Source organism: Nicotiana tabacum, chromosome 8 (assembly GCF_000715075.1).
Source record: "Nicotiana tabacum cultivar K326 chromosome 8, ASM71507v2, whole genome shotgun sequence".
Classification (NCBI taxonomy): domain Eukaryota; kingdom Viridiplantae; phylum Streptophyta; class Magnoliopsida; order Solanales; family Solanaceae; genus Nicotiana; species Nicotiana tabacum.
Genome location: NC_134087.1, coordinates 75,610,790 through 75,682,878, shown reverse-complemented (window position 1 = coordinate 75,682,878; position 72,089 = coordinate 75,610,790). Strand labels below are relative to the sequence as shown.

The 72,089-nt window shown below is 37.6% G+C and overlaps 2 protein-coding genes across 11 annotated transcripts; one reads left to right on the top strand and one right to left on the bottom strand.

Moving 5' to 3' along the window:
- Positions 1-17,153: 17,153 nt before the first annotated feature.
- On the top strand, positions 17,154-25,873 carry LOC107775336 (uncharacterized). Of its 3 annotated transcripts, XM_016595065.2 has the most exons (11): positions 17,154-17,581; positions 18,713-18,807; positions 20,108-20,165; positions 20,744-20,938; positions 21,195-21,271; positions 21,973-22,055; positions 22,179-22,230; positions 23,174-23,242; positions 23,519-23,605; positions 23,725-23,786; positions 25,262-25,873. In XM_016595065.2, exons 1-11 carry the CDS (start codon positions 17,464-17,466, stop codon positions 25,389-25,391), a joined length of 1,026 nt encoding a protein of 341 aa, XP_016450551.2. In that variant the 5' UTR covers positions 17,154-17,463; the 3' UTR covers positions 25,392-25,873. The 3 variants fall into 3 exon arrangements, with proteins under 3 accessions (XP_016450551.2, XP_016450552.2, XP_075075484.1); XM_016595066.2 differs by lacking the exon at positions 23,174-23,242 and having other exon boundaries at positions 17,302-17,581; XM_075219383.1 differs by lacking the exons at positions 18,713-18,807; positions 20,108-20,165 and having other exon boundaries at positions 17,337-17,581.
- Positions 25,874-28,627: 2,754 nt separating this feature from the next.
- Positions 28,628-58,220, bottom strand: LOC107801628 (uncharacterized protein At3g49140). Of its 8 annotated transcripts, none has more exons than XR_012694080.1 (13): positions 58,002-58,220; positions 56,677-56,800; positions 55,745-55,976; positions 55,512-55,614; positions 55,353-55,417; positions 52,527-52,646; positions 52,328-52,426; positions 50,162-50,318; positions 47,941-48,050; positions 46,849-47,002; positions 46,293-46,442; positions 28,959-29,054; positions 28,628-28,823 (listed from the first exon to the last, which is right to left on the bottom strand). XR_012694080.1 is itself a non-coding variant. In XM_075219376.1 (13 exons), the coding sequence occupies exons 1-13, from the start codon at positions 58,036-58,038 to the stop codon at positions 28,713-28,715; spliced, it is 1,512 nt and encodes a 503-aa protein (XP_075075477.1). In that variant the 5' UTR covers positions 58,039-58,220; the 3' UTR covers positions 28,628-28,712. The 8 variants fall into 8 exon arrangements, 7 of the variants coding, with proteins under 7 accessions (XP_075075477.1, XP_075075478.1, XP_075075479.1 ...); XM_075219376.1 differs by having other exon boundaries at positions 46,895-47,002; XM_075219377.1 differs by having other exon boundaries at positions 46,895-47,002; positions 55,745-55,970.
- Between the last annotated feature and the right edge of the window lie 13,869 nt (positions 58,221-72,089).

The following is a 72,089-nucleotide window of genomic DNA, read 5'->3' as shown; positions in this document are numbered from 1 at the left end:
TTCAAACTTAGGTATCCGCGGGGCGTCGTTCGGCCTCGCCGCGGGTCTAGGATCCAAATCCCTTTCAAGCTGCTCTAACTCATTCATGGTTCGCTTCACATAGATCATCACTGCTGAGATAAAAGTAGTACGGGTCATGTCTTCACAAACCCGACATCTCCTGACAATAGCATGAGCAATGGCTCTAATCCTGTCTTTTGTTTGCTTCTTTTCTATGAGCAAGCGTCTTATCTGATCGCTGCACGTCTTTAAAGCTCGGGAGTCTTGCAAGTGCTGGTCTTGCAGCTGTTGCACTTCTGCCTCCATTTGGGCTAACAAGTTGTAACAATGTCCGCTCTCAGTTTCGAAGTCTCTAGCCTGCCTAACCGCTCTACCTTCAAGGGCAACTACTTTTCTCTTTAAATTGGCAACAATTTTCTCATGGTCCCTCTTCAACTGATTCAAGTATTGGCGACGCTCTTCGGTTCTTGTCGCCCATTGTGCTTTGAGTTCTGCCATGACATTTTCAGCTTTTCCTAGCTCATCCCGCCATTCTCTGACTTCGCTTTCCAATCTTTTTACCAATTGTTCATCGGATCGGCTCCTCGGTTGCTTATCGATGGTTATCTTCAACTGTCGGACTTGGGCTTTAAGAGCGTCATTTTCTCTGGCTAGTCTATTCATTTCACCTTGATCCTCGGCAACCTGTACACTGCTCTCGAATTTCAGACTCTCGACTTGTTGCTTTAATTTACCAATCTCAACCCGATAGCTTTCTTCCTTTGCTAACCAATCCCACTGCTCTTGGGACGACTTGGCGAAATCTTCGAGATGAGGTCTTTTAGCTGGTCTTCCATATGCCACGTCACCTCTGAACCATTCGTGATACCCTGGAGCAATTTCCCCTCTGACCCTATCAGACACACAAGTGTTTGCCATCAGATATTGACACTCACTCCAAATTTGACGAACCTCTTCCTCGGGGAATCGACCGTCAGGACTAATTTCGATCACTTGGGTACTTAAATCTTCATCTCTCGGTATTACTTGATATCTACCGAGTTGCCTCAGAACCCGATATGGTGCATAAGGTTGTATGCTTTTGAGTCCCATTAACAAAAAATGCGGTCGGGCTGCTGGCATATATATGACTTCCTCGACAGACAACCATCCAAGCACCCACTGTATCTGGCTAGCCTCGAGGTTCCGAAATAATAATGCCCAAGCTGTGACTCATTCAGGTAGACCAACCCCTTTGATTCTCGTACAAAATTCCCCTATACAAGTTTTCTCAGCCGAGCCATAACTCAATAACTGAGAGCGCGGGCACAAATGCTCAATCATCCATATTTGCAACAATAAGTTACATCCCTCAAAAAATTTGCCCCCAGCTTTGCACGCAGTGAGAGCTCTGAAGATATCAGCCACAATCATAGGTGCTAAAGTGCTTTTCCCCATGGTTTGCAAAGTACTGACGACGCCTGCTATTTTCAAATCAATATTACCATCTTTCCTTGGGAATATTACGAGACCCAAAAAAGCTACCATAAATGCCACTCGCCTGTGTTTCTCCCATTTTTGTCGGCTATTTCTGCTGCAAAGCTTAAAGTATGGATTATTGAACCCGCCCACATGTCCATATCTATCATACACGAAGCGGAAACTGCAGAAACCCTTTGCAAAATCTGGGTGATGAACTGTCCGGGGTACTTTCAAGGAATCCAGGAATCGATGTATGGTAATGGCTCTAGGAGCAATCAAGTATTTGAATCTCAATGGAGCTTGGTCACTTCCAATGTACCCCGCTATTTCTTCTATTGTTGGGGTGAGTTCAAAGTCTGAAAAATGAAACACATTATGTGTCGAATCCCAATGGGCGACCAATGCCCTGATGATATCCCCCGAGGCTGAATGTCTAATAAATCCGGAAGGTCTTTCAAATATTTTCTCACTTCGTCTTGCCCTTCTTTGCCCAAATCATTCCACCACAATTGCAGCTCAAAAGGGATTTTGGTCATTATTGAAAAAGGCTCATTTATTGTTGTGCTCATCCTGCACATTTATTAAAGCGTTTAAGCAAAAGAAAACTTTTATTTAACTCCAAAAACTACTATCTATATTATCGACTCAAAATTAACCCTATATTTTAAATGAAGAACTCAATTCTTAATTCTAATATTTTTAGATAAAAGACCCGATATTGCGACACGGCCTTCCTGCGCCTCAGGGGCAAAAATTTTAAGGTGTGAAGGTCAAAAATCAAAATACGACCAAAGGTGGTTGTTTATGCAAAGTCAGCCCTTCGGTGCCCCGTTTGGGAATATTTGGCTATTTATGACATAACAACATCACCTGACTTATTTATGACTCTTTTTTTTTATCGTTTTTCAAATTAGGAAACTCACTATTGCAAACACAGCCTTTCAACGTCTCGGGGACGAAGATTTTTAAGGCTGTGTGGGTCAACTGGACCAAATCTTAAATATGACCCAAATGTGGCTGTTTATGCAAAGTCAGCCTTCCGGCGTCCCCTTCGGGAACATTCAGCTATGTCTTCATAAAACAGCGTCACCCGACTTCTTAGAAATTTGACATATATATTTTGCTATTATTAGCAAAAAGGGAGGTTGGACACCACCCGACTTATTTATGGCAAAATTAAAATTCTTGACATGTTTTTTTTTTTTATTTATTTATTTGTTTTTTGGCTTTTTTTTTTAGCAAAAAGGGGGTTGGACCCGATGAGGGTTGCCTACGTATCTCACATCCGGTGAGAATCAAACCCGCGTAGTTCGGTCAAATTAACCGAACTATTTTAAAACATGACTCTTTTTCATTTTTATTTTTTTCCTGGCAAGACAATCTATTTTCCTTTTCTATTTTTGAAAAAGACAAAATAACGATTTTTTTTTCATTTTCAACAAACAATAAAACAATCTATTTTTCCGGAAAAAAAAAATAAAAGACTTTTTTTTATATATATTTTTTAGTAAAACAAAATAAAATATTTTCCCTTTTTTTTTCAAAATTTCGGCAGAGTTTCGCCAGTAATTGGTCATTGATTTTTTCTAAAATAATCAATTAACTCCCTAACTGATATATTCTTTTCCCTTTTTTTTCTTTTTTTTTTCAATTTTCCAACATTCCCGAGATTCAGAAACCGGTCAACATGCAAGTTCGGAACAAATATATGTACAGAGCAAGTAGGATGCATCAGAATGGTCTTTTCATTTCAGGTTGCTAGTCCTAGACGGACCCAACCCCTGTGTTGAGTCCCCTAAGTCATATGTAACGTGATGCAAATAATCGTTCCTATTAGGGATCCGGCATGAGGTTTCGTTATACTAGGTTTATAACCTGGGTATATGTTCTAGACTGTGTACCCGAGCGGACAACTCGAGTCGAGGAGGGGGCAACTTACCGGGAACCAAAAGGCCATCCGGCTTCGTAACTTATCCGTCCTCTTTCTTATTTCAGGTATTGACACTAACAGAATAGGGAGCCTCGACCAGCGAGCTTCTCCCCGGAGGTAAGAAGAGAAGGGTTTCGACACAGTTTATATACAGTTCAGATAATATCAAAGCGGTAAAAGACAACATTTAGTATGTTATGTCAGAACATGCAATATATATCAGATAATAAAGCCAAATATAACAATTATTCTAAGCTCGAATTCTTGAACCCTGAACTAGTGGTTCTGGGTCGTTGTCCCCAGCAGAGTTGCCAGAGCTGTCACACCTCCTTTTTCCGCCCTCGCGAGGGTACAGGAGTTTTTTCCAATTAAAGGACAGTCGAAACGGGATTTATTTCTTTATTTCAGAGTCGCCACTTGGGAGATTTAGGGTGTCCCAAGTCACCTATTTTAATCCCGAATCGAGGAAAAGAATGACTCTGTATTACAGTCTGCGCACCAGAAATCCGGATAAGGAATTCTGTTAACCCGGGAGAAGGTGTTAGGCATTCCCGAGTTCCGTGGTTCTAGCACGGTCGCTTAACTGTTATATTCGGCTTGATTATCTAATATAATACGTATTATAAACTTATGTGCAAATTTTATTCCTTAGCCGCTTTTATTATTCTTTTTATTTATTGTTATTATTTTACGAAAAATTGCAACATTGTGAAAATGTATTTCAAATCACGTCGCAATCAATTGCACCCGTGGTTATCGACACATTTCGACTCCGTTGAGATTTAGATTTGGATTACATAAATGCACACCCGTATTTAAGGAAATAACATTATTAAATACGCGCCTAGAGCGACTAGCGTGTCATTATTTTTGGGTAGGGCCGTGAAATTTGCTAAAACGGCTCCTCCCTAATTCTAAGCAATTAACTGTACATTTATTGAGGGCCCCGAAATCTATACATTTCATTAAGCGAGGCTCATCTCATTTATTTTAAATGGACAAATCTTAAAGCGACTACATTTTTTCTATAAAAATTAGTCTCTAAAATAAAGAAAGAAAAATCCTAATTAATTACTAGCTTTTATAATTTTAAGAAAACATGACATGCTAATTGCTTGGTTAATACAAATATTGATGAAAAAAAATAAAAAAAAATTTACTCTTAATTTCGAAATTTTAAATAAAATAAAAATTCAACAACTAATATTCAAAATAAACAAATATAGCTAGATTAAAACTCAGCATTGTTATTATTATTTTTTTTAAAAAAAATATTATTGAGATTAATTATTCACAATCATTTGAAACTAGATTTAACCATAATTACTAAAGCTTATTAGAAAGTTTATTAGACTTAAACGTTCTTCTAATCTTGCTTAAGCTCAAGTCATGCCTTAATGCCTAATTTACGATGTTTAATTTAAATTCATGTTTTAACTAAATTTAGCTACTTGTTCATGATCAACCTACAATCTTGAAGCCTTCATAGTTAGTGAATTAACCTGTTTTGCTGAACTGATTTATTACAGACTAACTTATGATATTATTTTCTTATTCCAGCTATTATTTAGTAATTCATGAAATAGTTTAAATACAATCAACAAAAGAAACAAAGAAAAAAAAAACGAAATTAAAACTTCAAATTTTCATTCTTCATATGTATTCATGCTTCATATTTCGGATTACAATAACCAGCTTTTCAGTTGTGTACCTGATATTGGAAGCAAAAGAAAATGAATATGAGAATCAGCAGCAGCAGTAAAATCAGTACAACACAACAACAATAGCCCAGCAACAGTAACAAACCAGTGGAGTAGTAATCCAAAAAAAAACAAAATCTTCCAGCTTTGATGAAACAACAATTAATTCTGATTTCAAACAACAAAAGAAAGCAGAATATTTTTTTAGTGTTTTTATTTTTATTTTGAAAGCTTAAATATTTTTCGGAATTTTCTATCTCTTAAATGTTCAGCCCTTTTCTCTCTCTTATTTTCAGATTTGTTTCTCTCTCTCGTATCTGTGTATTTTTTTTCTATCTCTCTGTCTATATTTTTTGATTTCAAGACCTCACATAAATAACCCATCCCATAAACCTTTCAATTAATTAAAATCCATACTTTTCTCTACCCAACCCATTATCTTTCCACTCATCCCCATTACATTAAATAAACATATCACACCACCCCATTTCATTTTGTCCCCATGCTTCATTTAAAATAATGCAAGATTCCCCTTTAAATTAAATCTTGTCCCCCCTTTATATTAAATAATCATATCACAACCCACCCCATTTCATTTTGTCCCCCATGCTTCAAATAAACAATTACAAAATGTACAATTCCTAAACTACCCCTTCCGACCTTACTGAAATTACCAAACTACCCCTGAACGTATTACAAATTTATCAAACTACCCATCAGCTATAACACATCAATTAATCAAACTTAACCAAAATATAGACAATATGATCAATTTCTAACAATGTTCAAACAACAATATGCACACGGATGAACATCATAACAACAATATCACATGAACATGATTTTAACAACATTTCAACAACAAATCACATGAACACAAATTGAACAACCAAGAACAACTAAAATTTGATTGAACAATATTTTTAGCAACAACAAACCTATTTTTCGGATTTAAACAACAACAATCAAACAAGTATATTTAGATTCTTAAATTCAATAATATTGAACTTAAAATCAACTCTAACAACATTACAACAAACAATTCTTATATTAAACTTTAAACAAGATTATGAGACAAATTCAAGAAATAATCACAAATGATAAATAAGAAATAAGAAAATCAAACTATACAAATTTCGGATTCAAGATCAATCAAATAAAGTATGAACATGAATGAAAAGATTCAACCACAATAACAAACTTTATTCAAATTTCGAATTGAACTTAAACAAAACAAATAAATATATTCAAATCACTAATCTTCAAATAATCAATTAATCTTTCTTAATTAAATCCAACAAAAAAATATAACAAAGATACATGATCATGAATGAAATCTATATTAAACAAACAACGGATTCAAGCGATTTAAACTAAATCTAACAATATTAAACCTAAACTAACAATTCCTTTTTTTGCAAAAATTAAATTAACATGAAATAAACTGAAAATCAATTAATTAAATTTTCATTTGAATCTGAAAATTAAACCAACCAAACATATAAACAAACTAAAAAAAAAAATTATTTCAATGATGAACAAACAAAACAAGAATTGAATCATTTATCGATTTTGGATCCGAAAAATATCAAACAAATTACGGGCAAAAAATGAAACTCAAAAACCCACTAACCGGATCGAAACAATGACGAACTTGAATGGAAACAAATCTGCCCGGAAACAAATATCGCACCAAAATCATTTGACGCCGAAGACGATCACGAACGGACAAACGAAGAACTTGAAGGAGAGGTAGCAGACAACCGTGAAAGCGATGCCGGACGGGGCAGCAGCAATGCAAAACGTGAGCAACAGTAGATGCTGGACGAAGCAGTCACGCAGCATCATGAAGTGAGGAAGAAGAAGAAGCAACGATCAACGTGAACTTGAAGAAGAAGAAACACTCGCGATCTTGGAGAAGAAGAAGAAACACGGGCGGCGGGTGTGTGTGTGTTGTGTTGCCGTGGTTATGTGTGTGTATGTGAAGGAGAAGAGGTGGGGGAAGGGCAGCCATGGATGGGGTGTTTGGATGCTTGAAGAAGAAGAAGAAAAGAGAGAAAGAGAAGGGGGGGGGGGCGGATGAGAGAGAGGGATTTTTTAGGGTTTTCTTCCTTTTCTTTTTTTTTGTTTTGTTTTGTTTTGCTTTGTTTTTTTTTTTGAAATGCAAGATAGGGGGTGTTGGGTTATGGACCGGGTTGACCCGGTTTGAAATGGACTGGGTCGTTTGGGAAGATTGGGCCATTTTTTGGGCCTGTGGCTTGAAATCGAAGAAGAGGCCCAATTCCGACTTTCTTTATATTTTCGCTCTCTTTTCTTCTTTTTATTTCTCTAAAACTAAATTATAAAAATACTTAAATTATTATTAAGAACTAAATTAAGTTATAAAAGTGCAAATTAACTTCTAATAACAATTAATGCATAATTAAGTAATAATTAAGCATAAAATTGTATATTTGGACATTAAATGCTAAAAATGCAAACGATGCCTATTTTTGTAAATTTTTATTTTTTTGTAAACAAACTTAATTACTAACAAATTATAGAATTAAATCCTACATACAAAATGCGATATATTTTTGTATTTTTTTATTAATTTAGCAAATAAACATGCACAGACAAATACAAATAATTATTCAAAATATCACAAAATATCACAAAATTGCACACCAAGGAAAATTATTTTATTTTTGAATTTTTGGGGAGTAATTCTCATATTGGGCAAAAATCACGTGCTTACAATAACGACATCATTATAGTTATTTTGTGTGCTCAAAAATTAGTAAAAGCAAATATTTCATTAAAAGTAAGGTTTTTTTTTACTAAAAGCAAATATTTCATCAAATGGCTCAACCTCTTCGTGCACCAAAGTGCAACTGTGTGCTCGATGCAAAATTGTTGGGACGATGGTGAAGTTGGACGCCGCTACTGGTGCTGTATGAACCAGTTATACAAGGTTTCCGGCGAACCTATTTGTGATTTTCAGGAATGGGTTGATGAACTATATTATCAGGAATGCTATAGAGAACAACTACAGTTTCTTCATAATATGTGTTTATGCCAACGGGAAACACAAAGAGAAAGCGATAGAATTATTGTAGAAATGAGGGCGAAACTAAAGGAGGTGGGAGAAGAAAAATGGAAAGCACAATGGAATTGTGAAGCACAAAAGGAACGAAAAGAAAAATATAAACGGGAACTTGCGGAGGTGAAGGCAAAACTAAAAGAGGTAGAAGAATAAAAAGAACGAATCGAAGAACGATTTAAGTGGTTGGAGCGGAGAATAAATGGCAACCGGGACTAAACATTTGCTTGTATGTGTTTAGTGTATTTTTCATATTTTATGTATTTTTATTATGTTGGCCTGTTATGTTTGTGTTTGTGCTGTAGTAAAGCTTTATTTTAATTGAAGTACAAGTTAAGTTTAAGTGCTTGTGTTGTGCATATGAAACTATCAAACCACGTTTTACATATTACATTTCCTACAATTAAACAACTTTTTCTTCACTCATTTCAAATTGTGGAACATAATTTTATTTGATATATATTGCAACATACACAAGTAAAAACATGTATTACAAAAAACAATACCAAAATAAAAGACTAGGGGTATCCTTGATAGTTGGGTACATTCGACGAACTTGCACCAGGAGCCGGATTACCACCGCCACGCACACCACCTGAAGGACATTTACGATGGTCGTGTCCTGTTTGCGAGCATATGCCACATTTACGCGCATAAACGATGTCACCAACATCCATTTGGTTCCGTATACGCGTTCTCTTTTGCACTTGCAGCTTGCGCAAATAGTCCTTGTTACATACCATCTTAAAAGGTTCCGGCGGGCAATAATGCTCAGCACCTAATGGCTGCAACTTCCCACTATACGTGTCTATGTATGCAGCAACACTGTATTGCCTATCAATATAGTTTGTTGCCCCATATCCAACTTGTTGAAAGCACTTTAACGCATGTGCGCATGTAGTAGATGGCCCATTTCCCATATGAACATAACCTTCTATTTTCGTTCAGCGTCTGTAGATTATTCCCACGGTGTCCACGGATAGCGGTATTAACTTCAAAAACACCTCGTTCATGATCGTACTGAAGAAATGAATGCCATTGTGCTCGCCTCCTGGACCTTTCAAATCTTCTCATGGGTATTGGCATAAATTGAACACCCCTGTGCATCAATGCTGATGCAGCTGCATGCCTTTCAACAAACCTCTCCGCACTCTATTTGAATGTCATGCGGACCATGGCAGTGACAGGCAGTCCACGGGCAGACTTCAACAAGCCGTTGAATGACTCCGACACGTTTGTAGTGAGGGCTGCCCATCGCCTGCCGCCATCAGCATGTAATGTCCACATGTGAAGCTCATGCCCCATCAACCAAGTATAGGCTCGTGGTTCTAACTGCCGGATCGCTTCCATGCGCCTCGTGAATTTGTACTGCTGGTGTTCAGTTGTAGCCAGCCACATCAAGTCATGCAATACCTTGTCAGGATATTTCTTCTGGAAATTGGCCTTCAGGTGATGCACACAGTAACGGTGGTATGCATATGGTTCTTGCCATTCAGGCAAGTGACGTACAGAACTTAAAATACCACCATACCGATCAGATATTAAACAAATACCTGAACGCTGTTTGACAACGTGCTGCTTCAAGTGGTTCAAAAAAAGCGTCCATGTCTCTTCACTTTCGTTGGCACATATGGCAAAAGCTAGTGGAAATATTTGGCCGTTGGCATCTACTACAACTGCAATCAAAAGCTTAATATCATACTTTCCATAGACATGAGTACCGTCTATGGAAATAACAGGACGACAATGCACAAAACCATCAATTGCTGGTTTAAATGACCAGAACACATAGTTGAAAATATATTCGGGTCTGTCCAGACTCCGCTCACGCCTCCATTCAACAACAGTCCCGGGGTTAAAGTGTTGCAGTGCGGCCATGTACCTGGGCAGATTTGAAAAAGAATTATCCCAATCGCCATGAATAAGTTCAAAGGCATGTTTGCGACCGAGATATGCCTTTCTTTTGGTTATAGTACAACCATACTCCTGGTGGATGGCTGTAATACACTCTTTAATCTTGAACCTAATGGACACTTCCAAATATGGAATCAAGATAATAGAAATCAAGTCCACATCCAAGTTGAAGTGATTCTCATTGTATGTGTCCATTTCACATCTGTGCTCGCTAATAAATTTACCCACTTTCCACAGACCTGATTTCTTCTTGGTGGCACGCAACATCCAGTGACAACCCATAAAGTCTCTACGACATACAGCCTTGTATTTCTCCCTAGTTGATTCACTTACCGTCATCTCATGACACTCTCTTATACTGTAGATTTTTACAGCCCTAATTAGGCGAGCTTTATCGGGGAAATACATGCCCTTTGTCAGAACAGCTGGTCTAGACTCATCCCACATCGCTGACCTAAATTCATCATCATCCCTTGTGAGGGCATCCACGTTCGGCATGCTTGGCAAATTATCAAGGTAGGGAATATTCCGCTCATGAAATGGCACGTGGGACTCGTACACTCTTGGTCTAGCTGGAGGTGGAGGAACATGCTCCCTAGTCAACTCAGGTTCAACATTCACTTCCTCCTCCTCATCACCCTCATCATGGAAGGGTGTGTCATCCCCAGACTCATCCGCATTGTTGTCATAATCACTATCATCTTCCTGACTCTGCGCATCTGCCAAATCACGAGTAAATACGTCGTCTATGGGCAATTGTGTGAGGTCAGGAGCTTCAAGAAGCTCGTTTTCACTGCACATAAAGAACAAAATGATAAGTTACCCAACTAGATAAATACTTTAGATATAGCTATATCACTTTACTTACAAGTCGTACTGTCTTGACGTTTCATGATGGATATTTTCTTGTTGGTGATGACTCCCAGATGGACCACCATGGTCCAATACTCTAGAACTACGCATATTCCAACTAGGGACATGGTCATAACTTGTAAAATTCATATCCGGACGGTACCCCCTATGAAAAATATGAGTGTTAATACAAATCCAATTAAAACATAAATTAAACATCGCTAAAGCGTAGTAAAATTGAAGTTTACCAGTCGTCTTGTTGATTATCTAAAGTCAAAAAATTATTTTATGGCTGCTCATTCGCCGGTGGTGACAAGTTTAAATCAAGGCAAGCTCTTTCATCACCAATCTGTCTGGCAAAAACTGCTCCAGAATAACTACCCGATGACTGGGGGTTATCCCTACTATGCACGCCCTCATTATTGGGAACGTCTTCCACCTTGACGTACGTTTCCAATAATTTTATTACAAAAAATTCCCTATATTCAGCCGGAATCAGCAAAAAATCTCTAAGAGTTTCATCATCCTCGATGTTAAACTCAGAATAATAAGCAAATCCCTGCGGAGTCACTGAATACGGAAATCTACCGGTTATTTTAAGGTTAACCGAACGCCTCCTCTCATTCATTTTTTTACGTAACAACGATACCAATTTATCGTACTCCATAGTAAGCGGCAATTTAACATGACATTGTGGAGGTGAGCTATACCTCACAGAGTTATTCTCCAACACAACCTCACCCCCCCAATATAGTGAAACCCTTATTTTTGCCACTTCAGACATTGTACAAAAATAATTGATAAGAAGAAGAGAGAAGTATGAACGTAAGTTTGAAATAAAGTATTGAATGAATTTTTATAAAATTGAAACGCCTTTAAATAAGGCAAGTACGACGTTGGGGTGTAGAATTTTTCTATGTAAAACGCAGTACAATACTACGTTTTATGTATTGAATTATTGTTATGTCAGTTCATTATTGGTGGGATAAAAACCAGAGTACAACGCAATTATTTAATGTAAAACGCATTATTATACTGCGTTTTACAAATATATCTTAGTAAAACGCAGTATAGTACTGCGCTTTACAAAAAAAAAATATTTTAAAACAAAAACGCAGTACTATACTGCGAATTACTTTAACGGCAAAATTTCCGTTAAAGTAATTCGCAGTATAATACTGCGTTTTACTCATTTATATAACTTTTTTTTAAGTAGTACAAAAGTATTTTTTGTCCAAAAAATGATTAAAAATGTTTCGGTCCTAAAAACTAGTGGTGCGCAAGTTTGTTTGGATTAAATAAAGGAAAGTAAGTACCTAAAGAGGAAATGGAAAAAAGATATTATAGTATATTGTTACTTGTTTCTTTTAGAATTTTAATACAGTCAGACCTCACTATAACATCATTACTATATAATAACACATCACCATAAAAGTTAAGTTTTTCCGGAACTAATTTTTATGTTATGTTATAATATATGTTCTCTATAATAATACTTCGCTATAATATTAAAAAATATTCAAAACAAACGAGTCTGTTATAAAAAGGTTTGACTGTATCTGGTTATATTTGGTTTCAAGCGGAATAAAGAATAAGAAAGGTTTTGTTAATATAAAGAAATTCCCTTGCTCACAACAAAGAGGTACTTTCTGACATGACAACATATTCTACTGAAAAAAGGAATTGATTCCTTCTATTCCACTCTATTTTAGGCTGATACTAGAAGTATAACTTATTGGGCAAATTCAGACTATACTTTTACCTTTCTAATTCGAAATACCCTACCGCTTTAACACTTTATTACTAATCAGAAACACAGAAATGGAGGACCCCTCTAGTTAAACACTTGTTATATTATAGTCATTGTTTGATTTAATAACGGTGTATATGTGTTATTGTGTTCTTTAGACCAATTCTTGAAAGTGTCTAGCCTGCAATTTCAGGATCGGACCACCATTTGTCTGTTCATTTTTTTTTAAAAAAAAAAACTTTAATCATTTGCGTCTGACGTATAATGCAATCATTAGTCACTATTTATAACACGCCTTACTAGTTTTTATTTTGATTTTAAAATTACTCATACACAAAGTAAAGTCAATGGATTGCATGATTTTGCTTCCTATAGCACTATAACAAAAATGGACGTCAGTGTTATTATAAAAGTAAAATAAACGGATCACAAAGTAAGAATGAGGATTGATCATCATTCGTCAATGTTTATGGTCTAATTGAATGTAGGAGAAAATTGTAGAATGATTTTGGACAATTGGCTACCTCCAAGGGCCGTTTAATTTGAGTATAAGAAAAATGATCTCTATATTACTTTGTGATTTAGCAGTCTAAGGTCAATGACACTACCGAAACCATATCTTTATCTTATTTCAGATAATACAACATATGCCATTTAAAATAAACCAGTGATTAGTTTGTATTCATGTATACATTCTTTTCTTATGTTATCATCCATGAACAACTCCTTAGTGACTTAAATAATAATTAAAGGGTCGTTGGTTGTCAACGTATCCATATAAAATTTGGGATTATAGTTATCTTATGTTTGGTTCTGAGTACTAGAAAATACTGATATAAATTTTATACAAAAATGGTGATATTACTTATCATATACATATGAGTTAGGATAAATAATTCCAAAGGATATTCCATAACTACAATCACATGAGATATTCCATATCTGAACGAAAACGACACCTAAATTTATAATACTTTGTCCGTTTCATTTTTATGTGAAACTTTCTTTAGTAGTAGTTTTCGATAGAATAACATTTTCCTACACTTGAAATGCAATAAATTGAAATTTTTCTTGATTTTAATGATATGCTTTAATAGCATATGGAATTTAAAATCACAAATTCTAAAAATATCTTTGACTTGTGACAAAAACTTTTATAATTCTTTCTTAAAATCCAGGATTCAATGGCCATATAATATGAAGCAAAAAAATAATTTGCAGTACTCCGATTAGTATAAGAGGGGAGGCTGGTTGTTTAATTTAATTTGTCATTTCATAACTTACATGATTGAATCGATTTATAATTTTTGTTACTCTCTCTGTTGGAAATATATTGGATTATGGAGAATAATATTTAGCTTGAGCCGTGTCAAGGTCACTGTCCTTAAGGATATTTCGTCCATATCGAGATGAATAATATTAGGCGTATCCCCCAGGATTCAACAAGCTCTTTTAATATAACTAGGAGCAGAAACAACAAAGATTAACAAAGACAACTCAGCACAATAAAAGAAAAGTTTTTCTTTCTTCCACCTTTAAAATGAACACAAACATATACTTATATATAGTCCAAATTGGACATCTGATTGAATGTAACGTTGATATTAAAGTAATGTTAAAGTTAAGAAATATTTCCAATAAGAGATGTTACATAACTTTAGAGCAATAAAGCCGTTTCAAATAGCAAATTGATTATCATAATAAATCAAACCTATTTTGATAGCCATAATGATACTCATTCAAGGTTAGTAAAAATATTATATTCAAAGCTATTAATTTTTCAGTTATAAATAATAAAATATATTCAATTAATTGGTATAATAAAGACTCATTAAGATAATATTAAAAGAATGAATCTAAATATCAATTTGAATATTTCCTTTTGAGTTATTAAAATTATTTTTCTAACAATCTCCCACATAACTCAAAAAAAACATTATAATAAAATAAAAAAATTCGCTGGGTTTCACAAATAAGCATAATGCGTCGAATCTGGTGTCTCTTGGACTATGAACCAGACCTAGATAAAATAAGAATAAACTTACAGAACAATTGATGAAGTTTAGAACTTCTATGAACCAAGAATTCTTCTGTAAGTTTAGTGTCTTATCTATCACATTATACCCGCACACACTTTGTTGTTTATCGTGGTTTTGCGCTAATAGGCCATGCGCGCGCCTGGTTTTCATGAGTGCTCTAGAAATTTCGCCACAAATTTCATAGGAGCGGCCCCACTCCACACTCGTATAGGTCCATCCATCAAGTGTATTCTGCAGCACAATACACCACCTATAAAAAGACTATGGATTATTGGATTAAGAGTTTAATAACTCAACCTCACATTCCTTGTAGTCTTGCACTGTGTACACATACTTTAATAGTGCACATTTGATCAACTAATAACTTTTTATTACCCATATGAACCTACTTCATGGGATCTCCAATCACATAGGTTGGGTTACCATCATTGTTGATACATCTCAAATTGGCAAAAGTCTCAACCCCTCAATATTTTACTTATAAGTCAAAGGATCGGCCAAATCCTCTTTTGACTACACATAATATGTATGAATGCCAATCGAAAGCATGAAAGAATTTTTTTAAGAGCTTTTAGAATAAAGTAGTTTCTTAAATAAATATAATTTTGTACCCCTGATTGAATTATATAACTATACAAATCTATAATTATGTAGGCTTAGGCGCATTCAAATACTAGAAAAAACGTACCTTAATTTTGTGGTGCAATTTATCCTCCATAATGCGATAATGCATAAAATTGAAACAACAACTTGATTAACATATTGCAACCCACAAAAATAATTTGAATACAGGATGATATTCTCCATGATACCATTGTGCAAATGTGGAGTGCAGATCCCATTTTCAGAATTAGAACAACAACTTGTACATCGTCAAATTTGATTCTCTATAATAAAAGAATGTGGAAATATCATTAAGAATGTTGGAAATATATTGGATTATGGAGAATAATATTTAGCTTGAGACGTGTCAAGGACACCGTCCTTAAGGATATTTCGCTCACACCGAGATAAATAATATTAGGCGTATCCCCCAGAATTCAACAAGCTCTTCTAGTATAACTTGGAGCAGAAACAACAAAGATTAACAAAGACATCTCAACACAATAAAAGAAAAGTTTTTCTTTCTTCCACCTTCAAAATGAACACAAACATATAGTTACATAACTTTAGAGCAATAAAGCCGTTCAAATAGCAAATTGATTATCATAATAAATCAAACTTATTTTGATAGTCATAATGATACTCATTCAAGGTTAGTAAAAATATTATATTCAAAGCTATTAAATTTTTCAGTTATAGATAATAAAATATATTCAATTAATTGGTATAATAAAGACTCATTAAGATAATATTAAAAAAATAAATCCAAATATCAATTTGAATATTTCCTTTTGAGTTATTAAAATTATTTTTCTAATACTCTCTCGGGCTTAGGCTTTCAAGAGGCTTTTTATCGACAGGAAGAAGTTTTAGCACTTGAGTAACCTCCAAAATTAAAGATTTTATTTGGAGATTAGCTCGAAATATTTTGCTTATAAGTACAATCTACTAGCTAAAGGCATTAATCTACAAGCATGGTGTCATTTTTTTGACTTGATAGAAAATTAATAGTGAACATGTATTACTTGATTGTGAGAAGATGCGAAATATCTGCGGCACGGCAGTATGAGCTGAATGTGAAAGGCGTTAATATGGCTAAGTTCCTTAGTTGTGTTGTTAATGACTCAGATTCTTTGGAGACTCAGCATACCTGTGCAGTCCTTTGAAAATTTTGAGCTATGAGAAACGAGTTTGTTTGGAATGGTAAAATTCTTCCTCCTAATTATGTGTTATCTGAAGCTTTGAAATTTTTTTGAGGTTATGTCAATGTTAAACATTCCTAAAATTATGAGTTTACGTTTTTGCTCTCGCCCGGTTGGTTTAACAGTTTGATGGCTCATGTTTAGTTGAATACGATGCCCAGGAATGAAGATTTTACAGAGTTTGAAGTGCTTTTAGAGGATTGTTTTTTATTATTAAAAAGAAATCTTAATATTTTTCTGGTTTTTGTTAAAGGGCAGGCAAATCTATTTGCTTATTGCTTAATAAAATAGCTTAAGAATTATGCTAATCCTTTATATTGGGACTTGGGAGTATGCTACTAAACCCTAGTTTTATTGTGAGTTTGTTGATGCTTCGCTGTCTAATAATTTTTTTTGTTTGAGTTAAACATGTAACTCAGGGTGTATTTGCTATTTTCTCAATCCATGTTTATTCATTAACGTTAAAAAGTCGTCGCATTCCATCCGTTAACGTCTGACTTTGCCCCTGGACCCACCTGATGACTACAAAGGTCGAGTAATCTCTCCAGCTAGAAAATAATGTAAACAATAAAATATTTAAAAGAAGCTATAAAAAGAATCAAAATAACCAATAATTTGTTAGTCAAATTCTCACGGCGACACGGCGAGTAGTGACAATAAAAGGGCGACAGTGGCAAGGAATTTTACAACTCTTTAGCGGCCGTTGATATTTCGAAAGATTCGGCTTAAAGCTATATTCTAATAGTAATCAATTTCATCATAATAATTATCACCTCTATATATATAAGTATATCAAAGAAAAAAACAGAGTATGCAGTTTTTCTGCATTCTCTGAGATGCCTCTGTGAAAAAATTCAAGGTCATTTATTGGGGTTGGGTTTTCACAGATTGGTGATTGCCAATATTTATTTATAGATAAAGGTTTAGGATATGGTGAACGCGAAGGGAATTTGGACGAAGAAAACATTACTGAGTCTTTTGCTAGGCCAATTTCTGTCCCTTCTCATTACCGCCACTGGTTTTTCATCCTCCGAACTCGCAAGAAAAGGTACAATTTGTCCTTTGTTTGCTTAATATTACTTCTTGAGTTTCTGTTTGATTTTTTAATCTTAAATTCGACTATGATCATAGCTGAAGCTCTGAGTTGCTTTGACAGTTTGTTTGATTACTAGAACTACCAATGGGTCTCTTTTGGTTTCTACATTGAGCAAATAAAATTATAAATGTTTGAGGTAGAAATTGGAATGAGTGTACCAAAACTTCGAACTGAAAGCAAAATAATGAATCTTTTTTTCGTTTTTGATCTTAAATCAATCGTCATCATATCTGTAGCTCTGAGTGGCCTGATTGTTTCCTTTACCGAATAATCTGTATAACTATTCCATTGGCGGGCTTCTCTCCACAATTTGTATGACTGCTGTTTTACATTAGAGCTTTTAGTTTTTAGCTCTGATTAGCTTCTATATTGCTCTATGTATTGATTTTATAATTGTCCTAATTATAGACTGGTCTTTTCGTGCTAATTTGTTTTATTTTTCCTTAAAACACCTTTATGAGTTTAAATGACGAGTATGTAGATGCTACTGTTAACTGTTCCTTGATTTTTCTTTATTCTTTTCCTCCTTTTTTTGGGCAAAGAAAGGGTGAAGTAGTAAATAAAGCATGTCAGATTAACCTATTATTTTTTATAGTACTTATATTTGTCCTGCTGAATGAACAGTTTTGACTTGACATAATTTATAGTAATTAACATGTCTTCAAATTGAGATTATGTGCTGTGTAAAGTTTGGAGAAACATGTTGGTTCCTCTAAATGAATAGAAGAGGAACCGGTACTAGCATTTTGAGTTCTTGAGATGGCTAACTTACTCTGTGAATCTAGTGCTCTTTGAGTTAGTATTAATGGATGGTAAAATTTAAGGGGAGGCAGCAAGAATTTTTCCTGGGGCTAAGTACTGCTATCTTTAGTTCTTGTGATGGCCAACTTACTTTCTAAATTCTGAAAACTGACTTTCAAAAGTTCTTACAAAGATAGCAATAGTTTGGTCTCGTATAGAAGATGTTACACCCATGTATTCCATCCATGGCCTCTCCATCCAAAACACAAAATGTAATCTAAGTTAGTGTCCTTTATCCCTGTCTATTTCGTTGACAAGTAATTTCGTTTTTCCTTGCTATAGGAATCAATGCACCAACGTCGCAGTCATTTCTAAATTACGTGCTGTTGGCATTAGTTTATGGAGGCTTTATGATTTACAGGCGAAAGCCGCTCAAGGTTTACTTTCACTCTTCGAGTGCTTCTAGAAGCTTTGATTTTTCATCATGTTCACCATAAGACTTTCTATTGTGCTTGTTGCAGTTTAATTGTTTGACAAATATCTGAAGAATGAACATACTTTTGACAAGAGTATGAAAGCGAGCATTTTGCGGCAGAAGTTAGTTATTGGTGTTTTGAGGCATGTTGAATATCATAGGCTCTGGAAAAAATATAGTATATATTTAAAACGTCTCAAGATCTAAGCAATTCCTGCACGAGTTATTAGACCTAATTTTATTGTTCTCCATTCAACATTTTCTTTTCTACTAGCCTCCAATGTTCTCCCACTTACAATTACTATCTTCACTTCTCAAATAAGCAGTTATAAAATTGTATTTAGGACATATAGAGTAAACGCTTTTGGGTGTAAAGCTTAAGAGCTTTGTCAAATCTTTAATTTGAGTACCCAAGCTAGCTTGAACTCGTTTTGTAGCACATTACTTGAACCCATCTACTTGTCTTTCATCAAGTTCTGATGTGTTGCTATTTTTTGTCGAATCTGAACATCCAACTTAAATCCTTAAGGTGACAGGTGGAGTAGCTCAAGACTTTTTATAAACCTTTTCAAAAACTCTTAAGACCAAATGTTTTAATGGATAAAAGAAATGGATATATTGATGGACAAATGAGCTCAATCTGAAGAATCAAATCTGACTGTATTTTTTTTTTTGGTGAATTTCTTCTGGTGTAAAATGGATTTAGTAGAGGATGCTGAAATCTTGTTACAATTCATAGAGTATTTCGTATAGACAGTCAGCCCTTTTCTTCTTTTGATCTTTTTTTGGCTGTAACCACATCACTTTCTTTGTGCTGACTTTTACATCAATAGTTCTTACCATTTCAAAAAACTCTTTTTTCGAGAATGGTAACAGTATATTGATCAGCAGAAAAAGCTGTGCTGGTAGCCAAATTTACAAAACGTTACCAGTGAGTTTAATCTGACCTTTTTCTACTTACAAGGATACCATTTCAAAATACTCTTAAGACCAAAAGTTGGCTCTCATGTCATATGAAAGGCGAGCGTTCAACTTGAAACCTTGATATGATGGGTAGAATAGCGAAAGACGTGTAAATCTCCTTTTCATGCCCTTATCCGATATTGGATATGTATAACTCAACAGCTTTTCTAAGAATTGTGTTCTTGTTTCTGTGTTTTAAAATGATCTTATTTGTTGATGCTTGTTTAATTAAGCAAGCTGTTGCTATTAAGATTGAATGCTTGGCTTACCTTCTTTTGTTTCTGTTTCTCTTTTACCAGGCAAAATGGTATTATTACGTCCTCCTTGGAATAGTTGATGTGGAGGCCAATTTTCTTGGTAATTGCCTCATTAACCATCTCTTGTGGATGGAAGCCAAATAAACTGTTTGCCCTCATCTTTTTCCTGTCTCTTTCACCTACCCAACATTGTATCTTTGAAACATGAATATGTTTTACTTGATGTTCTTAACAGTCCCTTTCCTATATTCACTGATCAAACCTTGATGACTTGCTCTTCTTAAACAAATATTGCCTAAAATGTTGCTTTTATTTGGAAAGTTATATTTCGTGCATGTCAGTTGAACCATGTGTTTAAACATCACGATTCATGATATTGCTAGCACAATGAAACACAGAAAAACAGTACTACAGGTTCTTTCTCAACGTTCTAGTTTTTGTGTCTTGATTGTTTCTTTCCAGATTCGCCACAATGTCATATGAATGTTATGAGGATTTTTTAAGCAACACATCAATCTCTCAAAATATGCAGTTTCCTCTGCTACTTCTACGGACTATAATCGCCTCTTCTGGATAGAGATTCTGAGGATTGGCAACGCATGTTTACTCGAAATGCAAACTCCACATTTCCTCATTAAACAAACTATCAGTTCATTTTCTGTTGCCTTTGCTTTGCAGTTGTGAAGGCTTACCAGTACACATCCCTGACAAGCGTGATGTTGCTGGATTGCTGGACAATTCCGTGTGTTCTGCTTTTTACATGGTTTTTCTTGAAGACAAAATACATACCCAGAAAATTAGTCGCTGTTGCCATCTGCATTGCTGGTCTTGTCCTGGTCATCTTTTCAGATGTACATGCCGCAGATCGATCAAGTAATATTGTTACAACCAGTTGTCATCTTGCTTGTTCTGTTTGATTTTAATTATCAGTATGGTTTCACTGCATGCTCTTTCCTATTGCTTATATTTCTCCCTATATATGATTGTGTATCATCTGATACTTTTTGGAAAGGGGGTGAACGTATAGTTAATTCCTTGTGTCCAGCTGCTTCTCATTTTAGTGATTTTGCAGTTTGTCATTTACTGACTCTATTTTGAAGAATAATACTTGAATTTCTCATTGTTGTAGGTGGTAGCAATCCTCTCAAAGGGGATATACTAGTGATTGCTGGAGCCACGCTGTATGCTGTGACTAATGTCAGTGAGGTACGCAATTGATAGCTGTGAAAATTCACTAACTTTTCGAACCAGAAATGATATCTATGTGTAGTTAGAAAAGTTCTTTCTTCCCTGCGAGACATAGCAAGGTTGTTCCAGTTGAAAAGTATTTGCTTGTGTTCCCTTTGGCCGATACAATCAGCAGTTCAGCACTGTGCAAAAGACTACGTCTAAATTATTTGACTTGGTGTCTGCAATTATCAATTTAATTATTTGACATCGGTCCATATGCATGTTCCTTTTGTCCTCAGGCAGAAACTATAAAGTCCAGTAGTCCATTAAACCTTTTCCCAGGTTCTCTGAGGATATTGGGTTGTTCTGCATTGAGTACATTAATGTAATTCCATAAACTACCTCTAAGTGACAACTTGCTGGTAAATACTTGTAAGAAAAGATTCATTGTTTAATGTTGGCTCCATAAACAAATTTGATTAGTCGGCAACCGATACACTATATTGAACATTCCTTATGCACTTTACCTTGTGGTAAATGATAAAAGTCATTCCAGTGAACTGTAAATGCAAGACCTTGGAGTTTTGACGTCTTACATTTTATTTCTCTCAGGTAGTGTTGATTCCTTGTACAGTGCAGTGCCCTTTTGACTATGAGCTGTTTTTCTCTTGGTCGTGTTTCTCAAGTCGGCTTTCCTGTTAAGCATTGTTAATACTTTTATTTCATGTTCTATGCAGGAGTTTTTTGTTAAAAGTGCTGATAGGGTTGAACTCATGGCATTTCTGGGCCTGTTTGGTGCCATTGTTAGTGCTTGCCAAATGTATCCTAATGTTCTGTCTTCTTAAGATTTTACTGGGGGTTAACCTTCTTTCTTGATGAATGCGTACTCTTTAACTGCTGCTGATGTTCTGTGATGTACATGACTTCTTTAACCATGCTACAGAAGCATACTTGAGCGCAATGAGTTGAAGTCCATTCGTTGGTCAGCTGGAGCAGTAAGTCTCTTATGCTTTGATCTATTTCCTCACCAATGAGCATGGATATAGATAGCGAAGAAAGAAATTAATGCTCTGCCTTTGGAAGAGAAAATTTGTGTAGGATCATTTCTTTAATTTCTAAGCAAGTTCACTTATGTTGGATATGACTCATGTGAACACTTTGATTTGTTTCTTCCCACAAGTATCAACATGAAGCTGTAATTATAAAAGGTGAAATGAGCAGCACACAGTCTGCATCTTCTAAGAAGATTAAGGTCCACATTTTCCTTGATGTCCTATACACTCATCTACCGTCCCAATAGTGAAAAGGAAAACAAGCTGAAAAAGGCATGAATCTCATGCGATGGAGGAAGCATTATATAAAACATCATCCAGTTTTCAGATTGTCTCCTTCCAAAGACATTGATAACTCCTTTTTTATGTTCAGCCACTTTACCGTGCAAATTGTACATGCTTACGAAAAGGTCAGTTTAGCGCATCTCAATTCAAATTCTAAAACTGGAAAAGAAAGTATGGAGGGCTGTTATTTTGGGAAAGGGAGGTAAAGGTGGTGGGCAATGGTGGGAGGGGTCAGGTTAGGGGCACGCCAAGTCCCTGGATGGTGGGTTAGCAAGAGGTTCAAGATATAAATATTGAAGGTTAAAATTTGGTCAAGATGCTGCTTTAGTTTTTAAAAAAAACCACAATGCTGTTAACTGAAACATTGTAGAAATATAAGAAATCTGAGTTTTTTTCTTATATCTCAATAAGCCTAATTTGCCTTTCCAAAAGTAAGACTTATATGTGAGTATTGATGAGGTTCTTTAAGAGCTGAACTGGCTCATCATTCCTTCTGATTTTTCGAGTTTACATACTTTGTTTCATTGTCCGTCTTATGGTAGTCCTTTTGTTTATTCTCACATCAAGCTGCCTAAACATTTATTACCATGGGCAATTTCAGACACTTCCCTTTGTTGGATTTGCACTGGCGATGTTTTTATTCTACTCATTTGTTCCCGTTTTGCTGAAGGTATTGCCCCTCTTTCTATATCTCGTTCTATCTGTTCACACACACACATGTATATTTGTCTACGTATACATGTATAAAAAGATGATCAATCAGGCAATCGTGTTCCAATCCAAAGCTAGTAGTGGTGCAATCTACAATATGCTGACCTGTTAAAGAAAAGTGACGTCTTCCTAGTTCTAGCTATGATCAGTCTAGTTCTTGAAAATTAATTTCTGTTGCGGATCATCAGGTTTGAAGTTAGTTTTCTCATTCTGAAATGCCACCTTTTGCGTGCAGATGAGTGGTGCCACAATGCTAAATCTAGCCTTGCTTACCTCTGATATGTGGGCTGTTTTAATTCGTATCTTTGCATATCATGAGAAGGTTTGCAGAACAATCAGATTACTTTACATTTTGAGGATTAAAATCTATTTAAACGTAGAACTACTACTTTTACTGCGATACACTAGTGCTATTCTGAAATCAGTATCATTTTTCTTCAGGTTGACTGGATGTATTATGTAGCTTTTGCTGCTGTTGCTGTGGGACTCCTTGTTTATTCTGGGTAAGTAACAAATTTGGTTCCTGAATGGAGTTTCTTATATTTATTGTTGTCCATGTTTTTATAGAACTAAGATGATAATCTAATTGCTGGTTTATTGCTTCACTGCTTCAATCGTTATAGTTGTTAGTATCTTAAATGATAGCATAGCGGCTTCTTAAACATGTGTGTTGTCACTGAGGGGTTGGCATTCAGGATCTTGCTCAAAAGAGCAGCAGGTTATAAATGTGCGCAATTGACTTGATTGTTTTTATGAAGTTAAATTTTATTGATATGATCGGGAAAACCCCGTATGCAAGTTGATACTAAAAAGTTTATAGAATCTTGCAGCTTAACATGATTTTTTACAAGTACCAACTAGTCATCAGTGCTGCCCTGGACTGCATAATTCTTATACTCCAGCCCAAAGGAGGATAATCTGTTCTGGTAGCTCAATCATCATACTGAGATATGATATCACTCCAAAAGTGTAAAAGGAACGAAGCATTCTACTATCTGTACAAAAGGATTTTCTACCCCTTCAAACGTTTTCATATTTCTCTCTTCCCAAACAACTCACGTAAGAATCAGTGGGGCTATGTCCCAAGTTCTTCTATGTTTCCTCCCCTTTAGTTTCCATCCTAGCAGCATATCTTTAACATTTCTTGTCCTAACCCGATTAACTCCAAACAATTTTCATAGGGGACACCATAATCTCTGTGTCATAAGGCAACAAAGTAGCAGGTGAAACTCTCTGCTTTCTGTTCTTAGTATCTTGTTGCAGAAAATTTCACTGTAGACATACAATCTCTCTGCCCTTCACATCTCCATTTATCCTTTCCCGTAATGAGATCTGCTGCTTATATAAGAGTTCAAGTAAATGGTTAAGCTCCCCGATCTCCCAATATTTGAAGTTTCTCCAATAGCTCAGGTCCCATAAAATTATTCCTCTCCAATTCTGGGCCATTGTTGCTCTTTGCTGGTTGGAAAAATTGCCAGGAATGTTTCACCAAGGGGATTCCCCTTTTGCTTCCACAAGCTGCTTTTGATGCCATCACCTGCTCTAGTTGTAACATTTTTGTAGAACTCCTCCCATGATACTCCATAAAGCTACTCATGTGACCCTGATATATTTTTTGTCCTCCAGCCCGCAACCTGAACTCTGTACTTATCCGTGATAACTTTTCCAGCATGCCTGTTCCTCACTTAATTGTAACTTTGTTCAGGATGGTTTCTGTTGATTACCAATTGAGTTTAAGCTATCAGAATGCAAAAGATTAAACAGTTTGTTTCTTGTCCATTGATGAGACTCCTCTAACAGTCAAGGTGCTGGAGTGCAGTGCTTGAAATGATAATTCAGTGTTCATCTATGACGAAAGCAAATTGCTAATTTTATAAGTTGTTGGTCAATCTCAATAGTTAAATGCTCACTTGGAAAGATTAGCCAACTGCTTTTATAGAGCTAGCAGAACATATTTACATATTTGACTCTATTTCAGAGGTGATAAGGTGGATCAGAACCTAGCTGATGTTGCTGATGAAAGCGTCGGACAAAGCAAGCGGTTTGACGAGGAAGCTGGCCTTGATAATCCTGCACAAAAAGATGGCAGTGTGAGCTCAAAAACTTAAGATGGTGGGCAAAATTTTGCATCTACTAGCATTACTGAAGCTAGTTTTGCTCAGACAGTGCCCAGAAAAGAAATATAGGGAAATAAATCTTGATTGTAGTTTCGAGACTTCCATTTTTACTTCTCCCTCCCACCCCCTGTCCCTCTCTCCACCAGAGGCGGACCCAGGATTTGAGCGTGACGGGGCACTAATATTTTCACATATGCCAATTAGTAGCGACAAAGTTCGGCGCGCAACTCTTTAAAAACTTAGCAATTGTGATAGCTTATCATCAAAGTACAAACTCTCAGTTGTTGTCAAAGTCGACATATGTTGCTGCTTCGTCGAAAGTGATTGTTGAAGGGAGAATGAAGAGTTTGTATTTTTTGACTTGTTGAGAGAGGAGCTACACCACCCTCTCCAACCCCCTCCCACCCTAAATAAAAATAGTATTGATAGTACTTTATTTTCATGTTATAGATAGATTTTTTTTTATATTTCAACCAATGAGTTTTTTTATGATATAGAAATATTTATTTTTCATTTTAACCAAGAAAATACTTTTTTTTCATATAGAAATAGTATTATTTTTGCGTAAAAAAGTATTAATTCCTTTGGGTTTGTGTGTATTTTTAGAGATTGGGGGGGGGGGGGGGGTAGCATAAAAAAATATTTTCTACTTTCTAACCAAACACTAGAAAATATTTTCCGAAAAAAGTTTTCCACTCACCAATCAAATAAGGAAAAATAAGTGATAAAATCACTCATTTTTCATGAAAAATATTTTCCTTCATACCAAACACACCCTTAAAGTGGTACTAAGTTATAATTTAATTCAAAAAAGATAAATTAATACGTAATAAAAAGTAAACCAGTTGACTATTAAGTAACGGTTTGAATCAATAAAGTGAAGCAAAAACGTTAACAAATGTAGTTGCCAAGTTTCGATCCCAAGTCCTAAAAGCAATAAAGAGTGATCAGCTTTCGTAGAAAAGGGCTTTTCAACTTTCGTAGTGTAGGAGAATCTTATTCTATTGCTCGAGTTAGTTCTCAGGCCATTGAACTTGCATTGATGCAATGTACCTGCTAAGCAGTTTTACTTTATTATTTTTCTTAATGAAAATTTCTCATTCTTCACCTTTCCCTTTCGTTTTAACACAGCTTTTATGTATCTGGAAATAAAGAACAAATTAGTAAACGTGCCAATCTAGTAAAGTTATAGTTCTGATGCTTGTAATTGTACAATTAAACTATATTGAATTATGTCCATACAATTTTTTTAATAAATCCTAGTAATTCAAGATATATTTGACAAATCAAATAGTGGGTCAATAAAATTGTGTGAAGTTAAAAAAAAAAGGATTTAAATAATAGCCCGGTTTCGTTTGAGTTATGTCATCTCTAGTTTCACTTCACATAAATCCAAGGTCCGTTTAAATATTACGTTATCATGAAGTTTAAATTCATGTATGTGTCAAGTGGTGTGTGTCAAATCGTCTGGCATGTCAAGTCAAAGTAAGATGAATCAATACATAACTTGGGATATTAAGTTACAGCTTTAGATGTTTGTCTTGATTCTTGACGGATGAAATATACCAACTTTTTCCTGAAGCTTATATTCACTATAAGTAGAGTTCAAATTCTATTTTTATTTTTTGGCGATAGTGGTAAACGTGAAGTATTTAATGCACTAATTACGATCCAAAATGCTTAGTTATGTGTTACACGGATCTTTCGCTAATGAGTTGAGTGTGCCCATAGATGTGTATACTTTATTTGGATTCTTCAAAGAAAACGTTAGCAAATGTAACATTTGAACACAGCGAATGTAACAATGAGTGTCTATTATCAATTCTCTCTCCTGAGCTGAGACAAAACAACTAGATAGATTGAAGGAAACTAATAAGTCATATTTTTACGAAAAATTGCATGAGAATCCGTAACACAGTTTGAACTAGGGGTGTTCATGGTTCGGTTTGGATCGATTTTTCCCTAAAAAGAAACCAAACCAAGTAAGTCGGTTTTTCAAATATTAGAACCAAACCAAACCAATTATGTCGGTTTTTTCTCGATTCGGTTTATGTCGGTGTTTTCGGTTATTTGTCGGTTTTTTCTTAAATATAAGACATACACTACCAAACACACATTTCGGCGACCACATTTTCAACGTAACACTATCAAATCAATTGCCCTTTGAGAAATATATTATTTACCAAGATATATTGATGATAATTGAATCAAATAGTGATGAATAATTTAAGGACTCAATTAAAAATATATTATTTTTAACAAGAAATAGATTCTTACACTTAACAAAAGAAAACTACCAATTAAACTAGAATGTAAAGGTAAAGAACTGTACTAAAAGTGCAAACGATTAATATTTACTATAAAAATTTTAAAACTTTGTATAAAAATATACATATATATATGTGTAATAATAAATTTAAAATAGCTACTCCTATATTCGGTTTGGTTCGGTTTTTTTTAATTAAACCAAAACCAAACCAAATTTGATCGGTTTTTAAATTTTAAAACCAAAACCAAACCAAACCAAAAAGTATCGGTTTTTTTGTCGGTTTAGTTTGGTTTTCGGTTTGGTTCGGGTTTTCGAATTTTTATGAACACCCCTAGTTTGAACGCTTATGCATAATTAACCTGCCCCTTTTAACCTTCTTCACTTAAATAAATATCAAGCCTTTGTATACAATAGAGTTCGAAATCATGACGTGCATCTAACTAAAAAATAATTACTTGTTACGCTCTTACAACTAAACCACTTACATCACATTTTATTCTATGACTAAATTCGAACCATGATACGCGCCTAATCCACGTATCATTAGTTGTGCTCTAGTACGGGGATAATAAGCTCAAATACAAATAACTCTGCATAAGAGTTATTCTCTCAAATACAAATAACTCTGCATAAGAGTTATCTATCGGAACAACACCCTTAAAATCTATTGTTTTTTTTTTTAAATTTTTAAGAAATGCTTTTTTGGGGGCATCCAAACGATAATCCACTAAGGTGCCCCTACTATTTTTGCCAAATGATTGAGAGAATATTTGAGTTAGAAAGTGGAAACTGGCCCTTCCCTTCTCAACTTAATTCCCAATATGGAAGAAGCATATGCTGTTATTCACCTGCCTTTTTCCTTTTATATGTCTTATCAAAGAGAGCTTCATTAGAATTTAAATCCAGCACGTAACCCATTTACAGGAAAACATTAGAGAAAACAAAACTGGAGAGAAACTGAGAACCAACTGCATGCAAGAATTTATTGAAATATAGATAATACGTTTATTCACAAGATCTGCTCCCAAACAGTAAGATTAAATTTAAAGTGAGTCCAAATCTCCAGCTCTTTCGGGAGTCCTAAACTTTTTGCGACGGGACCTGGGAAACAGAAGCTGCCGGATCTGTTTCTCAGCAGCAACCTCTGATGTTGCCTGCAGAGTAAAATAAAAGAGGTCATAGTAAAAATCAAAATCATGTTTTTTTGTGATAGCCCAAGTCATTGTTACTGAGCAAAGTTTCACTACAATATCAGTCTTTTAAAGCCAAAACCATTTTCTATTGCTTACCCTAACTTTGAAGGGGAAACGATGAGTTTGCACTTCTGTTCCCGAGAGAACTCTGACATCCATGCCAAGACTGTCAACTCCAATCAACTTTGCTCTCTGCAAAAGGTGGATTTTATATCACAGATTATTGATATGTAAAAAATATGAAAAATGTTCCAGATGAGCTATGTTAGCAAATTCGCCTCTTCTCGCCGAAGTAGGAAATGTCTGGAGTTTAGCTATGGTTTTTACCTATTAGTTTAACTTTGTATGATGTATAAAGAGAGGCATTAGTAGATATAACAACATGATCAATCAAATATTTCTCCAGATGAAAGAAGTTGGGGGGGGGGGGGGGGCATATAGATAACTGCGAAAAGTTGCCGAGAGGGTGCGGCGCCACCCGCAGACCTCGGCCGGAACTCTGTGTATATATCTATATGTATAGAAGAAATATTGTACATATAATAAAATGACACCCTAATGAATAAAACAGCCACTGGGTGCCAGTGGTAAAGGCCCAAAAATATCTCTCTGCCAGTAGTACGTACTATTGGACAATTAATGTTAGGTGTACGACAGTTTACTTTCTTATTTATTCTTTGTTTTACTTTTTTGACTTTTTAACTTATTTAATATTGTTTGACTTTTCTATTGTGCTTTCTTTATCCACTAAAATACAAAAGCTACCTTATTTCCCCAAAAACTTTTCCCACCCAAAACCCTTCTCTTCTACTGCGCTGCTGCCCCAAATTTGGGGATTCTTGGATTTTCACTGTTTTAGTCCGTCACTCACCGGCAGTTGGCCACCACCGTTTGGTGTCCACTTTTCCATTTCACCTCACCTTGTTGCTGCACCACTGCTTTGTAATTTGACTGTAAATCTCTCTTATTCTCTTGCTTCTTTTTTTAATTTTTTTTATGTTGGGTTTCTCTGAAAATAAATTTTTTGGTGGTATAGTTAATATTTAAGAATATAGAATTACAAGTTGCTAAACCCCTTTGATCATTTCATTTTCTCCCTTGTTTTTCTTTTATTCAATTCAAAATTGATTTTTTTTTCTCTTTTCCAATCTTTAATTTATAGTTTATTGTGTTATTGTGCATATTGTTCTCTTGAATTTTTGATTGTATTAGCTTTTGCATTTTGTTGTCAGATAAGCTTTTAAAGCATTTTGTTGTCAGATTTTTATTTTCATTATCTGTTTTGCTCTTGTTGTTGATTCCTTGATGGCGTTCATTGGAAGTTTAGATTTTCAGTATTAATTCAAATTTATACCAAAAATGCATATGACATGTATGTTTTTGTTTACTTAAGGATGAAAGAATTATGTATGTCTTACTTATTAGTTATAGTGACCAACTGATTATGGTAGTATTTTGTTAATTGGAAGATATTTAAACATGAAAGAAGTTGTCTTTTTGTACTTTTCATGTTGGAAGAAATTTTATGATATTGGTATTACTGCTGAAAATTTTATGATGTGCGCTAAGTTGTCATAATTTATTTTCATTCGATATATTTATCTATATAAATCGAAAAGATGAATAACTAAAATCGAAGCACAAAGTTGATCAAACCGACTATATATTTATCCCATTTGGACTGTATAAATAATATGGCACCCGAAACCTTCAAATCCTAGATCCGCCTCTGACCCCAGAAATACAAGAAAACTTCTACATGAAATAAACTTATTCTACTCGTAAATTTTTTGGCAATAAATGTGAAATATTAGCATAAACAAAACAAGAATACACCTAAAGAGCACCATATACTTCGACCACCTTCTAGGAATAGTATAAAGCCTCTAAGCAACAGGATCGAGGTACAAATTCTCTGTATGAACAAGCTACACCTACTTGCCCTATGTGCTCCTTTTAACATATCTACTCTTTCCCTAATTTCCTTTTGATTCTGTTGTTTAACGAACTCCTTGTTCATGGGAACGTCTCTGGAGATTTTCCAGTTCCTCGCTGTCCAAATATGATAAACAGTAGCCCCTAGTATAGCAGTGAGGACTTCTTTTTTAATAGTTTCCAATGCGTTCTCCTAATTCTCATAATGCTTTGCATCACATCCCCTCTCAGAATGCCTAGTCCAATCCAACTTGATATAGCTTCCCAAATTGCAGTAGACCAGGTGTAACGACTCGACCGATAGTTTTGACCTCTAGCGCGCTGTTCGGCAGTTTGAGGCCATGAGCAGCTTCACTTCAGGTATTATGACTTGTACGCATGGTCGGAATTGAATTCCGGGGAATTCGGAGTTGATTTGGAAAGAGAATTCTCATTTCGAAAGCTTTAAGTTGAAAGAATTGACTAAGATTTGGATTTTTGAGTAAACGACCTCGGAATTGGGATTCGAAGGTTCCAGCAGGTTCGTATGATGATTTTCGGACTTGGGCGTATGTCCGGACCGGGTCTTGGAAGACCCGGGAACGTTTCGGCACCTATTGTGGAAGTTAGCATTTTTGGAAAAATTTCATAAGTTTGGGTTGAAGTGCATTTCAGTGTTATCAATGTCCGTTCGGGATTCCGAGCCTGGGAATAGCTCCGTATGGTGATTCTGGTGTTGGGAGCGCGATCGGAAGTGAATTCAGAGGCCCGTGGGTCATTTTGGAGTCATTTGGCTAAAAGATAGAAATTTGAAGGTTTTTGGAGAAGTTTGATCGGAAGTGGACTTTTTGATTTCGGGGTCGGAATCCGAATTCCGGAAGTTGGAGTAAGTCCGTAATGTCAAATGTGACGCGTGTGCAAATTTTGAGGTCAATCGGACGTGATTTGATAGGTTTCGACATCGAATGTAGAAGTTTGAAATTCTAAAGTTCATTAAGCTTGGATTGGAGGTCAATTCATGATTTTAGCGTTGTTTGATATGATTTGAGGCCTCGAGCAAGTCCGTAATGTGTTTTGGGACTGGCTGATATGATTGGTTGGGGTCCCGGGTGGATTCCGGATGGTTAACATATCAAATTTGAAATTTAAAGAAGGATTGAAGCAACTGGTATCTGGTGTAACCGCACCTGCGGAGCCGCAAAAGCGGCTAGGAGGGACGCAGATGCGGTGCTGGGCCAGAAGTCAAGAGACTGCAGATGCGGTCATGTAGCCGTAGAAGCAGGACCGCACCTGCGAAGGTTGAGGCGCAGAAGCGGAAAGGGCAGCCTCATGAGAAACCGAAGAAGCAGGTAGTGGGTCGCACCTGCGGAACCGCAGAAGCGGTCAAGTGACCGCAGGTGCGGAAATGCTAGAGGTAGTGTATTCTTTTAAAGTCGGGGGTTGGTCATTTTTCCCCCATTTTTCATTTGTTGTGGACGATTTTGAAGAGTTTCAAGAGGGGTTTTCAACATCAACGACAAGGTAAGCTATCCCCACCTATCTTGAGTTAAATACATTGATTATGTGCGGATTTGAGCATGAAAATTTGGTAGAAACTTGGGGTTTGAGGGAAAACCTAGAAAATTGATATTCTTGGATTTTGACCACGATTAAGAGAAAATCATATATTTGAGTTCATGAGTTCATGGGTAAACTTTATCTTTGAAAAATTTCGAAATCCGGGCACGTGGGCCCGAGGGCAATTTTGTAAACTTTTCGATCAGGGGTTAGGAATTGTTATAAATTGGATTTGTAATGAGTAATTGAGCATATATTAATGGATTGCATAATTATTGGCTAGTTTTGGAGCATTTAGCATCGATTCGAGTCTTCGGAAGGGCGTGGAATGCCGGTTACTCACCTTTCTAACCTTGTAAGAGGGAATTGTCCCCATAGGTGAAATAATTGGTTATGTGCTCCTATTTGTGGGGGTTACGTATGCACGAGGTGACGAGAGTCCGTGCGTAGCTACTATTATGTGTAAGTCCGAGTAGCCTAGGACCCAAAAACATGCTATACTTGGAATATTTGTAATCTTATTGACAGCTGGATGGCTTAAATCCTATCGAATTGGTAAATAAATTTCAAAAAGGATTAAACTTCATTTTTCTTAAAATCATTAAAAGAGAATTGGCTTTTATTTGGATAAACGTTCCCCGATAAATTCTTAATTGGTTGTTTGAATGTGTGTATCTATGTGTGCCCGCGCGCATGTATGATTCGCGAGCGGGATAATAGATGCATCTATGGTTCACGTCGTTCGACCCTCGGCAGTGCACATTTTACATTTATATTGGATCGGGCCGTACGATCTCGGCATGATATGCGCATGCTTATATTGTTTGCCTGAGAATTTTAAATGTTGATACTTAACTTTCCTGGCCAGAGATAAATGGATAAAGATAATGAAGAGTAAATCTTTGGAAACCCTTTTTCTATTGAGAAGTTGTTTACCTGCTTTCCGGCTTTATGAGCTTATTTTGCTTTATGAAATCCCTGATTTCCTCACATTTTTACTATATTATCATTGGACCACTAGTAAGTGTCGAAGTCGACCTCTCGTCTCTACTTCTTCGAGATTAGACGGGATACTCACTGGATACACGTTGTTTTCGTACTCATACTACACTTTCTGTGCATTTTTGTTGCACAAGTTCATGTGTGGCTAGTGGCTTAGTGGCATAGCGGCGTGGTTGCTACGGAGACTTAGGTGAGTTGCATCTGTCGAGACAACCCGCAGCCAGCAGAGTCCCCTTCAGAGTATTGTACTGTATTTTCATTTCTGTCTACTTTGTATTCCGGACAGTTACTGTATTTTATTTCCTTCTTAGTAAATACTCATGCACTTGTGACACCGGGTTCTAGGATGATTATTGGGTATCTTGTATTTACTTCCAAACATTCTTTTACTTACATTGTAAAGATTGTCTTTTACTAGTAAAATTGAAGGAAAATCATAGTTTTCAAAATTATTAAAACGGGAACTTAATCAAGTATTTTGGTTGGCTTGCCTGACAGCAGTGTCCGGCGTCCATCACGACCCTTAGTGGATTTTGGGTCGTGACAACATGGTATCAGAGCACTAGGTTCCCTTAGGTCTCACGAGTCATGAGCAAGTCTAGTAGAGTCTCGCAGATCGGTACGGATACGTCTGTACTTATCTTCGAGAGGCTACAGGACTGTTAGGAGCTCTTCCCTTCTTGATTCCTCATCGTGCGATTTGATTCCTTGAGGCTTATGCCCTTGTTTCCTTCCTACTCAATCTTACGCGACGCGAACCGCTTGTTATAAATCGAGAATTGAAGAATTGTAATGGTACTACAGATGTGGTGCGGGATGTTTTTCCCGGTATAGTTGGTTGGGCTATTGTCGTCGCGTTGCGGAAGGATTTTTCTATCGGTTCGGTTCGGTAGTTGTGCTTCTAAGAGCTTGGAGGCTATGCACAGGTTGCTATGATGCTCACGATTGGTTATCGCATAGTATTGACTTGATGGTAGGATACTTGCCTATGTGTTGGGGCGGTGAATGATTTGAAAGGAAGCCTACTCAGTGCACAATTCAGAGATATGATATTTCATTTCCGGCGGAGGAAAAGCAATTGGCCTATGAATGTCCAGATTTGGGGTGATGGAGTAACGAGACTTGGTATTTTCGAGCGTGGTGGAATTTTCATCTGCGATGTAGTGTCGCCGTCCTCGATTGTATGTGTTATGGTCTTCTGCAATTCGCCTTTGGGGTAAGATATTGTGAAATAATATTGGAGAAACGACTGTTAGATATCGCGGGGTGCGGTGGCTCAGGATTGAATCAGTGTTTCTAATGTTGACGGCTCGAGAAAGATGATCTTCGGAAATGTTTAATTTTAGTAGCGATTTGTGGGCTCAAGTGCTACGAAGATAGATTTTACTTAAGGCAACAACTGAGCAGCAAAGGATGAGGAAGAACATGTGGGGAATGTCAAGCGATGGTTAAAATTTCTAGAAGGTCAAGTATAAGAAGCAAAGGTCGAGTACGATTAAAATGGTGAGTTCCGCCAAAGTGGGAAAGTGACGGAGTTGCATATGGGCTTTGTGGTAGGATGACTACGCACCTTAAGGAGAGTTTGGAATGATTTGGGAATTTTGGTGATTGGAGTCTACGGATTTAATTTGAGGTATGGGCTATTATGCGGCAGGAGATTTGATATAACGGAAATGAGCTGCTTGAAATGAAGAAGGATACAACATAACTTTGAATTGGAAGGATGTTGCCGCACATTTAATTGATGTCCACGAGGGGTGAACGGACTTGTGTAGCTAGAGAGTGAGCTCGGACTCAGGATGGGTTATTGATGTCGTAGTGATTGTACCCCGTGCAGCAGCGTTGGAAGATGTCGGCACGTAAATTCCACAGGTGGGTTATCTCCAATGAGCAGATCGACGGTCACATGGTTGGCGAAGCTTCGGCGAAGAATTCTATTAGTCATATAGCAAAGAGATCGGTCGTGCGAATGTGGTTGATGATTTAGAGTATAAAAAGGGGTTTCACAGAAAGATTCCGAGAATTTTGGCGGTTGAGTGAGCAAGGTTATGTCAATAAGAGATAAAGAATCCTGGTGAATTCCAGAGTTGTGTAATAGTGGCTTCAAGCTAAGTGGGAGAGTCCCACCGCCTATGATTGGGTTGCATGGTTAACTACTTGCGAGGTTTCTGGTTATTAGCATATTGATGGGTTATTTCAGCTATGGGAAAAGAACATAAGTGGTAATTTGGTTATTTGACCATAAAAGTGTGTTCTGGTTGGCCTTATTGGCTCATGTACAGACTTGGGGAAGGATTCAGGATTTATGCCTTGCATAGATGCAGGTTTCAAGGGAAGTGATTCTACCAGGTGCTTCGTCGAGAGGGTATTCATGTGCTAGAAGATTCATGGAGTTGATTATATTCGGGGCCAAGTCAGAGCGGGTGGCTCTCAACAACGGTCCTAGTGGATTCAAAGGGGTAAAGTGTGGTGCCTAATGATTTCGAGCCTATAGGTACGGTTAAGAATCAAGCTTTGTAGCAGCTTATGAGAAGAGGCCCAGAATGTTCTATGATGTTTTGACTTGCAGTGTAGCATTTGGGAGGTATGAAATGGTTCGTGGGATTTGAGACAGCATGGTCTCGTGATTCAAGGTCACTCGGGATGAGTGCGGATGGAGTGTATTATGTGTTGAATGGAGTTGTCACTATTTCTAAGGCAATCAAGGAATTGGAAGAAGATAGACTGGTTAGCCATAGTTGAGTTGGCATATTGGTGGTAGCGATCAGTTCCTTCAGCGTGATCAAGTTATGCAAGTGATTTGTGACGGTACGTGTGAGGCTTGTTGGCCGCCATAATTGATGTTATTCAGAAGTATTCTACTGTTATGGCCTGCTATGTGTAGGCGGATCCCGGAAGGGCTATGATGGCTTAGACCACTACTTAGAAATTTGCATATTCTACGGTTATGAGAATTCACTTGTGTGTTGCTATGGTTCTCTTGAAGTGAGTTAAGTGAAAAGTTTTTATATGATGAAGTGTTAATCTATTAGTGGTTCTGGAGTTATGATGAAAATCGTGTTCTATCATATATTGGCATGTTGGGTGCAGTAAGTGGTATGAAGTTTGAAGTAAGGATTAAGGTTGCAGTTCGGTGTTGAGAAGGATGTCACGAGCTCGGATGAGCAGGAAAGGAGTTTCGATGTTTAAAGTAAGTTGGTATTGTCTTTAGCGTCACCTGAGATCGATGTTTTGTGAAAAAGGCTTTGCATCCTGGTTAAGGATTCTTGATAGCCTTTCAGCGTTAGTGCGGCCGGTATCTGCTACGGAAGGTTGTGGGAGCGTGCCCCACGGGAAGGTTGTATAAGTGTGGCATGTAGCCACTTGATTGATTGAAGAGTTAAACCAAGTATGAAGATTATAGTGATGTCGTAAAATTGAGAATTGATGCCTGGAGGGCACTCGGTTTATTGGGTTGTGGACTGTGGAGGATTACTCCGGTTATGATGGTTGTTCTTGTGTGTTATGAGAAAAAGGGGGTGATTATTGACCTTTGAAAGGTTATTAGCCTAGTTCAAAGCGATCAGAATCAGCTTTGAGGTTTGTGGATGGATTTAAATGTGAATATGAGCTCTATATCAGGCCAGATGTGTTCATTTCAGCAATGCGCTCCTTATGGAAGAGTAGTCGGGGTGCTATTTCGTCATCAGCTATTTCATGTAATGATATATTGCGCCGTGTGAGTTGTGAGACGGCTTGGTGAATTTCTTATGTGTTGAGGTTCCTCGTAGTGATGATGTTATATGAGTAGAATGGCTCTTGAGATTCAGATCGTATATCGCACCTCAGTTGTGCTTGAGTTTGTAGCTTATAGCGCTATATGTCTCTCCAGGGATGGTATTATGCACTTAGCGTGCTTGTGATCAACATTCGGTATTTTGTTGGAATGAGCAATCTAGCTCGGTGTGTATCTCCTTATATGAATTTTATGTGGATCAGGTGGCACGCCGCCATGGGTATGTTGTTTGGAACGGGTTGCACGCCGCAACAGTGTGATGTTGAGTACAGTTTCCTATATCTGTTTTTATGTGTTTTGTTTCCTATTTTTCTGAGGAAAACTCGTATTAGCTGTGTGAGTTGAGTAGTCCCTTCCAGAGTTCATTTTCCTTTTGTATCGCATTCGAATTGGTAGCCTATTGGCACATTGTGGCATTATATGAGACTTTTGATCATATCTGGGGTGGCTTATTGCCGGAGCAGTTCGTGCTGGGTGAGACGAGATCATTGGATTTAGGAACAGAGCAATCTGATTATATGGAGTATATTAAGGAGCAAAGACCATTATTTGGTTCAGAATGAGGTGATGGTTTTTGTCAGGAGTATAGACCCAATGATTTGTTGATTAGGCAGTTGGTTATGAATTTCTACACATCTTTTCTGTCGTGGCGGTATTGTAAGAGTTAGAGCAAGACCTATGTATGTCATGAGGTGCAATGAGAGCATCAGATTCGTGGAATTTCGACTAATTTGATCAGAGAATGTTATTGTGGTCCTGTGAGCAAAGTGGTGCGAGGTGTGAATTCAGCTAAGGTATGCAGTCATGTTCTGGTACATCGTGTGGTGATTGATACGGTGTTCGTATGTAGGAAACAGGTCTGGCAGAGAATTCCGAATGTTGGAATTGGGCTCTAAGGCTTATTTGCTTAAGTGAAAAAGGATATCTTCAGATTGATCGAGCTAGGGTGCCCAGCTGAGTTGTGGTAGCACGGGTAGGTGCTCGAGGTGTTAAACAGTGATTTCGGACAACTCCAGCACAGTTCTTAGTACGTTCCAAGACGAACATATGTTTAATTGGGAGAGAATGTAACGACCCGACCAGTCGTTCTGAGCTCTAGCGCGCCGTTCGGCAGTTTGAGGCCATGAGCAGCTTCACTTCAGGTATTATGACTTGTACGCATGGTCGGAATTGAATTCCGGGGAATTCGGAGTTGATTTGGAAAGAGAATTCTTATTTCGGAAGCTTTAAGTTGAAATAATTGATTAAGATTTGGGTTTTTGAGTAAACGACCTCGGAATTGGGATTCGAAGGTTCCAGCAGGTTCGTATGATGATTTTCAGACTTGGGCGTATGTCCGGACCGAGTCTTGGATGACCCGGGAACGTTTCAGCACCTATTGTGGAAGTTAGCATTTTTGGAAAAATTTCATAAGTTTGGGTTGAAGTGCATTTCAGTGTTATCAATGTCCGTTCGGGATTCCGAGCCTGGGAATAGCTCCGTATAGTGATTCTAGTGTTGGGAGCGCGATCGGAAGTGAATTCGGAGGCCCGTGGGTCATTTTGGAGTCATTTGGCTAAAAGATAGAAATTTGAAGATTTTCGGAGAAGTTTGACCGGGAGTGGACTTTTTGATTTCGGGGTCGGAATCCGATTCCGGAAGTTGGAGTAGGTCCGAAATGTCAAATGTGATGTGTGTGCAAAATTTGAGGTCAATCGGACGTGATTTGATAGGTTTCGACATCAAATGTAGAAGTTTGAAATTCTAAAGTTCATTAAGCTTGGATTGGAGGTCGATTCATGATTTTAGCGTTGTTTCATATGATTTGAGGCCTCGAGCAAGTCCGTAATGTGTTTTGGGACTGGTTGGGGTCCCGGGGACCTCAGGTGGATTCCGTTAACGGATCAAATTTGGAATTTGAAGAAGGATTGAAGCAGTTGGTATCTGGTGTAACCGCACCTGCAAAGTTTTGGCCGCAGGTGCGAAGCCGCAGAGGCGGCTAGGAAGGACGCAGATGCGGTGTTGGGCCAGAAGTGAAGAGACCGCAGATGCGGTCATGTAGCCGCAGAAGCGGGACCGCACCTACGATGGTTGAGGCGCAGAAGCGGAAAGGGCAGCCTGGTGAGAAACCGCAGAAGAAGGTAGTGGGTCGCACCTGCGGAACCGCAGAAGCGAATCAAGTGACCGCAGGTGCGGAAATGCTGGAGGTAGCGTATTCTTTTAAAGTCGGGGATTGGTGATTTTTCCCCCATTTTTCATTTGTTGTGGACGATTTTGGAAAGTTTCAAGAGGGGGTTTTCATCATCAATGACAAGGTAAGTTATCCCCACCTATCTTGAGTTAAATACATTGATTATGTGCGGATAAGCATGAAAATTTGGTAGAAACTTGGATTTGAGGGAAAACCTAGAAAATTGATATTCTTGGATTTTGACCACGATTTTGGGTATGAAATTAAGAGAAAATCATATATTTGAGTTCGTGAGTTCATGGGTAAACTTTATCTTCGAAAAATTTCAAAATCCGGGCACGTGGGTCCGAGGGCAATTTTGTCAACTTTTCGATAAGGGGTTAGGAATTGTTATAAATTGGATTTGTAATGAGTAATCGAGCATATATTAATGGATTTGCATAATTATTGGCTAGTTTTGGAGCATTTAGCATCGATTCGAGTCTTCGGAAGGGTCTCCTTTCTTAACCTTGTAAGAGGGAATTGTCCCCATAGATGAAATAATTGGTTATGTGCTCCTATTTGTGGGGGCTACGTACGCACGAGGTGACGAGAGTCCGTGCGTAGCTACTATTATGTGTAAGTCCGGGTAATCTAGGACCCAAAAACATGCTATACTTGGAATATTTGTAATCTTATTGACAACTGAATTGCTTAAATCCTATCGAATTGGTAAATGAATTTCTAAAAGGATTAAACTTCTTTTTTCTTAAAATCATTAAAAGAGAATTGGCTTTTATTTGGATAAACGTTCCCCGATAAATTCTTAATTGGTAGTTTAAATTTGTATATTTATGTGTGCCCTCGTCGCATGTATGATTCGCGAACGGGGTAATAGATGCATCTATGGTTTGCGTCGTTTGACCCTTGGCAGTGCACATTTTACATTTATATTGGAGTGGGCCGTACGACCTCGGCATGATATGCGCATGTTTATATTGTTTGCCTGAGAATTTTAAATGTTGATACTTGACTTTCCTGGCCAGAGATAAATGGATAAAGATAATGAAAAGTAAATCTTAGGAAACCCTTTTTCTATTGAGAAGTTGTTTACCTGTTTTCCGGCTTTATGAGCTTATTTTGCTTTATGAAATCCCTGATTTCCTCACATTTTTACTATATAATCATTGGACCACTAGTAAGTGTCGAAGTCGACCTCTCGTCTCTACTTCTTCGAGATTAGACGGGATACTCACTGGGTACACGTTTTCGTACTCATACACTTGATGTGCATTTTTGTTGCATAGGTTCATGTGTGGCTAGTGGCTTAGTGGCATAGCGACGTGGTTGATACAAAGACTTAGGTGAGCTGCATCTGTCGAGACGGCCCGCAGCCAGCAGAGTCCCATTCAGAGTATTGTACTATATTTTCATTTCTGTCCACTTTGTATTCCGGACAGTTACTGTATTTTATTTCCTTCTTAGTAAATGCTCATGCGTTCTATAGAGCGGTGATTAGACCAACCATGCTGTATGGGGCGGAATATTGGCCAGTCAAGAATTCTCATATCCAGAAGATGAAAGTAGCCGAAATGAGGATGTTGAGATGGATGTGAGGACACACTATGCTGGATAAGATTAGGAATGAAGATATTCGGGAGAAGGTGGGCGTGGCTCCCATGGAGGACAAGATGCGGGAAGCGAGACTTAGATGATTCGGGCATGTGCGGAGGAGGAGCCCAGATGCTCCGATTAGGAGGTGTGAATTGTTGGCTTTGACAGATACAAGGAGAGGTAGAGGACGACCTAAGAATTATTGGGGCGAGGTGATAAGGCAAGACATGGTGCAACTTCAGATTTCCGAGGACATGGCCCTAGATAGGGAGGTGTGGAGGTCGAGCATTAGGGCTGTAGGTTAGGGGTGGTTGAGCGTTTTTCTTCGTTGTTCTGGCTAGTCTGATAGTGTTTTCTATAGGACTGCTAGCAGTTATTGTTCCATCACACTTTCTATTTTTTTGTTTATTATTATTATTAATTTTTTTTACTTTTATTTTATATTTTTTTCCAATTTTTATTATTGCCATAGTTATTGTCCTTCCCACTTATTTGTTGTCACTTACGGTGCTGATCTTATTTGTATGTTTTCTGCTGTTGTTACAAATCTGTCGTTTTTGAGCCGAGGGTCTCTCGGAAATAACCTCTCTACCCTCATGGGTAGGGGTAAGGTCTGCGCACACTCTACCCTCCCCAGACCCTACTAGTGGGATTATTACTGGGTTGTTGTTGTTGTAAATACTCATGCACTTGTGACACCGGGTTCTGGGATGATTATTGGGTATCTTGTATTTACTTCCAAACATTTTTTTATTTACATTGTAAAGATTGTCTTTTACTAGTAAAATTGAAGGAAAATCATAGTTTTCAAAATTATTAAAACGGGAACTTAATCAAGTATTTTGGTTGGCTTGCCTGACAGCAGTGTCCGGCGCCATCACGACCCTTAGTGGATTTTGGGTCGTGAGACCAAGGACCGGCACCAAACAAATGTTGTATTGTTTCCCGTTCACCAGTGAACGCAGGTGGAGTCTTCACATGCAATTCCATCTTAATCATTCTCTACTTAGTAAGCATTTTCCTCTGTCCAGCTAACCAAAACATAAAACTATGCTTTGACATCAATACTCTATTCCATATCAACTCTGATCCTACCATGATAGGTCGTAATCCAACATGGCCAAGTAGCTAAGTGAGACAGAGTATTGTCCATTACCGGTCAAAGAATATGTTCCATTTGTGTACCAATGTACCATCCCTCGCTAAACTTTATGTAACTTTTTCCAATACCAACTACATTCAGCTGGTGGAGTGTGCTCCCAGACATCAGAGTTATTTCTCATATAAACCCCATGTACCCACTTAACCCATAACATATCTTTTTTCCTAACCAACAACCATAATAGTTTCCCTATTGATGCCAGATTCCACAACCTGCAGTTTTTCACATTCAGTCCACCATATTTCCTAGGTAAACACACTTGTTCCCATGCCACTAGGGAGACTTTCTTCTTCTCATCTGTGCTAACCCACAAGTACTCTCTACATTGCTTATCCACCTGCTTGAATATACTCTGTGGTAAAATAAACACTGATCCCCAAGAGTTGTGCAGGGAAAACAGTACTGAATTGATAATTTGCAACTGACCAGCATAGGAGAGATGTCTAACAGAGGTAGATTTGATTTTGGCAGTGATTTTGTCAATTAATTGCAAGTAGTCCAGTTCTTGCAATCAGTCTGTCCCTAATTGCAATCAGTCGAGGACAGACTGACAGGTTGCAAGAACTGGCTTTTCTCTGGAGAGAGTGGGAAAAACCAGTTCATTTGTTTGGAGAGAGGGATAGACTCATTGTAAATTTGATAGTGAAATGCTGAAGTGCCTCCATGACTCTGTTAATAGAAGATTCATTGCCCTTGCAGAAGATCATTAGATCATCTGAGATCAGATGTGTCAGCCCCAAACTTTTGCACATAGGATGGAATATAAAATCTGGAAGCTGGGACATTTTGCTCATCACGCTTGAAAAGTACTCCATAACCATGACAAATAGTAGAGGAGACAATGGATCCCCTTGCCTCAATCCCCTTCTTCCTTCAAAATATCTGTAACCCTCCCCATTCACCTTCACTGAGAACTTTGTAGAAGTCACACAGTTCATGACTTATGTCACAAATCTTCTAGGAAACCCGAAGCCTTGTAGCATTCCTTCAATAAATTCCCATCTAACCATATCATATGCCTTACGGAGGTCAATTTTCATCATACACCTGGGTGAAGTTTTCCTCTTATAATGCCTTAGCAAGTCGTGGCATATTAATACATTCTGAATCATTGACCTTCCTTGAACAAAAGGAGATTGTGTGTCAGTCACCACCAATGGTAGAACAGCCTATAACCTTTTGCATAGCATCTTAGAAAAACACTTGTAAACCACATTGCAACATGAGATAGGCCTGAATTGGCTGGCCTCCAATAGTCTATCAACTTTGGGAATCAGTGCTATCATGTTGCACTAATCTGTTTCAGGAGCTTCCCATTTTGGAAAAACTCCAAAACTGCTTCCGTGACTTCATTACCAACAATGGCCCATGCATCTCTAAAAAAACCACCACCATACCCATCCGAACCTGGACTTTTGTTGATGCAAATGCTGAACATAGCCTCTTTAACTTCCCTCTCAGTGAAAGTTTTAATTAGATTCAACTGTTGTACTGCTTCTAGAGTAGGGCCATTTTTCAGGAATCCTGTATATGCATGTCTCCTTGATCCTCCCACCTCCCCTAGCAAGTTCCGATAAAATTTAACAAAGACCCCTGCTATCACAATAGGATCTATTTGGGTGACCCCATGTTCATCTTGTATTTGGGTAACAGACTGCTGCAGCTTCCTTTTTTTGATCACTGAATGAAAATACTTGGTGTTGTCATCACCAAGTCTAATCCAAGTAGCTTTACTCTTCTGTATAAGAGGCTTTTCTGCTAGAATAGAAGCTTTCTTATACCTCAAATATGATGTTTTCTCTTGTGCCTGAAGACTCTGATCCTGTGGATGCAGTTGCAGTTTGGCCTGTATATCAAGTAATGTGGTCCTTGCCACTTGGACATTTTTAAGGATGTTGCTAAAATGCTACTTATTTAACTGTTTCAGCTTCTGCTTGAGTGCTTTTAATTTCTTAACCACCTTAAACATTGTACATTCCTGAACCTGTTCATTCCAACTCTCTCTAACAATCTCCAAGAACAGTGGATGTGTGCTCCAAACATTACAATATTTGAAAGTTTTCCTTGCAGGCTGATCTTGCATGATTGAGATTCTAATTGGACAGTGATCACTCACACCCACCGGTAAGATGTTGACTATGCACGCTGGTATTACATCTACCCAATCTCCATTTATAAATACCCAATCTATCTTAGAGAAGACCCTGTCTACCTCTTTTCTATCATTCCAGGTGTACTGACCACCAGTGCTAGGCGACTCTTATAACCCACAGTTGTCTGTACAATTTGTAAAATCCACCACTTCTGCATACATTACTGGATTACTATCCTCTATATGGAGGACAACATTAAAATCACCTAACACCATCCAAGGAATATTACTACCTCTGCCAACAGAACAAAGATAATCCCATAGTTCCTTCCTATCTACTTTGAGATTATAAGCATACACAAATGTTATCATAAAAGTCAACTATAATGGAACAAATGTGGCTTGGCAAGTGATAGCCTCAGCTATACTTCCTTTGACAATCACATTATAAAGGTCTGGTCGCCACACCACCCAAACTCTGCCATTATAATGGAACTCATGATTGGTAGTAAATTGCCATCTTCAAACATTGTTCTTGCTAGCTCTGGTACTCTATTAATCTTTATTTTAGTCTCTAAAAGACCTATCAAACCTACATTATTCTCATTGCAGAGGAGTTTCACCTCTTTCTGCTTATTGAGCCCATTCAGGCCCCTCACATTCCCACTTAATATATTTTAACCATTTCCAGTAATTGGAAATAGTTTATCACCTCTTCCAACCTCCACCAATTTCTGCGCCCCTGAAGTTGAGGTACCCTCTTTGCCCAATGCTTGAAATGAGTTGGCCACTACCATTGCTTCCTTTTCTGCTCTAGGTGACTTCCCAATCTTAGATGGTTGAACCCACCCGCCATCTTTCTTAGCACCATCCACCTGTACCCTGAATTCTTCCCCTTGTGTCTTGTGCTGTGCAATCCTTGATTCAAACTTGTTGGTGTCCTTATTTCTTCCTGTTCTATTAGTCTCTGTTGTCTTCTCTGTCGCTGCTTCCAATTATAAACAACCTTCTGATCTATCACAACTCCTTTCTCGTTTCTAAAGTATATCTCCTCAGGTAACTGAGCCCCAATCTTCACTTCTGCTAATAATCTGGCAAAGTTAAGCCCCACTTTCTTCTCTGTATTCCTATCAACCATCAATGGTTTCCCAACCACGCTTCCTATTTTGCTCAGGCCTCTAGCCCTCCAATATTTGAAGTCTAGTCCAGGCAACGTGATCCATATAGGAACTGAGTGAAGTTCCTCCCTTGAAAACTCCATATCCTGATTCCACTCCTTAACTATGAACGGTTTGTTGTCGAAGTGGTAAATACCCCTTGTAAGACTTCATTCTTACCTGCCTCATTGTCAAAACAAACCAGAACAATACCATTTTTCATCATGGCTATTTTATTGATACCAATTTTACCCCACGGCCTTTGAATGAACCCATTCAGTACTGAAAATGGAGGGTAAGCACCTAAAACATAACATACTACGACATTCTTCCAATATTCAATCTCAGAGTTATCCTGAATAATTTCCCCAATCTGATGTTCCCCAGAGTGAATTGGGTCTACATATTCCAATTTAAAACCACCATTTGAGATTTTTGATATATCAAAATTGTGCCAAATGGAAGCCCTCGATTCAGTTATCTTACCTGTTATCTCATCCTGTAATTCAACTTCATCCGCCAGGATTGTTTCCTACTACTACTCGACGAGTGGATAAAATCTAACCATTCCCCCAATTTGTCCTTCGCATGTGTCACAGTTTCAATTTGCATGTTAGGTTTCTGCACAATTTCCGGAGATGCTTCTCTGGAGATGCTAATTCCTTCATTAATTATCTCTGTAAACTGCTCCGCTTTGCCACATCCTCTGATAGTAGTCTTCGCCGCATATTTTTGTGTTAGTATCGCCGCCTGGGACTGAGCTGACAGTCGTCCTCTCCTACCTCCCATGGTTGGCGCACGTTCTAACTTGCACCGGGAGAGAGAAACCATCGAGCTCAAGTCCGTCTAAGTTGTGTTAGACAGAATTATAAAGGTAAATTTGATAGTCCAAACTAGTGATAGAAAAGAACCATCATTCAGAACTGCAGAAACAACAGTAGATCAATCTAATTCATTTGGAAATTTTATGCATATGAATATTAAGCATCAGCATCAATTGACCACTACCTCAGCATGGAGTCCTTTCTTTCTGCAAAGAGCTTTAAGTGCAAATTTGCACTTAATTCCTTGCTGCTTAAACCACTCTACAATTGCTGGAGTTGAGTGTACAAGAATGTCAGGCTCAGCATCCTGGAAGTCATGCAAATTTACTGCTAACTGCACCAAAGAAGAAGGATGAGCATTGAACATGATATTGTAGCTTACTGAGGTGCTTAAATACTTTAAAGAACATACTCTTCTCATTTCTGCCCACATAGTATACTTCTACCATTTTTTAGTTCTTTCCAGGAAATCCTAAAAATAGACAACCCATACATGCTCCACTCTATAAACAAGATTCACACGTGACAAAAGAGAGTCTGAGTATATAGTTATGCCCCTTCAATTTGTCAAGATTTCCCCCTTAGACACCTTAACTACACGGGTACCCATTAAACCCTAACTACTCTGTATATGATCACTTTAAAAAGGATTGTGCAGAATACGCACCAAATACCTGTGTGACACGTTTCATAAACTAAAAGGAGAGAAAAATATAACACTTAAAAGAACACAACTAAACCTGGGGATCTGATATTAGTTGGCTGGAGTTCAATTAGAAGTGACACCTTACTCCCCAGCCAAACTTTCGGCCTTTTTCCACCCTCATTTATTTTTCCCTTAGAGATCTCAGTTCCTCCGAATCCTTGCAAACACCTTTCTTCACAGTGTTGGATCTGTAATAAACCAAGAGATGTGAAGTAGATGACCGGAATCTGAACTTGTGTTTTTTATGGGTTCTTTTTTCAGTAATAAAACAAATTTATGAAGAAATGCCTTGTCGGAAGGATCATCCTCTTTGAACAAACAAACATGGTTTTCCATTGAATTTCCTGTCACCCTTCATCTCACCCCCAAAGAAAAAAACTCTGGAAATGTGGCGGTGAAATGAGACCTGCCCGACTTTTTAACTTCTCACACGCTTTAAATTTTTGGCTTAGGACACCCAAGCGACACGGCGATTTAAGGGTCTCAGACTCACGTTTTACATTTTTGAGTGTGCCAAAAGTGACTCACAAAGTTAAGATGTGTAAGAGAATTTTTTTGCAAGTAGAGGAAGAAAAGTGCGTACCAGCCCAAAGAGAACTAAGCATAGTACAAGGAGGTCTAAATTTACTAAGCTGATTAATTGCAGATACATGAATCACCTTTTTGCTGACACTAACTGACATGGACAATTTGTAGTTTCTACACTGCTAAATTCAACCTAAAGTTCAAACTGCTAGTTTCCAAGTCGAACCATACCCCGAGCAGCAATCCTACATATGAGTTGCAAAATATCTGTTTTGTCTTCTACAAAATAAACAAAATTTGCATGCATAATAGAAGGAACAAGAATACAGTGCCAATGCAGCTTATCTTGATTGTATTATAATTCTCTAACCTCCACAGTTCACAAGCATTAGATAGTTTTGTAAAATCTTGGCTTTTGCAGTTAGCTTTGCGTGAGTACAAACTAATCTTGCCATCTCAAGCTTCAAAAGGTACTTATATATATATATATATATATATATATATATATATATATATATATATATATATATACCTATACATGTGATAGCGCTATTTCATTTCAAATTGTTACAAACATAAAATGAGTTTAAAGTATACATGCCTGAGCACCATATACAGAAAATAGCTCAATCTTGATGATTTCCAATCTGTAAATAGTCGATAAGCTGCAGCTCTTGTCGTAGCTTGAACCGAAGCTCAAAGTTTCTCCATCTGGAAGTTTAATGATTTGAATTAATACAGATAAAATCAAATAAACAATGAAAAGCTTCTACTCGAAAAGGCAAAAACATCTGTGGCTAGAGCTCTTTCACTGCCATACACTGATCTGAGGTATAGAGTAAGAGATCATTTCTAAACTATAATGAAACTGTCGCTAAACAGAACATCCACACAACAAATGGCGCAAACCGATAAAATTTTCAGCAGGAGAAATAAAAAATGGAAGTGAGGAAAGCAACCACTCAGTTGCAGTTATTAAAGATTATTGATGAAAACCCACACCGACTGCCTCAGCAGGAAATATATTGTTGTAAACCAAAGAAGATATAAAATAAAATAAAACAAAACACTCGGGATAAGAAAAATGCATTTAGCTCACATAAGTGTAAATCCAAATTCCAGAGTCTATTGACCTGAAGAATGACCTCCTAATATCTCAACTTCCTAAAAGATGGTTTATATTAGAAGTGATCACTCAGCAACACCAAACACCATTATCAGTCTGAAGATATAGAGCCCGTTTGGATTAGCTTATTTGAAGTAGCTGATAAGCATTAGGTGCTGAAAAGCACTTTAAGTGCTGAAACTGATTTAATAAATAAGCAGTTACGTGTTTGGGTACAAGTGCTGAAATTGATAATAAGTTGCTGCAGTATTTGATAAAAAGTGTTGATAAGCTCTTTTTCGGTTAAATTGACTTAAATAACCTTAGAACTGTTTACACTTATAAGGATATAATTTCTTCAAAATTTTAGATTCCAGATCGATTCAAATACAAAATATTCTATTTGTCATTTTATTTTAAATACAACTGTGCTTAGATAAGATAATTTTTATGATAAATATAATTTATTTTATGATAAGCATATAATCATAAGTTATATAATAATTAACAAATTGATAAAAGTTTCTCAGTAAAAAATAAATCTAAATAGGACAAATTATTTGAAAAGAAACAAATATTGTCTTCATCACCACAACACTTAGAAAGCAATACACCAAAAATTTGATATGTCCTCATTTTTTACATACAGTTCAAAGATTAATACACACTCACATAGATATAAGTATGCAAAGGAATTGAGAATTTGCTTATCTTAAATAGTCAATGAAAATTGCAGACTTGAAGAGGGGGGGAGGGAGGGGGGTTAGGTTGAATACTTGAGGCAGTAAGTATCGATGTAGGAGTTTTGTTCTAAAACGAAATATTTCAAGGATAAAAATAGAAAAATCTTGGTCAAACTTAAAGTGCTTATAAGCTAAAAATTCATAAGCTGGGGGTGACTAGCTTATGGCTTTTGGCTTATTTTTGACTTATAAGCACTTGGCTTATAAGAGGGTGTTTGGCTAAGCTTATAAGCTTGTCAAACTGGCTTATAAGCACTTTTTGGCTTATCTACGCGTTTGGTAAAATTAAAAGTGTTTATAAGCCAAAAATAAGCCAAAACCATAAGTTGGCCTCCCCCAACTTATCAAATTTCAGCTTATAAGCACTTTAAGTTTGACCAAAATATTTACTATTCTATCCCTAAAATACTTCTTTTTTAAAACAAAACTCTTCGCATACCCAGTTCTTCAGCTGCATATTATTAATTTCAGCACTTTTATCCAAACACATAACTGCTTATTTTTTAAATCAGTTTCAGCACTTAAAAGTGTTTTTCAACACCTAATGCTTATCAGCTACTCTAAATCAGCTAAGCCAAACGGGTTCTAAGTACTTTTAACTTTACCAAACGAGTAGATAAGCCGAAAAGTGTTTATAAGCTAGTTTGACCAGCTTATAAGCTTAGCCAAACACCCTCATATACATACGTAATGTTTACGAGTAATCATCCAACTTTACCAAACGAGTAGATAAGCCGAAAAGTGTTTATAAGCTAGTTTGACCAGCTTATAAGCTTAGCCAAACACTCTCATATACATACGTAATGTTTACGAGTAATCATCCCTTAAATTAAGGTATCAACAGAAGAAACTCTTTTACTTATCAAGACAACAGATTATCACACCAAAACTACTTAGAACAACATTTTCTAGCCTTGAATATGAAAATTTCCTGCATCCTCTTGGTGTGAAATGAAACAATTGTTTAACTTTACCTTTCCAATCCGAGATGTAGCCGTCCCCAACTTCATCATCACTGAAGAGCCTTCGAACATAAAATTCTTCTTCCAGAAAGGCAGGCTTGAGGTGTCCCCAAATTGAAATGCCATTTGATGGATGATCCATCATCTTAGCATGTTCCATTTCAACAGCCTAAGAAATACACAAATTAGTTTACATTTTGAGCAGAATCAAATTGGACAATGTCTATTAAGAAAAATAAAATTTAGCAACAGAACAAGATACACATAGCGTATCATTTGAGCATGTTCCATATTAACACCTGATAATGCACATTTTATTAAAGAACCTTAAGTTTAATGTACCATTGTATGATCCAAGTTGGACAAATTTACGCTTGAGGACAAGCTCTTTATTCAGGGGGAGGGTGATGTTATGGACTCATTTGTGGGACGTGTCTATGCTAGGCGCAATAAGTGAATCAGTATTTCAATAGGCTTAGATCTCTTCTTTTAGTTGTTAGTTATTTTCTGTTTAATTATTTCTAGAATAGGTTTATCTACGTATTTCTGTGTTTAAGAAGCCTAAATTATAGGTTTCCTACTATTGTAATAAGTCTAGTCCTATTTAACAGAAACAGAAGGAATAAAACAGGAAGCCATCTTTTATCAGAAAACTACAGAGGATTGGAGTTCTCCCTAACGAGCTCTAAGGTTTCAAACTCCCTTCGACGAGTTTGATTGTTTATTCACAACAGGTAGATCAAGGAATCGAAATAGGGAAAAGGGGAATCGCCCTGTGACACGATCTATATCGCGGGACCTTAACACATGTATTGATGAGAAAGGTCATCATCCAAAGAGAGAGACAATAATAAGATAATTTAACCGAAGTTGTACCTGGAACTATAGGGCAGTATGCTAGAAGAATTTTATTATTTTTCCCTTGCATTTTACTTGGTTGGCACTTTTCTTTTACGATAACCGAGGTGTCCAGGCCACCTTGCGTGCACCTCAACTAATTTCACGGGATACCCACTACCTCCCACTAGCAACAGGTACCAGATACCATGCAACTCTGTCCACTTACGATTGGACACGGAAAAATATCACCTAGTGTTTTTTCCTCTGCTGGGATCTGAACCTGAGATTGGTTCTCACCCACTTCATTGACCACTAGGTCACACCCTTGGGTGCTACTTGGTTGGACTTTTGCACCTCAATGTCTTATTATTTGGTAATTTTCACCCTAACCTTGTAAGTCAGATAGCAAATTACCCAAATACCCTACTCTCTTTCCATTTATCACTTGCAGTAGGAAAACACACATTTCTTATGACCTAATTTCTTTCTTCGGGTTTTCTCTTTTTTCTTTTTGATCCTTTTCTTTTTTCTCTTCCTTTATTCCCTCTTTTTCTTTTGCTGGGCTAAGAATGGTGTTATTCAAAAAATAAGTGTGCAATTGATGAATGAGTGATGAAACAATATAATAAGAGAAACGTGTCAGACACAAGTGTACAGTACAACAACAACAACACACTCAGTCTGTTCCCACTAGTGGAAAAACGCAAGTGTGCAGTATCTATGATTAATTGTTACCCCAGGTGATCATAAGGAGCATAGACTAACTATTTTTTTAATATTTAAGAGTCTTTAGGACAGCCATTAGACCATCCCAGCACACCACTGACAAGCTCTGGTCTAAAATGCCATGTTTCATCCACTAGACTTGGTTTTCAAGCCTCTAGAACAGATTCTGTCCAAGTAAGGTCGTAAAGAGCATTAGTTTATTCCCACAGCCAAAGAGGCCTCACTCAACTTACAAGATTAAGGACCCAAGAAATCGCCAAACCTCTTCGCAACAAGGATAGTTAATTCTTCCTCTTGTGAATATTATCTTAATATTTCTATTCATCAAATAGGTATTGAGAGCTTTACTTGTGAAGGTTATCTTAATATTTCTATTCGACATATAGTTATTGAGAGCTTTACTTTGAGATAAGTCCAGAAAAATCAATGAAATCTTGTCTTATTATACTTGAATAAAGCGAACCCAACTAGTTTCGATTGAAACATAATTATTAAATGGTGATGTCGTCTGCATTTTTCTTATGTATATGCTCCTTGAATTACTTCTTGCAACAGTTCGTATAAGAAGAGGAAAAAACTAGGAGCAGAGTTGCTAAAAGAAATGATAACCACCTTAGTCAAGCACTTTGCAAAATACACTGGGTGCAACTTGCTATAACTATCTGGCATTGCCCAATCAACTTGAAAGTCAGACATCTCAGAATTTTCAACCTGGCCCAAAAAAAAAAAAAGAGGATACATGTAAGCATTAGAATAAACTAAGACTAGTTGCCCGACTTATATAGTGAATTTGCAGCAGTTGCCTACTCACCTCTAAGTAATTGTCCAAGAAGTAAGTATCGTCAATAGAATCACCTATGAAATTGCTGTAGTCAAAAGATTCTGCCCTCCTCTTCTCATATTGGGAGAAATCCATTCCAATCAATGCATTCTGAAGTAATCCGGTCAAATCGAGGTAGTAGAAATTTCAGCACCGAGAAACAATGCATTCTGAAGTAATTCAGTCAAATGGAGATAGTAGAAATTTTAGCACTGACCTACAGGCGTACGACTCAGATATTTCACGACTAATCTACGGTCTTACCAACTCAAATTTCAACATAACTACATTCTTAAACAAATGGTTATCAACCTCAAGACAAGTCTATGTCAATGTCAAAAACGAGACACTAGTCAGTCCATATAAAGCCAGAGGAAGAACTTCCATTAAAAGATTCCACACGAGGAAATAAAATTTAAAGGGAAAAAAACATATTGAAGTCATTAACTATGACGGTGTGAGCGTTGCATTCCTACGCCGTCCCTAATCTAGATAAAAGAGACAAATTTTAGTAGGTTGACGGCTACCGGAAAATTACTCAAATGGATCAGATCCCTACAGAAAGTACAAGTACAAAGAGGATAAAAATGCAAGGTCACTTGCGATAGTTTGGTCATGCTTTATATGGACTTCCAACTGCACCACTTTGCGGGTTTGACACTATAATGATTAAAGGAGTTAAAATTTTGTGGTACCCCAACTGTTTTACCGCATGTTGCATATGTTAAAGTTACGTGTATTCATGTGCGCATAAAATAAAATTACAGGTTATAACAGTATTTGTGTATGCCGTTGGATGTTAAATGATTTTTTCCTTTGATCAAGTGAGAAATGATGTTAAATGATGTTTTGAACCTGTTAAAAATAACTCAGATTCGTTTCGAGTTGATCGGAAAGAGAACACTTAAATATCACTGATGCAACATATGTTATATCATCACTATTTCTTTTCAAATGACTTGTCCAAACAGTAAGTTACAGATTATGTTTCCTTATTTATGAAATACAGATTCAGTTGTGGAGATTGACACCGTGCCAAAGACAGAGTGATTGACATTGACAGACTGATGTCTTTGGTGAACCCTGCAATTTGTTCAATGTGGGCCATTATTATATTTTTATGGTATCATGAGAAGGTCACGAGTTCAAGCCGTGGAAACAGCTTTTTGCATAAATGCAGGGTAAGGCTACGTACAATAGACCCTTATGGTCCGGTCCTTCCCCGGATCCTGCACATAGCGGGAGCTTAGTGCACCGGGTTGCCCTTTTTAGAGATGCTCCATTAGTTACACTTGAGGTATGAAACTCAGTTATGTAAAGCGTCTAGTAATACTTTAGTATGTTAAAATCCTTGACTTAGATCTGCACAAACACGCGGTGATATGTTGACAGTTTCTTTATGATATGACATGGGATGTATGAAGGCTATTTGTGAGGTTCAGTGTTATCAAAGACGCGTTTAAAGCGTGCTTAAGGCTCTGACGCGAGACTCAAAAAATGTAGAGCGCTTCGCCTCGGCCTCGCTTAGCGGACGCTTCAGTGTTGTCATCAAAGCTCTAAGGTATATTTCAGTATTGTTATCAAGGCTAGAGGCAATTGATATCTCACTTTATCGTAAATTTTCTTCAATTTTTTGTCCATATATTTGGTATTCATGCTTATAGGTACTAGTCTTGGTCTCTACACATACATATTTGTAATTTTTTCTCCATTTGTGCATTTCTTCATTAAAGCCTACATTTTATTTCCGCTTTGCGCTTAAAGCTCCAACAAACCTTAGAGTTTTTTTGCGTTTTTCGCCTTTGATAATGTTGGTGAGGTTGATGGTTCGGGATGTGGATGGGTTTCCAAAATCAAGGAAGAATAAGGGGAAACTCTGAAAAAATTTCCGTAGACTACAAGTAGGCATGCTAGAGGGTCAACTTCGTGTGTCTCAGTCATGATCCGAGTTTGGCCATGATAGAAGGGAACGAGATGGTCCAAAAATTACATTGAGAAAACTTATCTAAAAAATCTATAATCTTGGAATACATGAGGACTTAATAAAGAACTGAACACAATAAAAGCAAAAGATACATATAATGATATCAACTATGTTAGACTAAGGCTTAATCATGTTTGTAGACCTACAATAGCTTCGGTCTTTACCAGGAGTCCTTTTAAGTATGTTTTAGAGGTTTATATGTGATGTACTTTTGAGGTTTTGCACCTCTCAAGCAGAAAGAAGAGAGAAAAACAAAAGCACCCCGCTAAAGTTTTTCACAGAACTAGCGAAAGCGTTCTTCAAACTCACCTGAGAAGAATGTAAGATGAAAAGAATCTTACCCACTTGTTCGTCAATCCCGCAAGATTGCAAAAAGTGTTGAATAAAGGATTCAAATAGCCTTCTTTATCTTGCATCAGTATGTCATTGGAGAACCCCTAATTTTTCTACTGAGACAAATTAGGCATATTGGAGTGGATATAAAGGATTCAAATAGCCAACCTCAACTAGTTTAGGATTGATGCATAGTTATTGTATTGTTCTTATTATTGTTATTGAAGCCATTCTAACATTCAATTCATCAGACTCCACGGGAAAAGAATTTAGATGAAGCCATGAAAGTTTCTAGAGGCATCTATAGTTAATGTTCCATACAACTACTTGGGACGAGCTACAAAAGCAGGTTGGATATTGGGATGACAGCATGATTTAACCTTAAACCAAAGCATTAATTATATGACATGCATGATCCTTCAAAAAAGAGCATGCTTATTAAGATACAGATAACAATGTCTGACGAGAAGAGAAATATCCAAATATGTAGAAATCTGTACCACAGGATTACTTGCATCACGATCTTGCAAGATATTCTTGTCATCATAAATTTCAAAGAATATGTCTGAACACATGAAGGCAAACCATCAACTATGAATATTAAGGGCAAGGATCAAATTACAACATTGCGAGGAACACCACAAAAGAAACAGCCAAACCTCCATATTCATCAATCACGTACTGAAATTCTGCCCATGACTCTCGTTCATGAGGTTCACAATGAACCATGCCAGGGAATATCAACAAAGCATTGCTATTAGCCTGCAATTAGAAATAACAGACACACCATCTGAGCTGTCCAAATGATATATGCTAGCACTTCTACCATGATAACGTTCTCCGCTTGCATGTAGAATGGATATAAGATCTAATTTATACAAAATAAGGAAACCTCAACAGTTGTCCTTGCTGTTTCAGCAGCTGTGAGTTCAGTATCACGAACTCTTCTGTGGTCTCGTATTCCTTCAAGAGGGTGATAGCCATGATTCCCGACATAGTTAGAGGAATCAGGAACAGAATCTGGGTAGTCTGCTGCAACTGAAATTCTTGAAAGGCTAATCTCATGTCCTACAGGCAGCCAATGCAATTGTGTAGCTCCGAGGAAAGGATTCTCAGGCCTGAAACTACATAGGAGCACATGTATCAGTTGAAAATTTAAGGACACAAAATTTAATCAGAAAAAATCAAACTTTGGTAGAATCAGAATCGCAAAAGTAAACAAATTGCATGACAAGTCCATAAGCACTCAACTAGAGTCTCCAAAATGATACACCGAAAACTTAATCTCTTTCAAGGAGTACATAACTAACAACCTTGTAACTGAAAAGTCTCAAGTACATAACTAATATGTTGTCTGAACCTGACCAGACTGTTCCTTCTCAACTTATTTCGCCTTGATGGTTTGTAGAATCAAATAATACCAAATTTAGTGAGGAGATAAAAGATTCTAAGTCCATTCCTACTGTTCATTTTAGTGTTGTTAACGGAAAGCTTGGGGAGCTGTTAAGCCCTGAAACTCAGTGTAATGGAAGATGAGCGCTTTGCCTCACTGAAGGTCGACACTTTAGTATAGGTACCCTCACCTCTGTATTGAAGATAGCAGCACTATACAAACCATAGCTGATAAATCACTATGTTAATGGTTAAGACTTAAGAAGACGTTATAGATTAGTACATTAGTGATTATGAAAAGAAAATAAGGATATTGAGGATTGGATTTGAATAAATCAGAAATATTAATCAAGTTAAGTACCGTTCTATTCATGGGCTAAAGACTCTCAAGCTTTTTCTTTTTTTAATCAGGAGAATTCTCAAGTTATATACCTTATACCTGAATGGTCAGAGAATCCCTGAACCTCATGTGATGGTTTGATCCAACTGCTTGTAACTCCAACTGATGCTGAGCAACCAACTCCATCAGCATGACATTTGAAGCAATGTGAAGGACCTACAAAAGTAGCCAATATCTTTAGAGAAGAAGTCAAGCTAAGGATCACATAAAACACAAAAAGAAAATGATAATACCTAAGAAAGACACATCTTCTCATTCAGATGATGAGAAAAGAGTAATTAGGCTTTCATCTAAATTTTATTTCGGTAATCAAATCAAAATTAATTTCTTTTGAGTGTTAACTTAGGCTCAATCACTCCAAACAATTTGAATAGAGCTCTGAATCCATTTCCACAACTCAATAAATATTTTTTTATAAGCATAAACAACTCAAAGTTCTTGATATCATCAAAGCTCTTCCATTTTTTACTTTCAAAAGTTCCAGAAGAGACACAACGGTGCCACCTCCCATACCTTTTGCCACCCTTACCAAGCAAGAATGTTAAAACTCCCAGAGCGCATTTGAAAGCCGATCGTATTCAGACATTAAACACCAAATAAAGATATTAATAATATGGTAAAATGAAGTTTTTGGTATTCAATCACCCATAACACTTTAAACAACAACTAACAGTGACTGCGCTTCTCTTTCTCGGTTTCAGGCAATAAAAATGACATACAAATCATTCATTTGCAGATCAATGCAACTGATGGAAGAAGCACAATGTTTATGTTTGGTTATCCCAAATCCTTCTTAGCCCTGTTGTTTTCCAAAGCAGATCAAATTACTTGACATTATAATGACAATACAGCCAGAAAACCTGCAACTGAAGCAACCAGACTGCAGTAACAGCTCAAGAAAAAACAAAAATACTCATTAAACAGCAAACCAGTAGGTTGTCCCACACTGACTGATGTGTGACCATAGGAAAATAGAATTAAAAGCAACATTTTGACACCATAATAAATGCCACTAAAGCAGTATAGTTAAGACATACAACTACCATTACAGTAGAAGTTATTGCCAAAAAATAATACCTCCATGTTACAAGAAACTACTCATCACATACTGCTGCAGCATACAAGAGAAAATAAACCAAAAAAAAAAATCAAAATTAATTCATAATGGGTGCTAATTTTTTATTTTAAAAAAAAGAACTCGAGAATAAATGTCAGCCCAACAAATTTTGAAGTGAACAGACAGAAATAGATTCTCTCTTCTAACTGACACAAAAAAGACAAGACTTTTGGGTCTCTTTCAGATCAAAAGCTACTGTAATTGAAACAGTAAGAAGAGAAAAAATATTTAAGGACTTACTGATGGAGATTGATGAAGAAGGCGCGGAGATGAACATGAAGAAAAAGACAGTCAAAGAAGAAGAGTAAGGAAGTCTGTAATTAAAGTGCAGTAGAGACGCAAAAACGTTAATAGTATCGAAGATTTTTGGTTGCTCTGACCCCAAACTAGAGCGAGTCTCAGTGGAAGTCTGATGAGTGGGTCAGTGGCGTTGGACACAGGTGGCGTTTTCCATAGGTTGGTTCGGAGGCTGGTCATGTGCGGCTAATATATACGCGTGACTTGTGTGTGCTTTGTTGTTTTGACGGCTCACTTGTTGCTTCACTTGTTTAGAACGTCATTTAGCTACCGTCTGGATATATATTTGGTTTTTGAAGGTGTATAAAAAATATTTTTTTAGAAATTAATATTGTGTTTGAACATGTATTTTATTTGAAAAAAAAATAAAAAAAAATTCATAGGAGAAAATTTTCACCCAAAAATTGTCATATACTATTTTTTAGAACTTAAATTTCTTTCTTGAAATTTTTTTCAAAAACTAATCATAATCTATGAACAAATAATATTTTCAAAAATATATGGTCAAACAGGAGCTAATTTATAGTTTCATTTGTAGTTCAACTTTTCGAGCGACATTTTATACATTAGATCGAGTTATTAACCGATTACATATTTTAATTAATAAAATGTCATATAATGAACTCAAAAATGATGCACGGTGTCGATTTATATCTAGTGTATAGTCTATTCCTATACTACAAATGGGGATAACCAGGCAGTCCATGATCAACATGTCTGTCTGACCCAACATTATTTTATGAGTTGTGTTTGCAGCCCAACATATGTAGCCCAACTTTGACAGCCATTCAGTCACCGTTTGATTTCTCCTACTAGACACAAACACTTCTTGAAAAGCTCCATCTGCAAACACCTATTTTGCAAACACTTCTTCTCTTCATACTTTTGCCCTGTCACTCCTCCCCTTTGTTTGTTGGTACTTTCTACCGTCTTGTGTTTCTTGTATTAGTTTATTTTATTCCTTGACAATATGTAGAGAAAGTAAAACATGTTAATAGATTTTGTTCTATAGGTTTTTGACAGAATTCTTCAATCAGGTTTTCTACTAGATTTCTTTCAAATTTTCATCCTTTGGTTGCATTTTGAGCAAGGGCTGCCATATAGTTTTGTAGTCCATAATTTTTAATTGGACAATAATTTTGATTCTTCTTTTTCCTTAGTTACTTGAGTTTCTTTTGCATGCCCTTAGTTAGACTGTCAATTTATGCCTCTATATTTTTACTTTTTCTCGCTGCATCAGTTTGCAATAATTTATGATAGTTAAAAATATTTTATGGACTCATATACTATAAATGGGGATAACTAAGCAGCTAATGGTCAACATGTCTGCCTAGCCAAATAGTATTTTATGGCTTAACTTTGACAACTATGAAGTCACCATTTGATTTCTCCTACCAGATTCAAATACTTCCTGAAAAGCTCCATCGGGAGTACATATGCTGCAAACACTTCTCTCTTCATACTTTTGCTTTGTCATTCCTCCCCTCTGTTCGTTGGTATTTTCTAATAGGTATTCTTTTTCTCATCTTGTGTTTCTTGTATTGATTTATTTCAGTCTTTGATCATCTACATAGAAAGTATAACATGTTAATAGATTTTGTTCTCTAGGTGTTTGATAAAATTCTACAATCAGGTTTACTATTAGATTTCTTTCAAGTTTTCATCCTCTCTTCATATACTATTAATGGGGATAACCATGCAGCTCATGGTCAGCATGTCTATTTGGCCCAACAATAATTTATGGCTTGTGTTTCCAGCCTAACATGTGTAGCCCAACTTTGACACCTATTAAGTCATCGTTTGATTTCTCCGACCAGACTCAAGCACTTTCTGAAAAGCTCCAGCTGCAAACACATATTCTGCAAACACTTCTTCTCTTCATACTTTTGCTCCGTCACTACTCTCCTCTGTTTGTTGATATTTTTTACTAGGTATTCTATTTCTCATCCTATGTTTCTTGTATTGATTTATTTCAGTCCTTAACAATCTGCAGAGAAAGTATAACATTTTAATAGATTTTGTTCTCTAGGTGTTTGACAAAATTCTTCAATCAAGTTTTCTATTAGATTTCTTTCAGGTTTTCATACTTTGGTTGTATTTTGAGTAAGAGTTGTCATGTAGTTTTGTTGTCACTAATTTTCAATTGAATAATGATTCTAATTCTTCTTTTTACTTAGTTTTTTTTATTTCGTCCACATGTCCTTAGTTAGATCGTCGATTTGTGCCTCTGTATTTTCTTTTTCTCGCTGCATCATTTTGCAATAAATTATGATAGTTAAAAATATTTTATGGACTCATACACTATAAATGGGGATAACCAGGCAGCTCATAATCAACACGTCTGCTTGGCCCAACATTATTTTAGGAAGAAGGTAACAACCCTAGATGTCATGTAGCCTCCTGATTATAAATGTGGCGCGCTACACATCCATAATCAAGACTCTACTAGACACGGCTCATAGACAACCCCTAGGACAGACTTGCTCTGATACCAAGTTTGTCACGACCCAAACTGAAGGGCCATGACTAGCACCCGACCACACTTGCCGAGCACCAACGTACATTTCATCTAACCTTCATTATTATCTTTTAGGGCTGACGAGATCAATATAAATGGTAGACCTAGATCATGGACAACCAACAATAAAATATGACGGCATGAACATACATAGCAGGGGATGACCAGACAATCAAGAAACTACATATAAGGTATGAGCTACCACGCTACTATGAAAGACTATACAACAAAAACTAGCCGACAAGGCATACCAAACTATACATGAGCCGACACCTATCTATGAGCTTCTAAAAGATCATAAGTGTTGCAACATAGCCGGAACAGGGCCCCGACATACCCATAATGTCTATAACAAAAATTGCATACCAAGACCAAGGCAAGTCCGGAGAAGGGATCTCGCCAATCACCGCTGAACTGGACAGTCTACTGTGGTGGGGGAGCTGCACCTGCCTATCTATCAGGACCTGTATCACGACATGCAGCGTCCACAAATAAAAGGACGTCAGTACGAATAAAGTACTGAGTATGTAAGGCAAGGAACCATAAATACGATCAGTAATGTAAGCAAGGATAGAGAATATACAACCTGTAACATCTTAGTACCTTTGAGGGCTACTTACATGAAATGCATGATACATATGTATAAATATATAAACACCTTTAAAGCATTCGCCTCTGTGGGCATCATCATCATCATATCGTACCCGGCCATAATAGGCTCGGTAAAAAAAATGTACCCGGCCATCATAAGGCTCGGTAGAATCGTACCCGGCCACGTGGAGCTCAGTAAAACCCAACTGATCAGTGGTTGCACAATAGGTGCCGTACCCGGCCAACTATAGCGTGGCTCGGTAGAGTAAAATAGATACATATATATAATGCATGCTCGACTCATGGAATCATATTCTAAACCTTTCAGAGTGACGTAAGGTCGGTATCCTCTGTACACGTTATTAGGACTAACTCTTCACTATGAACCTTATAAGAATCAGAAAGTACCAACAACATTGATAACATAAGAATAAGAGAAGCAACATTAACATCAATCGTTCCATAAGAGGGAAAACAATGTAAGTACTGCTAGCTTCTAAGAGTAGAGTATCTTTGGAAGCTCGTTCATTACATTATGTACAATCGGAGTCGTGCAAAAGAAGGAAAGGGATAGCCTCACATACCTTGTATATACTGCCCCAATCTCAAGCTATGCAATTGTTAAAACTCCTTAGTCTACAATAAGAGAAACGATACTATCGTTATCATTTAAGCGTCATAACTATTATGTATCGACCACAACCTATTTTACGATGAAACGGACAGCACCTCCCCTATATATATGACCTCACACCATTCAAAACAATCACCAAACAGCCCAAACAACATCAATAATAAACATATTGAGCCTCCCAAAATAGTCCACACACAGCCTAATCACTCCATACATACGACGACCACCGTAGTCGTGTCAAACAACCTGGAAATGTTACGAATAACTATCAGCCCATAACCCTACATATATATGGTGTTTCTCCACACCCTTCCTCCTCCAAAACTCCACAAGATAGTAGTAAAATACGCAGCCCAACAACAACGCAAAACAGTCTACAAAACAATAACATTACTACCAAGCCTTTCGATATATATCTCACAAGTTCTAGCTTCAATGGCTTAGCCGCAACTTGGATAATCTTAAATACATATAGAGTAAGAGGTTCCTTACCTTTATACAGAAATAAAAACTCCAATTTGACCTTAAATTTCCATGAAATATCCCTCCAATGCTGCCACAACAACAAAAAAGCGAAACTAGCGATCAATTAGTGTTTTTCGGCACTAGAATCACTTTAGAAGGCTTGAAATTACCTAAGATTGATATTAAGAATATTAAGGAGTATTTACAGAACATAAACCCTTTAAAACAACCTCCCACACGAGCTGGAACGACACAAAAATGAGCAACAACAAGAAGAACAAGAGACTTACTAGCGCCACGGAATTCCCGACACTTGATTTGTGTTGTTTGCCCTTTTTTGGGTCTTGAATCTTGAGAGAACCTTGAGAGGATGTTCCTAGGGTTCTAAGGTCTGAAAATAGTGAGAAGAAATGACTTAAAACGGGTTGGAGGCATCCTATATAGGTCCAAATATCTTAAACCGCCTTAGTGGGCCCCATAGAGAGGTGTTTGGCGCAGTCTCGCGAAAACGCGAATATCTCTCTACTCCGAGATCGTATCGATGAACGGTTTAATGAGTTGGAAACTAGACTCATAGATCTTAAATTTGGTTGGTAGATCACCCCGTAATTCCTTGTAAATTATGAGAAAAGATTAGAAACATTTGACCTAATGTTTAAGTAAAATTATGAACCTAAGTTGCGACAACTTTTGTCGAGTTTTGTTTCATAACTCGTTTGACTTCAAGACTTATGATACGGATATTATATGATTAAAATACCTTAATAAATGACCTCTTGAGTGTATTAAGCACAACTAGATTACCTGAAAATACGAGTTACAACATCCTTGATTCATTTAACTTCTAATACTTGTTAATCACTTTTATACACTCTTGTATCACTTAAGACCAATAGGATTGACTTCTTATCATCTCAAAGATAATTCCTTCTTGGATTTATGTTAACTAATATATGGCATGAACTAACACATGTGGATATGGGTTGTAACACCCTCCCCCTTAGGAACATTCGTCCTCGAATGTAAGGGTTTATGGGGAGTTTAAATCATCGTGGATTCCAATGGAAATTTCCGATCAATTTTCCCCTATAAAATGGTCACTAGCAAAACTTGCAAGTAATTAAGCCCAACATATGGCTTCACAAGGCTACACAAAGCATTATGCATATTTACATTATCTACATATCACCATTTTGTATTAAGGAGGAGTATTCTCAAATTATTGCTTACCTCATAGAGCCGTTTCACCTTCCAATGTATCCTGTCTTCCACCAGCATCCTTGTTATCTCCATTCTGGAATAAGTAAGGGTATTTAGACTTCATCTCCTCTTCTGCTTCCCATGTCATTTCTTCCATATTTTTGTTCCTCCACAATACTTTGACGGAAGCTACATCTTTTGTTCTCAGCTTGTGGACTTGCCGATCTAATATCGCCACTGGCACTTCTTCATATGATAGGTCCTCTGTAACTTGTACATCTTTGATAGGGACGACTCGAGAAGGGTCTCCAATACATTTTCTCAACATAGATACATGGAATACCGGGTGGACAAATTCCAATTCGGATGACAATTCTAACTCATAAGCAACCTGTCCAATCCGTCGAAGAATTTTATACGGCCCGAGCCTTGGACTCAGCTTACCTTTCTTCCCAAAATGCATAATACCCTTCATTGGTGAGATCCTTAGGAAAACCCAATCACCAACCTCAAACTCTAGATCACGACGTCGGACATCAGAATAAGATTTTTGCCTGCTTTGTGCCGTCCTCAATCGCTCCTGTATCACTTTCACCTTCTCAATAGCTTGGTGAATCAAATCTGGCCCATATAATTCTGTTTCACCGACTTCGAACAATCCAACTGGTGATCTACATCTCCTCCCGTATAGTGCCTCGTATGAGGCCATTTTAATACTGGAATGGTAGCTATTGTTATAGGCGAATTCTATGAGTGGAAGATGATCATCCCAATTCCCCTTAAAATCTAGAACACATGCTCGTAGCATATCTTCCAGTGTCTGAATGGTACGTTCAGCCTGTCCATCAGTCTGCGGATGAAATGCAGTGCTGAGATTTACCTGTGTGCCTAAACCCTTCTGGAAAGACCTCCAAAATTTAGCCGTAAATTGAGCTCCTCGGTCTGATATAATAGATATGGGCACACCATGAAGCCTAACAATCTCCTTGATATACAACTTTGCATAATCTTCAGCCGTGTAAGTTGTCTTCACTGGCAGAAAATGGGCACATTTTGTAAGTCGATCAATTATCACCCAGATGGAGTCAAACTTATGATAAGAGCGAGGTAATCCAATAATGAAGTCCATATTAATCACCTCCCACTTCCAGGTCGGAATCTCTATATTTTGAAGCAATCCACCGGGTTTCTGATGTTCTATCTTTACTTGTTGACAATTGGGACACTAGGCTACAAATTCTGCAATAGACTTCTTCATATTATCCCACCAATACTGCTCCTTGACATCATGATACATCTTTGTCGAGCCGGGATGGATGGAATATCGGGATTGATGAATCTCATTCATAATCTTCTCTCGCAACCCTGCCACATTAGGCACACACAATCGGCTCTGGTATCTTAGTGCCCCGTCTTTTCCGATCCCAAAAGCCATACTTTTACACTGTTGAATGCTTTCTCTTAATCGTACTAAGATAGGATCTTCATATTGTCGTGTTTTTACCTCGGCTACCAAAGATGATTCTGATGTATTCTGTACAGTAACACCTCCGTCATCAGAGTCTAACAATCTGATTCTCATATTGGCTAGCTGATGAAGCTCTTTAATCAACCCCCATCTACCTGCCTCAATATGTACTAAGCTTCCCATTGATTTACGGCTGAGAGCGTCTGCCACAACATTGGCTTTACCGGGATGATACAATATCTCGACGTCGTAGTCTTTCAATAATTCAAGCCACCTACGCTGCCTAAAATTCAACTCTTTCTGCTTGAAGATGTATTGTAAACTCTTGTGATCTGTGTAGATGTCAACATGGACGCCGTATAAGTAGTGCCGCCATATCTTCAAAGCATATATTACTGCAGCCAATTCCAAATCATGGGTTGGATAATTCTTTTCATGTTTCTTCAATTGTCTTGATGCATAAGCAATCACATTCCCACGCTGCATCAATACGCACCCCAAACCTATACCTGAGGCATCACAATATACCACATAACCTTCTGTTCCTTCAGGAAGAGTGAGCACTGGTGCAGATGTCAATCGATTCTTCATCTCCTGAAAACTACGTTCACAAGTGTCAGACCACTGGAATTTGGTAGCTTTTTGTGTTAACTTAGTCAATGGTGATGATATAGAGGAAAATCCTTCTACAAACCGCCTATAATATCCTGCTAGCCCTAGGAAGCTGCGGACTTCTGATGGTGTTGTAGGTCTCGGCCAATTCTTTACTGCATCGATCTTTTGAGTGTCGACACTAATACCCTCATCAGATATCACATGGCCAAGGAATGCTACTGAGTTCAGCCAGAATTCACATTTGGAGAGCTTAGCATATAACTTACGATCCTGAAGCGTCTGTAATACTATCCGCAAGTGGCCCGCATGTTCCGCCTCCGAACGAGAATATACTAGAATGTCATCAATGAATACAATCACGAACACATCAAGATAGGGCCTGAATATAGTATTCATGAGATCCATAAAAGTTGCTGGGGCATTTGTTAGCCCGAACGACATCACCAAGAACTCAAAGTGCCCATATCTTGTCCGGAAGGCCGTCTTTGGAATATCCTTCTCCCTAACCCTCACCTGATGATACCCTGAACGTAAATCAATCTTAGAGAAATATTTGGCACCCTGGAGTTGGTCAAACAGGTCATCAATTCTTAGAAGTGGATACTTGTTATTTATAGTAGACTTATTCAACTGTGATAGTCGATACACATCCGTAACGACCCGTCTTTCTTCCGCACGAATAGGACTGGTGCACCCCAAGGTGAAGTGCTAGGCCTAATAAAGCCCTTATCCAGCAAGTCCTTCAACTGCACCTTCAACTCTCGCAACTCTGCCGGGGCCATTTTGTATGGAGGAATAGAGATTGGTTGAGTGTCAGGCAACACATCAATGCTAAACTCAATCTCCCTTTCAGGAGGAAGGCCTGGGAGTTCATCTGGGAAAACATCTGGGAATTCGTTGACCACAGGGATTGATTGTAAAGTAGGCGGTTTCGCCTCTGCATCCCTAACGTAAACGAGATGATAAATGTAACATTTTGAGATCATTTTCCTTGCCTTAAGATAGGAAATAAACCTACCTTTCGGTGTAGCAATGTTCCCTTTCCATTCAATGACGGGTTCACCCGGAAATTGGAACCTAACCATCTTCGTACGACAGTCAACATTTGCATAGCATGAGGCCAACCAGTCCATTCCCATTATCACATCAAAATCAACCATTTCTAACTCAAATAAATTTGCCGAGGTTTGACGACTACAAATCATCACAGTGCAACCTCTATATACCCTTCTAGCAATCACAGAATCTCCTATCGGAGTAGATACCGCGAGGGGTTTACTTATCAATTCAGGTTCAATGCCAAACTTATTAGCCACAAAGGGTGTAACATATGATAATGTAGATCCCGGATCAATCAGCGCATATACATCATAAGAAAACACAGATATAATACCTGTAACAACATCTGGAGACAACTCGAGATCCTGTCGACCTACTAGAGCATAGGTTCGATTTTGAGCACCACTCGAACTCGGCACTGCACCTCTACCCCTACCACGACCTGTCGACTGCTGAAAACCCCGTGCTGGAGGTCGAACTGATGAGGAAGAACCAGACATAGATCCAGTCGGCTGAGCCATACCATCACCTCCTCTATTAGGACAATCCCGCATTATATGGCCAGGCTGCCCGCACGAATAACATGCATCAGAACCTCGACGACACAGTCCAAAGTGGGCCTTGCCGCACTGATCACAATGTGGTGTTGGGGGTCTCATCTGACTAGTATCCCTGTGATGTTGCGAGCCAGATGCTCGCGAACTCTGACCTGGACCAGAATAGGATCGATCATATCGAGGCCTCTGAAACTGTGGAGGAGCACTAGCTACAGGTGGCGTCGAACTCCTCGAAAACTGTGGCCTGATGCGGCCTCTGAAGTCATCAGAATACCCTGCAAATCTCGCCCTCTTATGCTGGCCTCTATCCTGCTCCCTAACTTCCCTCTGCTGGCGCTTACGATCCTCTAGGGTCTGGGCATAAGCTTGAATACGGGAAATATCCATGCCCTCCACCAAGGAGGCTGTCGTACACTCATTTATCAGATATGGTCCCAACCTATTCACGAACATATGCACCCTATCACTCATCTCGACCACCATATGGGGAGCATACCTTGCCAAAGAATCAAACTGCATATTGTACTCTCGCACACTCATATTACCTTGTCTAAGGTTCAAGAACTTATCAGCTCTAGCTCATCGTATCTCAACTGGCAAGTAGTGACGAAGAAAGGCCTCAGAAAATTCCTTCCACACAGCTGGAGGAGGGTTTGGACCCTTGGATCTCTCCCAACTATCATACCATAGAACCGCTAAATCCCGTAGCCGATAAGAAGCCAACTCTACTGCCTCTGTATCACTAACATGCATAACCCGAAGTGTACGATGAACCTGGTCAATAAAAGTCTGTGGGTCCTCCTTGGGGTCTGATCCGGTAAACACTGGAGGGTCTAAATTAATAAAATCACGAACTCTTGTACTAAATGGTTTCTCAGCAGCACCTGTATTTTGCCTATGAGCCTGAGCATCTACCAAGCTAGTCAATAACTGCAAAGCACTCCACATATCCTGGTCTGGAGTGCCAGACGGAGGAACTAGAGGCGCTGGGTGCCTTCTAATATCCTCTGGAGGAGATGGAGTAGATGAGGTATGAGAGGGCATCTCACTTTGAGCCTCACTTTGTCCTGCTCTGACTTGGGGCACCTGACTGGTACCCTCTCCCGCTGTTGTATCAAGCCGTCTACTAATCGTTTGCTTCCTAGTCGAAGGCATCACTGAAAAAAACAAGGTGAATATTAGAGACGAACACTTACGACTCAACTCACGCACGATCTAGATTCAGGAAGAAGGTAACAACCCTAGATGTCATGTAGCCTCCTGATTATAAATGTGGCGCGCTACACATCCATAATCAAGACTCTACTAGACACGGCTCATAGACAAACCCTAGGACAGACTTGCTCTGATACCAAGTTTGTCACGACCCAAACTGAAGGGCCATGACTAGCACCCGACCACACTTGCCGAGCACCAACGTACATTTCATCTAACCTTCATTATTATCTTTTAGGGCTGACGAGATCAATATAAATGGTAGACCTAGATCATGGACAACCAACAATAAAATATGACGGCATGAACATACATAACAGGGGATGACCAGACAATCAAGAAACTACATATAAGGTTTGAGCTACCACGCTACTATGAAAGACTATACAACAAAAACTAGCCGACAAGGCATACAAAACTATACATGAGCCGACACCTATCTATAAGCCTCTAAAAGATCATAAGTGTTGCAACATAGCCGGAATAGGGCCCCGACATACCCATAATGCCTATAACAAAAATTTCATACCAAGACCAAGGCAAGTCCGGAGAAGGGATCTCGCCAATCACCGCTGAACTGGACAGTCTACTGTGGTGGGGGAGCTGCACCTGCCTGTCTATCAGGACCTGCAGCACGACATGCAGCGTCCACAAATAAAAGGACGTCTATACGAATAAAGTACTGAGTATGTAAGGCAAGGAACCATAAATACGATCAGTAATGTAAGCAAGGATAGAGAATATACAACATGTAACATCTTAGTACCTCTGAGGGCTACTTACATGAAATGCATGATACATATGTATAAATACATAAACCTTTAAAGCATTCACCTCTGTGGGCATCATCATCATCATATCGTACCCGGCCATAATAGGCTCGGTAAAAAAAACGTACCCGGCCATCATAAGGCTCGGTAGAATCGTACCCGGCCACGTGGAGCTCGGTAAAACCCAACTGATCAGTGGTTGCACAATAGGTGTCGTACCCGGCCAACTATAGCGTGGCTCGGTAGAGTAAAATAGATACATATATATAATGCATGCTCGACTCATGGAATCACATTCTAAACCTTTCGGAGTGACGTAAGGTCGGTATCCTCTGTACACGTTATTAGGACTAACTCTTCACTATGAACCTTATAAGAATCAGGAAGTACCAACAACATTGATAACATAAGAATAAGAGAAGCAACATTAACATCAATCGTTCCATAAGAGGGAAAACAATGTAAGTACTACTAGCTTCTAAGAGTAGAGTATCTTGGAAGCTCGTTCATTACATTATGTACAATCGGAGTCGTGCAAAAGAAGGAAAGGGATAGCCTCACATACCTTGTATATACTGCCCCAATCTCAAGCTATGCAATTGTCAAAACTCCTTAGTCTACAATAAGAGAAACGATACTATCGTTATCATTTAAGCGTCATAACTATTATGTATCGACCACAACCTATTTTACGATGAAACAGACAGCACCTCCCCTATATATATGACCTCACACCATTCAAAAATTTCACCAAACAGCCCAAACAACATCAATAATAAACATATTGAGCCTCCCAAAATAGTCCACACACAGCCTAATCACTCCATACATACGACGACCACCGTAGTCGTGTCAAACAACCTGGAAATGTTACGAATAACTATCAGCCCATAACCCTACATATATATGGTGTTTCTCCACACCCTTCCTCCTCCAAAACTCCACAAGATAGTAGTAAAATACGCAGCCCAACAACAATGCAAAACAGTCCACAAAACAATAACATTACTACCAAGCCTTTCGATATATATCTCACAAGTTCTAGCTTCAATGGCTTAGCCGCAACTTGGATAATCTTAAATACATATAGAGTAAGAGGTTCCTTACCTTTATACAGAAAGAACAACTCCAATTTGACCTTAAATTTTCATGAAATATCCCTCCAATGCTGCCACAACAACAAAAAAGAGAAACTAGCGATCAATTAGTGTTTTTCGGCACTAGAATCACTTTAGAAGGCTTGAAATTACCTAGGATTGATATTAATAACATTAGGGAGTATTTACAGAACATAAACCCTTTAAAACAACCTCCCACACGAGCTGGAATGACACAAAAATGAGCAACAACAAGAAGAACAAGAGACTTACTAGCGCCACGGAATTCCCGACACTTGATTTGTGTTGTTTGCCCTTTTTTTGGGTCTTGAATCTTGAGAGAACCTTGAGAGGATGTTCCTAGGGTTCTAAGGTCTGAAAATAGTGAGAAGAAATGACTTAAAACGGGTTTGAGGCATCCTATATAGGTCCAAATATCTTAAACCGCCTTAGTGGGCCCCATAGAGAGGTGCTTGGCGCAGTCTCGCGAAAACGCGAATATCTCTCTACTCCGAGATCGTATCGATGAACGGTTTAATGAGTTGGAAACTAGACTCATAGATCTTAAATTTGGTTGGTAGATCACCCCGTAATTCCTTGTAAATTATGAGAAAAGATTAGAAACATTTGACCTAATGTTTAAGTAAAATTATGAACCTAAGTTGCGACAACTTTTGTCGAGTTTTGTTTCATAAATCGTTTGACTTCAAGACTTATGATACGGATATTATATGATTAAAATACCTTAATAAATGACCGCTTGAGTGTATTAAGCACAACTAGATTACCTGAAAATACGAGTTACAACATCCTTGATTCGTTTAACTTCTAATACTGGTTAATCACTTTTATACACTCTTGTATCACTTAAGACCAATAGGATTGACTTCTTATCATCTCAAAGATAATTCCTTCTTGGATTTATGTTAACTAATATATGGCATGAACTAACACATGTGGATATGGGTTGTAACACCCTCCCCCCTTAGGAACATTCATAATCGAATGTAAGGGTTTATGGGGAGTTTAAATCATCATGGATTCCAATGGAAATTTCCGATCAATTTTCCCCTATAAAATGGTCACTAGCAAAACTTGCAAGTAATTAAGCCCAACATATGGCTTCACAAGGCTACACAAAGCATTATGCATATTTACATTATCCACATATCACCATTTTGTATTAAGGAGGAGTATTCTCAAATTATTGCTTACCTCATAGAGCCGTTTCACCTTCCAATGTATCCTGTCTTCCACCAGCATCCTTGTTATCTCCATTCTGGAATAAGTAAGGGTATTTAGACTTCATCTCCTCTTCTGCTTCCCATGTCATTTCTTCCATATTTTTGTTCCTCCACAATACTTTGACGGAAGCTACATCTTTTGTTCTCAGCTTGTGGACTTGCCGATCTAATATCGCCACTGGCACTTCTTCATATGATAGGTCCTCTGTAACTTGTACATCTTTGATAGGGACGACTCGAGAAGGGTCTCCAATACATTTTCTTAACATAGATACATGGAATGCCGGGTGGACAAATTCCAATTCAGATGGCAATTCTAACTCATAAGCAACCTGTCCAATCCGTCGAAGAATTTTATACGGCCCGAGCCTTGGACTCAGCTTACCTTTATTCCCAAAACGCATAATACCCTTCATTGGTGAGATCCTTAGGAAAACCCAATCACCAACCTCAAACTCTAGATCACGACGTCGGACATCAGAATAAGATTTTTGCCTGCTTTGTGCTGTCCTCAATCGCTCCTGTATCACTTTCACCTTCTCAATAGCTTGGTGAATCAAATCTGGCCCATATAATTCTGTTTCACCGACTTCGAACC

Excerpts from the sequence above, each read along its gene's own strand:
- LOC107801628 (XM_075219376.1), bottom strand. The coding sequence starts at position 58,038 with ATGTTCATCTCCGCGCCTTCTTCATCAATCTCCATCA. Across the intron at positions 55,977-56,676 it reads TCTGACCATTCAGGTATAAG|TTTCAGGCCTGAGAATCCTT; the intron begins GTATATAACTTG and ends GCTCCTATGTAG. Across the intron at positions 50,319-52,327 it reads TTGCAAAGTGCTTGACTAAG|GCTGTTGAAATGGAACATGC; the intron begins GTGGTTATCATT and ends TGTATTTCTTAG.
- LOC107775336 (XM_016595065.2), top strand. The coding sequence starts at position 17,464 with ATGGTGAACGCGAAGGGAATTTGGACGAAGAAAACATTACTGAGTCTT. Across the intron at positions 23,606-23,724 it reads TCTTTGCATATCATGAGAAG|GTTGACTGGATGTATTATGT; the intron begins GTTTGCAGAACA and ends ATTTTTCTTCAG. Across the intron at positions 23,787-25,261 it reads GGACTCCTTGTTTATTCTGG|AGGTGATAAGGTGGATCAGA; the intron begins GTAAGTAACAAA and ends ACTCTATTTCAG.